This window comes from Anomaloglossus baeobatrachus, chromosome 4, assembly GCF_048569485.1.
Source record: "Anomaloglossus baeobatrachus isolate aAnoBae1 chromosome 4, aAnoBae1.hap1, whole genome shotgun sequence".
NCBI classification, from domain to species: domain Eukaryota; kingdom Metazoa; phylum Chordata; class Amphibia; order Anura; family Aromobatidae; genus Anomaloglossus; species Anomaloglossus baeobatrachus.
This window is the reverse complement of record NC_134356.1, coordinates 612,711,151-612,772,098: the sequence shown is the minus strand read 5'-3', so window position 1 is coordinate 612,772,098 and position 60,948 is coordinate 612,711,151. Positions and strand designations below refer to the sequence as shown.

At 46.3% G+C, this 60,948-nt stretch overlaps 1 protein-coding gene across 7 annotated transcripts; it reads right to left on the bottom strand.

Moving 5' to 3' along the window:
• Nucleotides 1–21,326: 21,326 nt before the first annotated feature.
• LOC142301895 (neuropeptide Y receptor type 1-like) lies at nt 21,327–48,938 on the bottom strand. Of its 7 annotated transcripts, none has more exons than XM_075342930.1 (6): nt 48,537–48,938; nt 47,739–48,196; nt 45,240–45,311; nt 27,455–27,806; nt 25,724–25,789; nt 21,327–22,724 (listed from the first exon to the last, which is right to left on the bottom strand). In XM_075342930.1, exon 6 carries the CDS (start codon nt 22,691–22,693, stop codon nt 21,581–21,583), a length of 1,113 nt encoding a protein of 370 aa, XP_075199045.1. In that variant the 5' UTR covers nt 22,694–22,724; nt 25,724–25,789; nt 27,455–27,806; nt 45,240–45,311; nt 47,739–48,196; nt 48,537–48,938; the 3' UTR covers nt 21,327–21,580. The 7 variants fall into 7 exon arrangements, with proteins under 7 accessions (XP_075199045.1, XP_075199046.1, XP_075199044.1 ...); XM_075342931.1 differs by lacking the exon at nt 48,537–48,938 and adding an exon at nt 48,420–48,440; XM_075342929.1 differs by lacking the exon at nt 48,537–48,938 and having other exon boundaries at nt 47,739–48,402.
• Between the last annotated feature and the right edge of the window lie 12,010 nt (nt 48,939–60,948).

Genomic DNA, 60,948 nt, shown 5'->3' with positions numbered 1-60,948 from the left:
CCCTCTCCATACCACCCCACCCGCCACTACCCAGTCTCTATTCTGTGCCCCCTTACATTTTTCTCATCCCTTACTGTCTCCTCTTTACCTCCTGTGTGTCCATATACTTTTCCCCATCACTCCCCATACCATATCGCTCTTTATTCTGTGTCCTCAAAATTTCTTTCCCATTTGCTCCCCATTCTCCCAATTGCTCCACATATGATGTCTGTATACATTCCCCTTCACCCTCGCTCCCTATACTATGTCTGTATACATCACCTCTCACTCTCCCCCTATACATCATCCCTCACCCTCACTCCCTATACTATGTCTGTATACATCACCCCTCACCCGCACTCCCTATACTATGTCTGTATACATCACCTCTCACCCTCTCTCCCTATAATATGTCTGTATACATCACCCCTCACCCTCTCTCCCTATACTGTCTGTATACATCACCCCTCATCCTCTCTCTCCCCATACTGTGTCCAAAGATACTTCCCCCCATTCCCACTATACTGTTCAACAGATAGTTTCCTTTCCCCACCCTCTCTCCTCATACTGTGTATATAGCTACTGCCCTCACCCAACCCTCTGTCCCCCCATAATGTGTCCACAGATAGTTATGTCCCCCCTCATAGTGTGTTCACAAATAGTTCCCTCCCCCCATCCTCTCTTCACTATACTCTGTCTATAGATACTGCCCACTCCCTAACCTCTGTCCCCAATATTGTTTCCACAGATTGTTCCCTCTCCCCTTCCTCTGTCCCCCCATTCTGTGTCCATACATACTTTCCCCCCTCACACAATATTGTTCCTCTTCCGTGTCTTCAGCTCCACACTGGAGCACATATCATCCGCGCTCTCTGCCGCCTCTCCGCTATGGTCCTGACTTCCGGGTCAGCAGTGTAATCAGCTGACCTGATCACACTACAGACATTTCTCTGACCAGGAAGTCAGGACCGGCGGTCACCGCTTCAATTGTCCTCACGTCTGACAGATACAAAGACAATTGAGTAGTGGGAGCCGCGCGCTGCACTTCGTCTGCGTCTCAACAGCACCCCCTTGATAGCTGCGCCCGGGGCAGATGCCCCGCCAGCGCCCCTAGATACGCCTCTGAGTAATGGCCCTTTTCCTGGTCCTATTCCATCATGTAGTAGTGTCCCCTATTCTGCCATACTTCACACCCGCCAAAAATATGACAATTTAAACACGTGTTACATATGCTTACATTTCGTGTAATATTTTCTTTACAGATTTTTGATTAAGCAGATTAATTCCCCCTGCCCAAAAAGAACAAATTATAACATAGGCAATAAGTACACGGTTTACAAATGTGGCAACAGTCCATAATATAGTTAAGGGGTGTATGGTGGCCAAATTGGTTTGGTAAAACAGGCATGTTAAACTTTAAACTTTTGTTTGTATGTCTATATACTGCATACAGTTAGGTCCAGAAATATTTGGACAGTGACACAAGTTTTGTTATTTTAGCTGTTTACAAAAACATGTTCAGAAATACAATTATATATATAATATGGGCTGAAAGTGCACACTCCCAGCTGCAATATGAGAGTTTTCACATCCAAATCGGAGAAAGGGTTTAGGAATCATAGCTCTGTAATGCATAGCCTCTTCTTTTTCAAGGGACCAAAAGTAATTGGACAAGGGACTCTAAGAGCTGCAATTAACTCTGAAGGCGTCTCCCTCGTTAACCTGTAATCAATGAAGTAGTTAAAAGGTCTGGGGTTGATTACAGGTGTGTGGTTTTGCATTTGGAAGCTGTTGCTGTGACCAGACAACATGCGGTCTAAGGAACTCTCAATTGAGGTGAAGCAGAACATCCTGAGGCTGAAAAAAAAGAAAAAATCCATCAGAGAGATAGCAGACATGCTTGGAGTAGCAAAATCAACAGTCGGGTACATTCTGAGAAAAAAGGAATTGACTGGTGAGCTTGGGAACTCAAAAAGGCCTGGGCGTCCACGGATGACAACAGTGGTGGATGATCGCCGCATACTTTCTTTGGTGAAGAAGAACCCGTTCACAACATCAACTGAAGTCCAGAACACTCTCAGTGAAGTAGGTGTATCTGTCTCTAAGTCAACAGTAAAGAGAAGACTCCATGAAAGTAAATACAAAGGGTTCACATCTAGATGCAAACCATTCATCAATTCCAAAAATAGACAGGCCAGAGTTAAATTTGCTGAAAAACACCTCATGAAGCCAGCTCAGTTCTGGAAAAGTATTCTATGGACAGATGAGACAAAGATCAACCTGTACCAGAATGATGGGAAGAAAAAAGTTTGGAGAAGAAAGGGAACGGCACATGATCCAAGGCACACCACATCCTCTGTAAAACATGGTGGAGGCAACGTGATGGCATGGGCATGCACGGCTTTCAATGGCACTGGGTCACTTGTGTTTATTGATGACATAACAGCAGACAAGAGTAGCCGGATGAATTCTGAAGTGTACCGGGATATACTTTCAGCCCAGATTTAGCCAAATGCCGCAAAGTTGATCGGACGGCGCTTCATAGTACAGATGGACAATGACCCCAAGCATACAGCCAAAGCTACCCAGGAGTTCATGAGTGCAAAAAAGTGGAACATTCTGCAATTGCCAAGTCAATCACCAGATCTTAACCCAATTGAGCATGCATTTCACTTGCTCAAATCCAGACTTAAGACGCAAAGACCCACAAACAAGCAAGACCTGAAGGCTGCGGCTGTAAAGTCCTGGCAAAGCATTAAGAAGGAGGAAACCCAGCGTTTGGTGATGTCCATGGGTTCCAGACTTAAGGCAGTGTTTGCCTCCAAAGGATTCGCAACAAAATATTGAAAATAAAAATATTTTTTTTGGGTTTGATTTATTTGTCCAATTACTTTTGACCTCCTAAAATGTGGAGTGTTTGTAAAGAAATGTGTACAATTCCTACAATTTCTATCAGATATTTTTGTTCAAACCTTCAAATTAAACGTTCCAATCTGCACTTGAATTCTGTTGTAGAGGTTTCATTTCAAATCCAATGTGGTGGCATGCAGAGCCCAACTCGCGAAAATTGTGTCACTATCCAAATATTTCTGGACCTAACTGTATATACATTGTGTGCAGAATTATTAGGCAAGTTGTATTTTAGAGGATTTTTTTATTATTGATCAACAACTATGTTCTCAATCAACCCAAAAGACTCATAAATATCAAAGCTTAATATTTTTGGAAGTTGGAGTGTTTTTTTTTAGATTTGGCTATCTTAGGAGGATATCTGTTTGTGCAGGTAACTATTACTGTGCAGAATTATTAGGCAACTTAATAAAAACCAAATATATTCCCATCTCACTTGCTTATTTTCACCAGGTAAACCAATATAACTGCACAAAATTTAGAAATAAACATTTCTGACATGCACATGATCTCTATGAGGTTCAGATCAGGTGAACAAGGGGGCCTTGTCATTATTTTTTCATCTTTTAGATCTTGACTGGCCAGTCACTCTATGGAGTAGTTGGATGCATGTGATGGAGCATTGTCCTGCATGAAAATCATGGTTTTTTTTAACAATTTCAACTTCTTCCTGTACCACTGCTTGAGGAAGTTGTCTTCCAGAAACTGGCAGTAGGTCTGGGAGTTGAGCTTCACTCCATCCTCAATCCGAAAAGGTCCCACAAGTTCATCTTTGATGATACCAGCCCATACCAGTACACGACCTCCACCTTGCTGACGTCTGAGTCGGGGTGGAGCTCTCTGCTCTTTACTGATCCAGCCTCTGGCCCATCCATCTGGCCCATCAAGAGTCACTCTCATTTCATCAGTCCGTATAACCTGAAAAATCAGTCTTAAGATATTTCTTAGCCCAGTCTTGACGTTTTATCTTATGTTTCTTCTTCAAAGGTGGTTGTTTTTCAGCCTTCCTTACCTTGGCCATGTCCCTGAGTATGGCACACCTTGTGCTTTTTGATACTCCAGTAACGTTGCAGCTCTGAAATATGGCCAAACTGGTGGAAAACGCCATCTTGGCAGCTTCATGCTTGATTTTCCTCAATTCATGGGCATTTATTTTGCACCTTTTTTTTGCCAACACGCTTCTTGGTACCCTATTGGCTATTTGCCATGAAACGCTTGATTGTTCGGTGATCACGCTTCAAAAGTTTGGCAATTTCAAGACTGCGACATCCCTCTGCAAATCTATCTTCAGACCCATTTTGCCAAAGGAAAGGAAGTTGCCTAATAATTAAGCACACCTTATATAGGGTGTTGATGTCATTACACCACACCGCTCCTCATACAGAGATGCACATCACCTGATTTACTTAATTGGTAGTTGGCTCTCAAGCCTATACAGCTTGGAGTAGGACAACATGTATAAAAAGTATCATTTGATCAAAATACTCATTTGCCTAATAATTCTGCACACATTGTACAGCTCTGGCAAAAATTAAGAGACCACTGCAAAATTGTCATTTTTACAAAATTTTCTCTTTATAGGTATATTTATGAGTGAAATGTAAATTGTTCTTTTTTTCTATAAACTACTGACAACATGTCTTCGAATTTCCAAGCAATAATTTTTGTATTTATTTTTTGAAAATGAGAAATGGTCAAAACAATGCATTGCTTTCAGACCTTAAATAATCCAAAGAAAACAAGTTCATAATCATTTAGAAACAACAATACTAATAATGTTTTAACTCAGGAAGCACTCAGAAATCAATATTTTGTGGAATAACCATGATTTTTAATCCCAGCTTTCATGCGTCTTGGGATGCTTTCCACCAGTCTTTCACACTGCTTTTGGGTGACCTTATACCACTCCTGGCAGTTCTTCTTTGTTTGATGGCTTGTCACTATTCATCTTCCTCTTGATTACATTCCAGAGGTTTTCAATGGGGTTCAGGTCTGGAGATTGGGCTGGCCATGACAGGGTTTTGATGTGGTGGTCCTTCATCCACACATTGATTGACCTAGCTGTGTGGCATTGTGCATTGTCCTGCTGGAAAAATTAGTCCTCGGAGTTGGGGAACATTGCCTGAGCAGAAGGAAGCAACTATTTTTTCAGGATAACCTTGTATGCGGCTTGATTCACACGTCCTTTGCAAGGTTTACCCTTCCCAATTACAGCCTTGCTGAAGCATCCCCATCATCACTTAACCTCCACCAAATTTCACAGTGGGTGCAAGACACTGTGGCTATTACGCCTCTCCAGGCCTCCGTCTAACCATTAGACCACCAGGTGTTGGGCAAAGCTGAAAATTAGGCTCATCAGAGAAGTTTTCCTTACCCTATAAATTGGGCAGATTAAACTGTGCGTTAATGGTAAATGGTAAACTTTTTTGTATTTTTCTTTTATACATTTCTTTTTTTTTTTTAATTTTCCTCTTCAGTAAAAATTGCATAAGTCTTTGAATGACAACTAATACAACGAACACTGTTGATTTTTTATTCGGATTGGACTCCTGACTATTAAACCCAGAATGAGCATACATTTCCATAAATAAAATAGAGATTATACTGATTTTTTTTTTCCTACTAATCTATTTATTGATCCACTCAGCTCCTCCTTCCCTATACCATGCTGCCCATAAGTTGCATAGTATTTCTAAGCTGTCAGGTTCCCTTTAAAGAGTCTCTACTGTTGGGACCCCTGTTACCAGCTACAACTTGTACTGGAACCTTTCAGCAAGTGCTTGATTTCACTGTAATGTCACCGCAGAAGTGCGGCATTAAATGGTGCCCATTAGTATCAACATACCAGGTCCTTCAGAGCTCTTTTAAGCTGCCTTTTCTAAGGGGTACTTTGCACACTACGACATCGCAGGTGCGATGTGGGTGGGGTCAAATTGAAAGTGACGCACATCTGGCGTCGCAGGCGGTATCGTAGTGTGTAAAGCCTTTTTGATACGATTAACGAGCGCAAAAGCGTCGTAATCGTATCACCGGTGTAGCGTCGGTCATTTCCATGAATTGGGAATGACCGATGTTACGATGTTGTTCCTCGTTCCTGCGGCAGCACACATCGCTGTGTGTGAAGTCGCAGGAGCGAGGGACATCTCCTACCTGCGGCTCACGCCAGCTAAGCGGAAGGAAGGAGGTGGGCGGGATGTTTACGTCCCACTCATCTCCGCCCCTCCGCTTCTATTGGCCGCCTGCCGTGTGACGTCGCTGTGACGCTGCACGACCCGCCCTCTTAATAAGGAGGCGGAACGCCGGGAAGGTGAGTGCATGTGAAGCTGGCGTAGCGATAATGTTCGCTACGCCAGGTATCAACATGATACCGCAGCTGCGACTGGGGCAGGGACTATCGCGCACGGCATCGCAGCATCGGCTTGTGATGTCGTAGTGTGCAAAGGGCCCCTAACAGCTCTCTTCTACAGCAAATTGATCCACTTCATCACAATAGGTTATCTAAGCCAGACAACTCATTTGAAACCCTCTTAGCTACATGTCAATTTCTGTATGGATAACCTTATTTTGCTTAGAAGGTTGTCCCAGATTTTCAGCCACAGAAATCTTTGAGCTGTACTGAATAGTAGAATTTAAAGGAGGTCTTCCAGAATAGAAAAACAAAAGAAATGTCATTATAAATAAATTCCTAAGTATCTTTAATTAACAAGACACACTTGTTTTGTCTAAGGAAGGGGGGGGGAGGGGGCTACTCATTAAAGTACATTAAAATCTTAAGCTGACAGAAACCTGTCCAAGAATGTGCAGTAGGAAGCTCTGCTACTGTGAGCTGCATGTAGCGTCACAGCATATAGTATGGGTTACCTCCTGGCTACAACAGCCATAAGCATTCAGAAAGACATAGTGGACAGCAGGGTAAGCAACCTCTTCTTGCCTAAGCACCCTTGTTATCTTCTGTATTGGATCAGATCGATAGGGTAGACAGCAGTGAGATTGGCCTCTTACGTCAGCATTAGTAGTATCTCCAGAATTAGATCAGACAAGGTGGGCAACAGCCGCTTCTTACATCAGCACCCTGATTTCTCCAGTATTAGATCAGATAAACAGAATGGACAGTAGTGTGAGCAGCCTCTTCTTACCTCAGCAACGTTATTGTCTCCAGTATTAGATCAGAATGATGGGATGCACAGCAGTGTGAGTGGCCTCTTCTTACCCCAATATTGGTGATATCTCCAGAATTAGATCAAACTGACATAGTGGATAACAGTGTGAGCAACCTCATCTTACCTCAGCACTCGTAATTTTAACACTATTACATTAGAAAGTCAGAGTAGACAGCAGTGTGAACCACATCTTCTTACCTCATCACCCCTGTTATCTGCAGAATCAGATAGACAGGGTGGACAGCAGTGTGATCAGTTTGTCTTACCTTAGCATCGGTGGTATTTCTAATATTAGATCACAAAGACAGGCTTGACAGCAGTATGAGTGGCCTCTTCTTATCACAGTACCTGCAGTCTCCAGTATTAGATCAGATATGGTGGTCAGCAGTGTGAGCAGCCTCTTCCTACTTTACCTCTAGTATCTCCAGTATTAGATAAGAAAGACAAGATGGACAGTAGTATGAGCAGCTTTTCCACCTAAGTGCCCCAAGTATCTCCAGTAAAAGATCAGATACACAGGGTGATCAGCAGTATGAGCAGCCTCTTCTTATGACAGCACCCTTGCTATCTCTTTTAGAACAGACTATTCACACATAACGCATCTTCCTATACATGAAGAGAATGTGTGAGCATAAAAATCACCATTCAGACTGTTATTTTTGCATGACTAAAATCACCTGATATTCAAAGAGAATAAAGCGGGCTTTACTCACTACAATATATCTTACGATGTGTCGGCGGGGTCACGTCGTAAGTGACGCGCATCCGGCATTGTAAGGTACATTGTAGTGTGTAACAGCTACGTGCGATTGCGAATGAATGGTAAAACGTTCCTCGCACGCACGTCGTTCATTCCTCATAAATTGAACGTCAGGTTGTTCATCGTACCATGGGTAGCACACATCGCAGTGTGTGACAGCCCGGGAACGATGAACAGATCTTACCTGCGTCCTGCATCTCCCGGCCAGCAATGCGGAAGGAAGGAGGTGGGTGGGATGTTTACGTCCCGCTCATCTCCGCCCCTCCGCTTCTATTGGCTGCCTACCGCATGACGTCGATGTGCCGCCGAACGTCCCTCCCACTCCAGGAAGTGGACGTTCGCCGCCCACATCGAGGTCGTATGGACGGGTAAGTACGTGTGACGGGGGTTAATCGTTTGTGTGGCACATTCAACAAAATTGAACGTGCCGCACATACGATGGGGGCGGTTACGATCGTATACGATATCGTATGCAGAATCGTAACATGTAAAGCAGGCTTAAGTCACAAGTTGTGAATCCTGACTGTGAGTCTTCTTATAAACCATTACCACACAATGTGGAGAATCCAGTGCCAGTCTCTCCCGCAGCAGGAATGGCGATTGTAACTGACTAATCTTACCATGATGAAGAAGATGTTGGTTGGCATGATGTATTTCCTGATCCAGAACAACTGGAGAATTGCTAAGCCAATCAAATTTAGATGATTTGAGAAGAGATCTATCATTATCTAAAGAAAAGTCAGAACTGCTAGCTTCTAGACTTCGGGAATTGAATTTGCTACAACGAGGCACTATAAACTTCACACTTTCATCATTAACACACCAAGTGAGCTGCATACTATGCAATGGAAAGCGATGTCTGCTTCTGTGCTGATGTAAATGGTTTCATGATGGAGTTAGATGGTACACATGTTCCCGATGAATGGAGGCTATGCATAGACTCTAGCAAAACGAGTTTGAAAGCTGTCTTGTTGCACAATGGTAATAAAAAAGATCTGTACTATTATTTAATGCAGTTGGAATGAAAGAGACCCATGCTTCTATGGAGATAAATTTGGAAATGCCTACATTTTGCTTGGCCTACAGTTAGGGTACACAAAGCATATGTGTTTCTTGTACCTATAAAACTGTTGCGATGACAGCAATCATTACAAAATGAGACAGTGGCCTCTCAGATTCCACAGTTGGTCAGTACAATGCACAACACAAATCACTGATCGACCAATCTCAAGTTTATCTTCCACCACTTCACATTAAACTTGATTTAATAAAAAATGTTGTAGTTGCAATTGATTGTGATGGAAATGGTTTCCAGTATTTGAAGGAGACATTTAGAATACTGAAAACCAGGGTTGTGGAATCCTTAAGTCAAACCTCAGACTCCTCAATTTTCCTGACTACACGACTCCGATTCCCTCATACATGGCTCATGTTTAACTGATTTACTGTAGTAAAATGGTAACATTAGACTTTCAATCATTATTATCATATAATAATAATCAAGATATTTAGATAGAACATAAACTATGCACTGCTCAAAAAAATCAAGTGAACACTTAAACAACACAATGTAACTCCAAATGAATCACACCTCTGTGAAATGAACCTGTCCAGCTATGAAGCAGCGCTGATTCTGAATCAATTTCTCCTGCTGTTGTGCAAATGGAACAGACAACAAGTAGAAGTGATAGGCAATTAGCAACCCCTATAAAGGAGTGGTTCTGCAGGTGGTGACCAAAGATCATTTCTCTGTTCTCATCCTTTTTGACTGTTGTTTTGGTCACTTTTGCATTTTGTCATTGTTCTCACTCCTAGAGGTAGCATGAGGCAGTGTCTACAACCCACAGTGCTTGCAAACGTAGTGCAGCTGATCCAGGATGGCACATCAATGTGAGCTGTGGCAAGAAGGTTAGCTGTGTCTGTCCGTCCAGTGTGCAGAGCATGGAGCAGATATCAGGAGACTGGCGAGTACACCAGGAGACCTGAAGGGGGCTGGAGGAGGGCAATATCCCAGCAGCAGGACTGCTACCTCCTCCTTTGTGCAAAGAGGAACAGGGGGTGCAGTGCCAGGACTCTACAAAATGACCTCCAGCAGGCCACTAATATCCATATGTCTGCTCAAACTGTCTGAAACAGCCTCCATGAGGGTGGTATGGGGCCCTAATGTCCATATGTGGGTGTTGAGCTTACAGCCAAACATACTACAGAGCAATTGACAGAATCCATATTGGTGCCTTGTGTTCTTCATGGATGAAAGCAGGTTCACACTGAGCACATGTGACAGACGTAACTGAGTCTGGAGATGCCGTGGGGAACGTTCTGCTTTCTGCAACATCCTCCAACATGACTGGTTTGGCAGTGCGTCCGTAATGCTTGTGCTAGCCAGAGATACCCTGACTGCCTGACCCATTGTCAGACCATATGCAGTTGCAGTGGGTCCTAGGTTCCATCTAATGCATTACAATGCTAGGTCTCACGTGGCTCAGGTATGTCAGCGGTTCCTGCATGATGAAAGTATTGATGCTACGGACTGGTTTGCCTGTTCCTCAGAACTGAATCTGTCACGGGCGGGGAGGAGGGTGTCAGCACACTACGCTCACCCCTTCTGCTCGGGTCCGGCGGCTGCTGCTCAGTGGTGGCTCGAGCGGTGGGCCGGATCCCGGGGATTTCTCGAGCGGCACTCCTCGCCCGTGAGTGAAAGGGGTTTGTTGGGTGTGGGAATTGTTTATTGTCTGTGACGCCACCCACGGTTGTGGTGATTTCACCACCGCTGCTCAATATGGGGATCCCGGGGATGGTGGTGCGGAGCAGCCAGGTGTTGTGTTGCCCCTCCGTGGGTAGGGGTTGGTGATCCCGGGGCCCGGTGATGGTTTGGGAGGTGCAGGGCCTGGTGGGCGCAGGGACGCGGGGGCAGCGCTGTGCCTTGCGGCACTGTGGTACTCACTCAGCCTGAGACGTTGACACAGTTTTTACGGTAAACCAAACGGCTGGTAAGACGGTCCCACGGACGGCTGCACTTGCTCTCCCAGTAGGTGACGGTGATGTCCCTCTTCCTTGCACCTTTGTGTACTTGTTGGTTGCGATGGGTCCCCACCGGTAACCCGCTCCCCGGCTTCAAGCTGGACCGGAGGAGCTCTACTCTTTGCCCGCAGGCGCTGGCCCTGAGAAACTGGTGCCTTGGCGGTGGCGGTGTCTCTCCTACACTGGCTGGGCTGTTGCCTTCAATCGGGACTTGGTTGTTGGGGGATCTACGTCCCCTTCACTGACGGATTTGGCAAATTCTGGCGACTCCAAGCCTTGCCGGGGTCCGAGAGGCCCCTGCCCTGGTGCTGACTGTCCTTCGGAACACTGCTCCAGACCGCCGGGCACACAGCCTCCGTGGTTCTTCCAGGAACTTCCAAACGGTCCCCCTCCAGACAGTCACCGCCGTTGCTGACCTTGCTGACCTGTCCTGCACACAGCTGGACTACTTCAGGCTTTCTCTCTGTCACCACTCTTGCTTTCCTCCTTTACCACTTTACTTCACTTCTTTAGCTCATCTTAGCTGTTTACTCCTTCACTCCCCTAACTGTTCTCTCAAGCTCTCCCCTGAGCTGACTGCCTGGTTTCTCCCGCCTCCAGAGCTGTGTACTCCTCGGTGGGCGGAGCCAACCGCCTGGCCCACCCCCTGGTGTGAATCATCAGCCTCTGGAGGAAGGCAACAAGGATTTTTGGTTAGCTTTGGTGTTCCTAACTGGGATGTAGGGTGTGGTGGTGTGTGACCTGTGTCCCCTGGCTTGCCCAGGGCGACACAAATCCAATTGAGCACATCTGGGACATCAATTTGGCACATTGCACCAGAGACTGTCCAGGAGCTGACTGATGCTTTAATCCCAGTCTGGGAGGAGGTCCCTCAGGAGAACATCCGTTGCCTCATCAGGAGCATGCCCAGGAGTTGTATGGAGGTCATACAGCCATGTGGTAGTCACACACTACTGAGCTTCATTTCCTTGTCCTGAGGCATTTCCACTGAAGTTGGTTCAGCCTGTAATTTGATTTTTCACTTTGATTTTGAGTATAATTCAAAATCCAGACATCCATGGAATATTGGTTTTGATTTACATTGATCATTTTTTTTCTGTTTTATTGTTCCCAATGCATTCCACTTTGTAATGAATAAAGATTTGCAACTGGAATATTTCATTCATTGAGATCTGGGATCTGGTATTTTAGGGTTCCCTTGATTTTTTTTAGCAGTGTATTTATTGGAATACAACTTAAGAACACAAAAAACTTTAATAAATTGTAAATATGCAATACACTATGCAGTAAGTGGGAAAAAAATAGTTTCAACAAAAATGTACTGAATAACATTTGTGCAGTCTATGAATTTGTTCTAAAAAATAGCATTGCCTCCATCAGATCCTCCTTTATAGATGACATCAAATCTGACCTAATTATTTTAAGGCTAGAGAACAACCTCTCTACACTAACTTGGGTTGGAGGCAAAGCCGTAACCACATGGGCAACATCTCTAACAATTTCCGGGTATAAAGGAATTGCCTCATGCACAGTCAGTTTTGATGAGTGGTTGAACCTTCTACTTCTTTGAGAGCAAGTGAAAAATTTTGCTGAAATCTGCTCAATCTGTTTGCTATGGGAGTGGAATCTTTTTCCCTGCGGCAACGCTTTGCTGCTGCATGTCGTTGAAATAGTTTTCAAAATTAAACTGCTCATCTGATGAGGCTGAAGATACAGCAGCAGTAGCACTGGCAGGATCCAATTTTCTTTTTGCTCTTGGCAGTCCTGTAGCCGCTCACCCTAACCACTACCTCTGTCAGAGCTTCTTTTCCTTTAGTAAGCTGTTGATCATCCAGCAACATACAATGACTTGGGTCCACATACACAGCTGCCAGAAGAATTTTATTTTCCAATAGCTGTGTCTCTCTGTTTCCTTGAAGCAATAATGCCATCTGCAATTAAACTTCATCTTTGGGACAGGCAAAACAGCAATTTCTTCCTCTCCTTTATGAAAATTCCAGGACTGAAGTTTTTTTAGTCACTGTAAATGAGTGATGAAGCTATTCCTTCAATTCAGCCACCTGTGTGCATTGACCTTCATTTAGCAAAAAAAAACATTCAGCACATACTGCATTGAACTATTGTATCTAATTTATTATATATTTTATACCGACTCCATCAAAATGAACTCCGACTCCGACTCCACAGCCCTGCTGAAAACTGAGGCTCAAATAAAGGCTAGTCTTTTTATTGGCCCTAAAATCAACAAACTAATGGATGATGACACATTCAGAAGAAAACCCAACCCTCTGGACCTTGTAGCTTGGGATGCATTTGTGTAGTGCAGAACTTCCCTAGGAATAGACGAGCTGAAAACTATGCTGAACTAGAAGACAACATGCTTAAAGCATATGAACAACTTGGCTGCCAAATGTCATTGAGAATGCATTCCTAAGGGCTCATGCGCACGTAACTGCTGAATATTCTGCATCGATTTGACAGCACATGTGCGCATCAAATCGCTGCAGAAACACTGCATAATGGATGCAGTTTTTCTGTACAAAAAAAATCCGATTTCATGCGCTATGGCTGCTGCCCCCACCATAGACAGAGTGGGAGCTGCATCCATAGCGCACAGAATAATTGACATGCTCATTTTATGAACGCACGGATTTGGGTCAAAATTTTAGCACGCAAATTGCTGCGTTCATAAAAGCAATGTGCGCACGTCTCATGCATAATCTTCATAGATTGTGCAGGGGACGCAGGATGCATGCATTTACGCTGCAGTGCAATACGCAGAGTAAATGCATGCAATTATGCAACGTGCGCATGAGCCCTTACATTGCTATTTTGACTATTTTCCACCCAATTTGGGACACGCAAGTGACGAACATGGAGAGGTTGCATAATGATTTTTCTACAGTGGAGAACAAATATGAAGGTTGCTGGAATCGCAACATACATGATGGACTTCTGCCTGATCTTAAGGGTCCATTCACACTGGCATATAGCCAGCGTATAACTTGGATTAGTGCTATCTAATGTTTTCTCAGATAGCACTCGACCCAATGCTATACGACGAGCAGTACCGATCAGTGATTTTTTTTCTCATGCTGATTTGGTATGAAAAAAATCACAGCGTATCTCGGCTCATTTGTACCCATACAAGTCTATGAGTGCATGTCAAACGTCGGACTGCACTCAAATGTCATCAGAGTGCAGTCCAATATATGCCAAAACAGGCAATGGAGAAGATGGAGAAATGAATCCCTCCTTCTCCTCACCTGTGATCTGATTCCCACATGCGAGAAAATCGGAGCACAGAATAAGGACACTCGGCTCACAGTTTAGTTTGAGCCAAGTGTCATTAGCAGATCACATCCGATGCTCTCACATGAGAGAATCATCATTAGTGTTAACTGGAACACGAGACTTTTTGAAATTTTTGTTATTCCATTACATATTCATATACTGTTTACTACGAAAACTTTGATGTTGGAGCAAAACGTGTTCTGTACAAAATTATTCATCGCTTTCCCAGTGCTTAATTAATTTGGCCAAACGTATGCATTACATTTCTGTAACGCCTGCCTGGATCCACAGACTCAGATGGGCTGTAATGGGGAGGCTAGAGGGAAGCCACTCACCAAGCAGGACCCCCAGAACCCTGAAACCATTTAACCCCTATACAGGGATTTGGAATTACACCGGGCTCTGGTGATCATTACCTGTGGAAGGCTGCAGTCCAATGAGAGTAGTAGTCAGGCAGGGTCAAACCAGGAATTGCGGAACAGGGACAGAATCGGCAGACAATGACGTAGTCAGCAAACGTAGCAGAGGTCAAATCCGGATCGGGCAGCGAGGTACAAAACAGCAGGCAGAAGGGTAGTCAGAACACACGCAGATGTCAGCACACAGGAATAACCAAACAATAGGATGTAACAGGAGCCAGGAAAATCAGAACTATCTCTGGCAGTAATCATGTGACAGGAGGGGGAATAAGAAGGGTGTGGTGTCTTCCCATTGGCTGTAGCTGAACGCTGGTAACTTCAGCTGGAAGACACACGCCACCCACAGTCAGCCAGCGGTACTGCAGATCCCAAGGTAACCCAGCCCAGTGGATGATCGAAGCCTGCGCCCACCGGTGCCGCTGCCATCAACGCCTCTCCCATCACCAGCACCATCCACGGGAGGAACACGGCGTCGCCTGGCAATCGGAGCAGAAGTCGCTGGAGCAGACTCCGGCGGTGGCGTAACAATTTCCTGACGTGTTACAACAATTCTGTCTTCGGATTTGGAATATGCGCACTCGATTTAGTACAGGACATATGGTTTTTGGCCAGTAGCAGACAAAACAATTTTTGTTCTTGTCCTGTGTTAAAAGCGATTTATTTAAATGACAGTTTCCTTCTTTCTTTTTCTATTTCCAGGGAATCCCTTTAACCTGAGAGACAGTATTTCCTAACTAGTCATTTGTGGCTCTTCTAGACATGTCTATAAAGTATTGTGCGTATTGTGCTCTAGTGAAACGAAAGATGACATAATATTACAAAAACATGGTGCTTTTACAGTGACGGATTATCGTGAATAAGCATTCAAATTAATGATCATTTTCTGATAACTGGTCAGTGTAAACATGAGCAAAATGCTCGTTCATTGGGTGAAATGATGTTTCGGCTTGCTTACAAAGCATCGATCTCGGCAGCACATTTTCCTGTGTAAACAACCTGCTCTGCCAAGAACAATGATAACTTGTGCAAACAGAATGATCTATTACTGATTGTTCTGTACACATTAGGAAACAGATATGGTCCTAGCAGGTCCACGGCCATCAGATACAATACGCTTGAGTCATTTTGGATTATTAACAGAATTATAGAGGCATGTCTGGAAGTTTTGAGTTAAGGACGCTTTACACACTACGACATCGCTAAAGCGATCTTGTTGGGGTCACGGAATTTGTGACGCACATCAGGCTGAATTAGCGATGTCGTTGCGTGTGACACCTATGAGCAATTTTGCATCGTCGCAAAAACGTGCAAAATCGCTCATCGGTGACATGGGGGTCCATTCTCGATTATCGTTGCTGCTGCAGTAACGATGTAGTTCATTAGTTCATCGTTTCTGTGGCAGCACACATCGCTCCGTGTGACACCGCAGGAATGAGGAACCTCTCCTTACCTGCGTCCCGCCCGCAATGCGGAAGGAAGGAGGTGGGCGGGATGTTACGTCCTGCTCATCTCCGCCCCTCCACTTCTATTGGGCGGCCGCTTAGTGACGTCGCTGTGACGCCGCACGGACCGCCCCCTTAGAAAGGAGGTGGTTTGCCAGTCACCGCGACGTTGCTAGGCAGGTAAGTAGTGTGACGGGTCTGGGCGATATTGTGTGCCACGGGCAGCGATTTGCCTGTGTCGCACAACCGATGGGGGCGGGTATCCATGCTAGCGATATCGGTACCGATATTGCAGCGTGTAAAGTGGCCTTTAGTGTCTTCAGAGCTGCAGTAAATTGTCTATGTGCAATATAGAATCACACGGATGCCGCGACCACAATGTGCTTACAGCCAACTGACCCAGACAAATTCTACTTAAAGGGGTTGTCCACTACTTTTGACTTGATGGCCTATCCTTAGAATAAGTCATAAATGTCTGATCGGCCGAGGTCCAACACCCCAGAACCCCGCCGATCAGCTGTTTGTGGCCTCAGCGGCTGTAGCAGACGTCCAGAAATGCTCAGCTCCGGCGCTGCTCTTTCTTATGATAGTGGCTGAAGCCGGACACTGCACATCTGCCTCCTATTGATCTGAATAGGAGCCAGTTGTGCAGGACCCAGCAGCGCCCACTATAAGAAAACAGAGCAGTGCCGAAGCTGAGCATTTCTAGATGCCTGCTGCCGCCGCCAGGACCGAGAGTTGCTGATCAGCGGGGGTGCGGAGTGCCAGATCTCGGCTGATCACAACCTCTTTAAAGCAACCTCCAATAAAAAGTAAAAATTTAATATTACTTTCTTATGTATGATGCACATACCTGGTTAACACCTTATGAAAACTGCGGTCACTGTTCTTCCATTCTGAGGCCTTGCGTTTAGTTTAAATAAGGGCTGTAATGGTCTCAGACTACTATATGGACTGAGTGCTTAGGAAGTCTAAACCATGCCTTCTTCTTGCCCTCCAATAGACTAGTTTGTGCCATAAGTGTCTTTCCTTGTCCTTCAGAGGCCTGGCAACATCTAAACGTATGTTCACACTGTGCCTTTTTCTAAAAGTCACAATGTCTGTTTTTCAAGTAGTGGAAGCTCTCATTTTGTAAACCCGATGTTTCTTTTTTTTAGCATATTTTGGTCATGTCCTGAGTTCGAATTCAACTTGGTTCCAGCTGGCATTTTTTAGCATCTTCTCAGCATTTCTTGAGCATCTTTTTACTGGTGTTTTCAGAACACTTTTTGAAATCCATTAAACAATGAAGAAAATGCTGACAAAATACTCAAAAAGACATCCTGGCGTTTTTTTTTTTAAGTCTTCCCATGGACTTCTAAAGTATTAGGCTGGGTTCACACGATCAGGAAGACTGCATTCTAGAAGCAGTGTCTTCCCTCCTGCAGAGATGCGTGTTCTCCGTGGGAGAACGCAGTGTCTGTGCCCACAATCAGGAGTCTTAGGGGTACTTTGCACACTACGACATCGCAAGCCAATGCTTGCGATGCCGAGCGCCATAGTCCCCGCCCCCGTCGCACATACAATATCGTGTTATAGCTGCCGTAGCGAACATTATCGTTACGGCAGCTTCACATGCACTTACCTGCCCTGCAACGTCGCACTGGCCGGCGACCCGCCTCCTTCCTAAGGGGGCGGGTCGTGGGGGCGTCACAGCGACATCACACGGCAAGCGGCCAATAGAAGCGGAGGGGCGGAGATGAGCAGGACGTAAACATCACGCCCACCTCCTTCCTTCCGCATAGCCGGCGTGAGCCGCAGGACGCAGGTAGGAGATGTTCCTCGCTCCTGTGGCTTCACACACAGCGATGTGTGCTGCCGCAGGAACGAGGAACTACATCGTAACATCGGTCCTTTCTAAATTATGGAAATGAACGACGCTACACCGATCATACAATTTCGACGCTTTTGCGCTCGTTAATCGTATCAAAAACGATTTACACACTCCGATATCGACAGCGATGCTGGATGTGCGTCACTTTCGATTTGACCCCACCGACATCGCAGCTGCGATGTCGTAGTGTGCAAAGTGCCCCTTAGCGCTGTGGACTTTTGCTGTCTTCTCCTCGCTGAGAACACTTGCGTCTCCACAAGCATAAATTGACATATTGTGGACATGCTGCGGCTCAGAAAGCTGTGCCACAGGTCAGTTTATGCTGTGTACAAGAGAAGCACAGTGGGTAGGTGATTTCTATACATCCCATCCACTGTGCTTCTACTGTACAACGCAGAGTTTTGGAACCAATGGAAGTAAGCTGTGTCTAAAACACTGCTAATCCTGATTGTGGGAACCCGGCGTTAAGTGTCTTCCTAGCTGAAAATGCTGGAACATGTTACTTTTTTTAAACACCACTCCAGTGTGTTTTGTTTTGGGGGTTTTCAGTGCTGGAGTGGCATTATAGATGTAAGTCCCCTGTCATATACTCATCTTCCAGTGGCTTCATCCTTCTTCGGTGCCGCTCCATCTTGTGCCCATAACGTTTGACTGGCCGTAAGTCAGAAGTTACCTGACAAATACAAGTCTAGGAGAGCCAAAACGAGGCTCTCATAGAATTGCATTGAGTTGTGACCTCTGGCTCCAGCAAACAGTAGACAGGTCACAAATTGCTGGAGACTGACCGGAGTGATGCTAGGAACAGATGAAAATGGTGGCAGGTGAGTATAAAACTGTTGGCAGGGGATGTACATTTAAAGCAATGCTTCAGCAGTGTAATAAATAACGCTGAAATGGTGGTTTAAACTCTTGGCATCTTTTAAAGCCTGAACATATGAGCAACAAATCATTTTTCCATTAAAAACTATTAGGACTATACTTTTGGTTGGTCTGTAGGTGCTTTTCTGCAGTATTTTTTGAGCAGTCCCATTCAAAAACTCCGGCAGAGCTGAAAAAGCAGAAAAAGATACAGTGTAAACATACCCTTAAGCGGGCTTTACACGCTACCATATCGTTAATGAATTATTGTCGGTGTCACGGTGTTTATGACGCACATCCGGCTTCATTAACGAGATCGCAGCGTGTGACACTTATGAGCGACCTTAAACGATCGCAAAAGCGGTCAAAACCGTTTGCCGCGGAGAGGTCGTCCTGAAACAAAAAATCGTTTATTGCTTATTAGCGATGTTGTTCCTCGTTCCTGCGGCAGCACACATCGCTGTGTGTGACACCACAGGAGCGACGAAAATCTCCTTACCTGCGTCCACCGGCAATGTGGAAGAAAGGAGGTAAGCGGGATATTACGTCATCTCCGCCCCTCCTCTTCTATTGGACGCCTGCCGTGTGACGTCGCTGTGACGCCGCACGACCCGCCCCCTTAGAAAGGAGGCAGATCGCCGGCCAGAGTGCCGTCGCAGAGCAGGTGAGTGCGTGTGACGCTGCCGTAGCGATAATGTTCGCTACGGCAGAGATCACACAATATCGCACGTACGACGCAGGCGGGTGCTATCACGCTCGACATCGCTAGCCGATGCTAACAATGTCGCAGCGTGTAAAGCCCGCTTTAGAGTTAGGCCCCTTTCACATTGCATTCCATGCTCCGTTCCGTGGTCCAATCAGGGCTTCTTTTCAAAAGGATAAGGCACTTCTACCGAATTTCTAGTTACCAGGGTGCTCAGGTAGGTTTCCAGACCATATACAGTAGTAATATATACAAGGCACTCCTGAATTCAGTAAAATGATGATATTTTATTATTTCATACTCAGTATAGTCAAGTCAAGACGTTGCGGCCCAAACATGGCCTTCATCAGTAACTAGCACCTGAGATGAAGGCAGTATTTGGAATGCTAAAATGAATGTGGGAAAATGTCAGGTATTGAGCTCCTTCACATGAAAGGAATGGAGAGAGCACAGACCTCACCGGCTTACCTAGCAGATAGGTGACTGAGATCTGCAGCCTGTTATTTCTGCCATGGGCAGTTGTAGTAATGCTATTAAGAGTCTCTGTGGTTTGCAGTCTGTCATTAGCAGTATCCACTGCTGTGTGGAGGGGTTAGGGTATGTGCGCACGTTGCTTTTTACCTGCTTTTTACCTGCTTTTTTGCTGCTTTTTCTTCTGCGCTGTTTAATGCCAAAATGGATGTGTTCTTCTATTCAAGCAAAGTCTATGGGAATTTGGGTTTCTTGTTCACACTATGTTGTTCAAAATGCTGCCTTTTTGAGGCCGAACTTTGGTCAAAAACTCAGCTTTGCAGTGCAAAACCCAAATGGCAAAAACAATTGACATGTTGCTTCTTTGAAAAGCTGAGTTTTTGACCAAAGTTCTGCCTCAAAAAGGCAGCATTTTGAACAACATAGTGTGAACAAGAAACCCAAATTCCCATAGACTTTGCTTGAATAGAAGAACACATCCATTTTGGCATTAAACAGCGCAGAAGAAAAAGCAGCAAAAAAGCAGGTAAAAAGCAGGTAAAAAGCAACGTGCGCACATACCCTTAATAGCATTACTACAACTGCCCATGGCAGAAATAACAGGCTGCAGATCCCAGTCACCTATCTGCTAGGTAAGCCGGTGAGGTCTGTGCTCTCTCCATTCCTTTCATGTGAAGGCGCTCAATACCTGACATTTTCCCACATTCATTTTAGCATTCCAAATACTACCTTCATCTCAGGTGCTAGTTACTGATGAAGGCCACTTTTGGGCCGCAACGTCTTGACTTGACTATACTGAGTATGAAATAATAAAAAATCATCATTTTACTGAATCCAATCAGGGCTTCTGTCCGAACCCCCCGCAAAACAGGTTTTGGATGTATGTACCGACAGGGCCATTGACTATAATAGTGCAGACGGAGTCACTGTTTCCTCTGTCGTCCAACTTTTTCAGGAGTATACACTTATTGAAGGTGGACACCCAGACGTAGTAGACTGAGTCTGGGTGTCTGCCTCCGGAAAGTGTTTACTCTGGAAAATGGTGCATGACAGAGCACACGGTGACTCCATCTGATATAGTCAATGAGCCCATCGGCGCATACGTCTGAAACCCGTTTTGCGGGTGGTTCGGACAGAAGCCTCCACAGGACCACTGAACGGGGTGAGGAACACAATGTGAAAGAGGCCTTACCAAGCACCCTGTACATATGGTAGTCCGAAACTGTGGTTGGCATTTTGCAGATAGGAAAACGAGGCTCCAGTACAAGGATGCTGGCAGTATCAGCTTGGAACACAAAGGCACCAGGTTGTTGTATCATACGATGGCCATGTATAGTCACACTTCCACTTTGGACTGTAGGGTTTCTTTAACTAGTTAGCTTTCTCGAGATCCTGAAAACACGTGATTTGTAAAACTAAGCAGTAAGAAAAAGAAGAAGAATAAGCAACAATTTATCACATGAAATAATTCCCATTTCTATAATTTTACAGCAAAGTCCCCCTCCAAGAAAAATCAGAAGAATATAACACAACTATGAATGTGCATGCTTTTCATTGCTGAGCTGAAAGATAAGTGAAATAAAATATATATATATATATATTTTTTTTTTTAAAAGTCTTTGAGGCCACTTTGATAAATTGGGTACCAATTTCACCCAGTTTTTTTGGGCCTGATTCCCAGCAGGCAACTTTATACATTGTTTCCATTGGTGACGCTTTGAAGGGAAGCTTTGGACACTTCAGTGCTGACCGTGGAGAGTGGAAAACTCTCATATTTGTCCTGACTCCCTGCGCACCGGCAGCGGAGTAGCAAGGTCTTTACTTCTTTTTGGAAGTTGCTATTTAAGAAACCATACATGACAGGGTTGACGCATGTAGACGCCATGGCTGACAGGTGGCAGAGAGAAAATATGAGATCATGATAACAGGTGGAAATACGCTTATGGTCCCAGTCAAAGAGGGCATTGAACACAGTGAGGGGCAGCCAACAAAGACCAAAGGCAACCACAATGGAAAGTAACATGATGTTTACCCGGCGATGACCTCCCTTCCGTCCTCCGGAGTCTCCCCCTCCTGCTCTCTCCACTACGTCCCTTCTTCTCCGTAAACGTAGAAATATACGGAGGTAACACAAAAGAATAAGAAGCAAGGGTAGACAGTACTGGAAGAGCAGGAGGCAGGTGGTATAAGCCAGACGGTGTGGTTCAGAAGGCCAGTTATCGATACACACAAAATGGTCAACGTAAGGGTCAAAAGGTAACGAGAGGTTCTGGAATGGTTGATTGGTTAGAATACTAAAGGAAAGGAATGGAAGGGAAATGAAGCATGACACCGCCCAAGTTACTGCCACTGCAAGGTAAGCATGGCATGGCAAAGGTTTCCAACCAGTGGGATGTATTATGAGCTGATGCCGTTCCAAAGCAATGAGGACTAATGATAGTACAGAGACGGTGACAGAGATACACTGCACAAATGGTGTCACTTTGCAGAGCGCCTCACCCAGGATCCAGCGGTTCATCAGAGTATAGATTACAGTGACGGGCACGCACACCAAAGCCATGAGGATATCAGAGCAGGATAGATTGGCAATAAAAATATTGGTGACATTCCGCATCTCCCGTTGGCGAGCAATAACAAAGACCAGGCATGAGTTTCCAATTAGTCCCACTGCTATGAGGGCACTGTAGGCTATAACCAAAAAGGTTACATTGCCAACAGAGTCTACACAAGAGGCTTCCCCTTCCCAGTTCGGGCCTAGATATCCAGTCAAGTTTATGGTAAAAAGATGTAGATAATCTTCCATTTTTTATGCTGTGGTGATCCTAAGGACGCACCTATGAAAGCACAAAACACATTGATGAGTATATACACGGGCATTTCGCTTGCAGCAATTCAAAGCCAACAAAGGATCAGTAACAGAGAATGTACATGAAAGCATTAAACAATCTTGAGTAATCCTCACTGTAGAATCCTCCTGTCTTTTGATTATACTCTGCCTAATCTTGCATCAAACTGATCAAATGAATTCTTGTTGCAAGAGATTGTTCATTTTACTTTTCCATCTTGCAAACCTCAGTCAAGATCTGATTGTGCCAACGTACAGTGTTCTTCATACCGAGTGATCCGCACAAAAGCATGGAGACATGTCCAATCTCGAGCCAAGTAACAATGCAAGTCTAGGGATCCGTGAAAAAAAATCGGATGAATGTCTGAAATAGGTCTTAAGGTTAGTGCAATGGCGGACACAAGCAGAGAAGAGCCCCTGGGCAAGAACAGTATATGGGCCCTTTGCAATCAATTAGTTCTGTATATCACAAAAGCAGCTTGCTGATTTGGAGGTGGTAATAGTCCCCCTCACCTCTTGGGCCCCTGCTGCACCAACGATTTGCCTGCCCCTGGGTCAGTGGCAGATTAAGATTCCTTGATGGAAATGGTTCTGAGTTCTCACCATTCTTCTATTCAGAATATTATAACATCTTATATTTAATTGTTTCAATTAAAGGGAACATGCCACCAGATTTGGCCCCTATAAGCTGTGGCCACCACCAGTGAGCGCTTATATATAGCATTCTAGAATACTGTATGTAAGAGCCCAGGCCACTTTGTAGAATGTAAAAAACACCTTTTATTATCCTCACCTAGTGGGCGGTCTAGTCCCATGAGCATCGCTGGTTTCGGTCTGGTGCCTCCTCTCTTCTTGCGATTGCCGCCCTCTTTCCCTGCTTCATGTGGATAACGCGTCATACGTCAGCCACACAGTGTCCTCCATTGCACTCCTGCACACTTCTCACTGCCTTGCTCTGGGCAGAGCAAAGTACAGTAATGTGCAGGCACGAGGAAAGATCAAAGACCAGCCGTGCATGCGCAATACAATACTTTGATCTGCCCTCAACAGGGCAGAGAGAAGTGGGCAGGAGCACAATGGAGGACACTGTGTGGTTGACATATGTCATGTCATCCACACGGAGCTGGGAAGAAGCACAGCGAAAGAAGGAAGCGAGGAGGAGCCCAAGATCAGCGATGCGCATCGGACTGTCCCGTATAATAAAGGTGTTTTTAACTTTCTATCGCAGCGGGGGGCTGGTCGCTGTTGCGTCACACATAGCAAGATCACTAGCAAGGTCGCTGTTGCGTCACAAAACCTGTGACGTTTCAGCGATCTCGTTAACAAGATCGCTATGGCTTATGGAGACATATAGTAGTGCAATACTTCTTGAGGTATTTAAATATGTAAATAGCCTTTTCAGAGGGTAGGGGACTTGATCTCTGGTGGCATCTAAAGTAGAAATCCTAAAAGTCAATATTGACCCTTTAACCAGTCTTGTTACATGACTCAGAATAAGGGTACCATCTTACTAAACGATGTACCAGCGTGTTCCGACCACGATAGGACCTGGTCAGGATCGCTGGGGCATTGCTACATAGTCACTGGTGAGCTGTCAGTCAGGCAGATCTCACCAGCAACCAGCCACCAGCGACTCCTGTAACTATGCTGCGCTTGGTAACCAGGGTAAATATCGGGTAACTAAGCAAAGCGCTTTGTTTGGTTACCCAATATCTACTATCTACCCTGGTTACCAGTGTACACCGCTTAGCGCTGGCTCCCTGCACATGTAGCCAGGGTACACATCGGGTTACTGAGCAAAATGCTTTGCTTAGTTACCCGATATTTACCCTGGTTACCAGCGTACGCTGCTTACACAGAGGCGGTGCTCGTTGGTCTCCCGCAGTCAAACACGCCGATGTGTGCTGCACAGCGGGAGACCAACGAGCAAAAAATGAACCAGAACAGTGTGTAACGATCAGCGATTTCACAGCACTGGCCAGGTCGCTGCTTAGTGTCACACACAGCGAGATCGCTGATGAGGTCACTGGTACGTCACAAAACCTGTGACTCAGCAGCGATCTCACTATGTGAGAAGTACCCCTAAGAAGCCAAGATTCCCCTTCAAAGGCCATTTACCTTCAGATCTCCTCGACCCCCAATCACAGACCAACCAACTACATCAGATCTCCTAGAATCCCAGTCAGAGGTCTCTCACCTAGCCACATGAGATCTCCCAGAGCCACAATCACAGGCCTCTTACAAACCACATCAGATCTCCTAGACCCTCAATCAGAGTCTTCTCACCTAGCCACATCAGATCTCCTGCTTTGTACTGAGGAGGGACAACACCCTGAAATGTGTCTGCAAATGGAATTTCTGGTTTGGCTTCTTCTCCTAACTGATGAGGTAAGGATGATGAAATGGTCGATATTGACTTTTAAGATTTCTACATCCAATAGTTGGCGCCAGGAGATCACGTCCTGTTCCTACTGAAGACGGCATATTTGCATATTTACATTTCCAGAGGCCTATAAGTCTCCTTACCTTGGCTTGACACTCTCCACAAGGAGAAACATTCCCACTTTAAACCCTCAAAAGAACAATATGTATTCTCCAAACGTCTGAAAGGGGTTTTCCAGAATGTAAATTTTCTTGACCTATCCCATGAATAGGTCATCAATAACAGAACGGTGGGGGTCTGACACCTGGTCAGATCTTTGATGCTCCCACTGCAGCCAGATGTAGAGAGTGTACAGAGCTGGAACAGCACAGCTCCATACTCTGTGTGTTGGCTATTCTTGGGTACTGCACCTCATATCTCAACAATGATCATGGCACAGTATAGAGAGATGTGCTGTTCCAGATCTGTACAATTTATTTTTGTCCAGCCAGAGCTGATTATTGGTGGGGGTTTCCGGTGTCAAACCCTCATAGATTTGATTTTCATGAGCTATCCCAAGTCCTAGACAAGACACCCTTTTAAACTAATAAAATGAACAAACTTACCGAAGAGTTAAGAGCCACATCGGAACAGAATCATTATATGTCTTGTTGCTGTTCAATAGAAGATTTCTACAAAACAAGAAGGCAAGACATTAGACAGAGAAAATTGTGCAGAAAATTAAAGGGGATGTGATATACACAATATACTGAATATCACCTATCCGCAAGATAGGTTGTAAATGTATGGTCACCCACTATGAGAGCAAAATCCCCCGTATGCCTAGTGGCAAGTGCACGAGTGCGACTACTGCAACATACACTGTCTATAGAAGTGGTGATCGCTCATTCTCACTACTCTGGAGCGGTCATACATTTATCATCTATCCTGTGCAGAGAAATCTTTTTATGGGACATCCACTTTAATCTTAAAAATGTACTTTCTTTTTTTTTTCTTAAGGGATAAATGAGATGTTTTAGACTATAATTATTATAAATAAACAAAATGCAAACAAGTCTTCTTTACGAATTAAATTAAATACCTAAAACTAAATTATTATACTTAAAATCTCAACAGAAAATTTCTTTTAACATTTTAGTTTATTATATTATCTAAAAAAAATATTTACAAAATGTATAAAAAATGTTTTATTCTAATATATACTGTATATATTAGCTGTAGTACCCAGCGTTGCCCTGGATAGTAACTAAGTCTCCCACTCTCTTCTTCTCCCACTCTCCACATTAACTGACACATAAGCTTCTTCCACTAAGGGGTAGTTTACACGATGCGACATCGCTAGCATCGGCTAGCGATGCCGAGCGCGATAGCACCCGCCCCCGTCGCACATGCAATATGTGTTGATTGCTGCCGTAGCGAACATTATCGCTACGACAGCTTCACACGCACATACCTGCTCGGCGACGTCGCTGTGACCGCCGAACAAACCCTCCTTCAAGGGGGAGGTGCGTTCGGCGTCACAGCGACGTCACCGCAACGTCACTAATTGGCCGGCCAATAGAAGCGGAGAGGTGGAGATGAGCGGGACATAACATCCCGCCCACCTTCTCCCTTCCGCATTGCCGTCGGGACGCAGGTAAGGAGATATTTGTCGCACCTACGGGTTTTCACACAGCGATGTGTACTGCTGCAGGAGCGACAAACAACATCGTATCTGCGGTCGACCCGACATTATGAAAATGACACTACACAAATCACTGATTTTCGCCGCTTTTGCGATCGTTTATCGGCGCATCTAGGATTTACACGTTGCGATGTCGTTACCGGCGCCGGATGTGCATCACTAACGACGTGACCCCGACGATATTTCGGAAGCGATGACGCATTGTGTAAAGCCCCCCTTAGAATGTCTTTCGTTGCCTATAGCAACCAATCAGAGCTCCTATTAATGACCAGTAGCAAAATAGAAGCAGAGCTGTGATAGGTTGCTATAGGCCCCCTGATAAACATATAATATTTAATATTAAATATGTAATATATATTACTTCACACATCTAAACAGTAAGTAAGCAATTTATTTATTTTATTTTTTTGGGGGTGAATAACTGTAAAGCGCAGGGTTAAAATTTCCCCTAAAAACATAGTCTATGACGTTCCCGGAGTCACATGAGGTGGCTGTGCAAAATTTCGTGATTGTAAATGTGACAGTGTGGATTCCTTTGGTGGACACACCCCCCACACACACACACACCCCCACACATACATACACACAATTACATACACACAGCTTTATATATATACACTGCTCAAAAAATTAAAGGGAACACTTAACCAACCTAATATAATGTCACGGCCGGGCGGTCGGGCAGACCCAGGAGGTGGATCCACTGGACCGAACTCTCTGAGATGGTGGGAGGGAGTCCGGCAGCTGAAGCACTGATGGGCAGTAGAACAGTCCGTGCAAGTGAAGGCAGCGGAGGAGTCCCAGGGACCACGGAGTCACAGAAGGTGGTCTTGGTGACGTAGCTCAGGTTCGGAGGCCGAGGTGATATCAGGCGGGGTCCGGAACCTCTGGAGCAAGATGACGGGTCACCGCAGGGATCCGGGATGGTACGGACTGTCAGATGGCAGACGGACAGCGTGCGGGGATCAGGACACGGCAGACTGGATGGCGAGGCAGGTACGGCTCTACAAAGACAGATAGGTGAGTACAGGCACATAAACACCAAGAGACCTGACTCCTAGCTCAGGGAACACGAAGATCAGGCCCCGCCCCCTTGGACAATGACCCCCTATATACCCTGTACCTGTGCAACCTCATTTCCTGTTAATGGACGCTGGCCCTTTAAGAAAGGGTCAGTGACCGCGCGCGCGCCCTAATGCGCATGCGCGCCGCCCGGGTGCCAGAAGCCAGGGAAGGAGGCTGCGAGGAGGACGCAGGGGAGCCGGCCAGGTCCAGGGAAGCTGTCGGGCGCCGGGATCGGGGGCCCGGAGCCCTGGGACGGACGGAATCCGGTGACTGGGGAGCGGAGAGCGTGGCAGGTGAGCCGGGGAACGGGGGTGAGGACCCGGGGAGCGTGACATATAACTCCATGTTAATCAAACTTCTGTGAAATCAAACTATATATCTAATATCTAATATAATCTAACTATCAAATATACAGTGTATATATATATATATATATATATATATATATCTATCTATATATATATGTACAGACACATCTATATACAGTACATTATTCCCTTGCAGCAGGAAATGTATTATTTATGTGTAGTGTTTAGGCGATTAGGTGCATTAGCATTAGTGTTTCTTTTTTACATGATGGGCTGCGATACTTGTGATTAGGGCTTACGAGTTACATGGAGGCCTAGAAGTCTTTGGGGCACTACTCTACCTTTGTATGTATCTGATAGCATACAAAGACAGGCTTTTTTCCCTGTGAACCTAAGAAAAAAAAATGTACATACTCTGTTGCAGTGTTCAGTAACCTTCCTGCCCTTGAGACCCTTGTCCAGCTCTGACAGAGTTGCCGGCCACGTCCCCCTCACAGTGGTGACACCCAGAGCCCCCATTACCGGTATAATGACAGCCAAAGCATTTCTACAGAATTCACAATGAGGCAGTACTCCAAGATCCAGGGGTTCCTACCCTACTCCCATTCAGTATACTCGCATCAAGTGCACCCACACTGTCGCATCCAGTATTAAGCATCTCCTCTAATACAGTGCTGGCCAAAAGTATTGGCACCCCTGCAATTCTGTCAGATAATACTCAGTTTCTTCTTGAAAATGATTGCAATCACAAATTCTTTGGTATTATTATCTTCATTTCATTTGTCTTCAATGAAAAAAAAAAAAAATTGTCATAAATCCAAATTGGATATAATTCCACACCAAACATAAAAAAGGGGGTGGACAAAAGTATTGGCACTGTTTGAAAAATCATGTGATGCTTCTCTAATTTGTGTAATAACAGCCCCTGTAACTTACCTGTGGCACCGAACAGGTGTTGGCAATAAATAAATCACACTTGCAGCCAGTTGACATGGATTAAAATTGACTCAACCTCTGTCCTGTGTCCTTGTGTGTACCACATTGAGCATGGAGAAAAGAAAGAAGACCAAAGAACTGTCTGAGGACTTGAGAATCCAAATTGTGAGGAAGCATGAGCAATCTCAAGGCTACAAGTCCATCTCCAAAGACCTGAAAGTTCCTGTGTCTACGGTGCGCAGTGTCATCAAGAAGTTTAAAGCCCATGGCACTGTGACTAACCTCCCTAGATGTGGAAGGAAAAGAAAAATTGACGAGAGATTTCAACGCAAGATTGTGCGGATGGTGGATAAAGAACCTCGACTAACATCCAAACAAGTTCAAGTTGCCCTCCGGTCCGAGGGTACAACAGTGTCAACCCGTACTATCCGTCGGCGTCTAAATGAAAAGGGACTGTATGGTAGAATACCCAGGAAGACCTTACTTCTTACCCCGAGACATAAAAAAGCCAGGCTGGAGTTTGCCAAAACTTACCTGAGAAAGCCTAATAGTTTTGGAAGAATGTTCTCTGGTGAGATGAGACAAAAGTAGAGCTTTTTGGGGAAAGCGATCAACATAGAGTTTACAGGAAAAAAAAAGAGCCATTCAAAGAAAAGAACATGGTCCCTACAGTCAAACATGGTGGAGGTTCCCTGATGTTTTGGGGTTGCTTTGCTGCCTCTGGCACTGGACTGCTTGACCGTGTGCATGGCATTATGAAGTCTGAAGACTACCAACAAATTTTGCAGCATAATGTAGGGCCCAGTGTGAGAAAGCTGGGTCTCCCTCAGAGGTCATGGGTCTTCCAGCAGGACAATGACCCAAAACACACTTCAAAAAGCACTAGAAAATGGTTTGAGAGAAAGCACTGGAGACAACTAAAGTGGCCAGCAATGAGTCCAGACCTGAATCCCATAGAACACCTGTGAAGAGATCTTAAAATGACAGTTTGGAGAAGGCCCCCTTCACATCTCAGGGACCTGGAGCAGTTTGCCAAAGAAGAACAGACTAAAATTCCAGGAGAGCATTGTAAGAAACTCATTGATGGTTACTGGAAGCGGTTGTTCGCAGTTATTTTGGCTAAAGGTTGTGCAACCAAGTATTAACCAAGTATATAACCAGTGCGATGCATCGTCGGGGTCACGGTTTGCGTGACGCACATCCGTCAACGTTCACGACGTCGTCTCGTGTGACACCTCCGAGCGAAGCAGAATCACTCACAAATCGTGAGTCGTGTACTCGTCGCTGAGTTTTAAAAAATTGTTTATTTATCATGGTGCCGGTTGTTCATTGTACACGGGGTAGCACACATTGCTCCGTGTGACACCCCGGGGACGATGAACACAGCTTACCTGCGTCCCGCGGCACCCGCCGGCTATGCGGAAGGAAGGAGGTGAGCGGGATGTTTACGTCCCGCTCATCTCCGCCCCTCCGCTTCTATTGGCCAGCAGCTGTGTGACGTCGCTGTGACGTCGAACGTCCCTTCCCCTTCAGGAAGAGGATGTTCGCCGCCCACAGCGAGGTCGCTCAGCAGGTAAGTACGTGTGACGGCGGTTTAACAACTTTGTGCGACACGGGCAGCGATTTCCCTGTGACGCACAAACGACGGGGGCGGGTACGATCGCTCGTGCAATCGCACGATGGATCGTAACGTGTAAAGCCCGCATAAGGGTGCCAATACTTTTGTCTAGCCCATTTTTGGAGTTTTGTGTGAAATGATCAATGATTTGATTTTTGTTTCATTCTCTTTTGTGTTTTTTCATTGAAGACAAATTAAATGAAGATAATAATATCAAAGAATTTGTGATTGCAATCATTTTCAAGAAGAAACTGAGTATTATCTGACAGAATTGCAGGGGTGCCAATACTTTTGGCCAGTACTGTAGGTAGTACCATCCTGTCTCCAGCCTACCATACTTAAATTATCTCAAAACCCCTAAGGCCAGTATATACTGTCTTCTGTGCCGGGCTGCTCACAAAAGCCATCATCTGGAGACCTGCTCTTAGTAGTTGTTTGCTAGACCTGGTGCTAAAGCGACAAGTTACCTTCACTATACAATTTAAAATATTTTATTAATTTTTAAAACTTCCAAATATCTCACAAACAGTAGACAAATGCAAACACATACAATATGGACTATAGAGTATCTCAAATAAAAAGTCTCATCAATAGTCACAGATAGGGGTTATTATCCAGCGACAGTACTGGTGGGCCAGCTAAATGATCCCTAAAGGAAGGCTGCCCACTACCTGTCAATGGAGATATAACAATTAAGATACACACACCCTAGCGTTCGAGTGGTGCCCCCATTCCACTACAGCTGTCTCTCAAAACTATTCCTAAACTCCCTAAAAGGATATTGTGTAACCTTGTTGGACTAATAAACACACAATATGATCCAGTCCAGATAAATTATTCAAGGTATCGATCACTTATCTTATGGGAGTATTCAGGGCAGGAATGTATTAAATTTAGAGTTATTGAAGTGGTCCCCAACCGGCTAGGAGAGGTAACTGGAACAAATTACTCCAAAAAGAAAGTAGGCGGATATTCCGTTTTGATTGTGCACAACCAAAAGGGTTAAATGAACAACTTACCTTTGGGTGTTTTCTGTAATTATGTGTGCCCTTGTCTGTAAAGCTTTTGTGCACATAGCCTTAAAGAATTCTTAGCATGATACCCACTAGGCCTCTATAGGCCCGTGAAGGGACTGATCAAAAATAGCAAAATACCTCAAAACCCTTCACGGGCCTCAAAATAGGCCCGTGAAGGGACTGGCCATATACCAGGGATTTGAGATGCACATCCCTGGTCATCTATTTTTGATATTTATCTTTTGAACCCGCCTTCTGATGAGTGTGATAACCTTTTGTTAATTATGGCATTTGTATAAGGAAATAGCTTGTATGATAATTCAAAATATTTGGAAGTGATATCCAGATATCTGTTAAACCACATGCAGGATTATTGACAATTGTGGTTATAGGATCCTTTGGACCTGTAGGTGTCTGCATGGAACGTTATAATTGTCTGATTTTCATGGGGATCATATTAACAGATGCATTGACTGTATGTGCCAGGGACCGTTCATGGATGCACAGACACTTCTGGCTTTTGAAGCACACGATGCGTTCCATCTTCACTTCCCGTTTTTTTGAGGCACCAGGAACATCCTATGCTACGGCGGCGGCTTCCAATTTAGTGGAACGCAGGATGCATTCCACTGCGTTGGTCTGGAAGTGACGTCGGAGAGGCGGAGCTATATCCACCATCAGGTCATGTGATGTCCATAGCGTCTGGCGTCCTCCGGGGAGATGGAACGCAATATGCGTTCCATGGTGGAAACCCGGAAACTAGGTTAATAGGGATGTACTGGTGCATCACATGACATTAGTAAAAGAGGATATAAACGCTGGATCTAGTGGTATGACAGGTATTTGCCTCTTGCACCGTTTTGGGATGACATGTGCCATATGTGCAGTCAAAGAGTCTGATCGTATGTATTGATGTGGATTTTTGAGTGTATTGGAAAAAAGAAAAAAAGGGGGCTCTTAATTTAAATATTTATTTCACATGCGACTGTGCCATGTTTTTGTCTCCTGATGAACCCCAGCGTATAATTGGGGGGAAACACTAGGGTGCGTGTAATTTAATTGTTATATCACCATTTGTAGTAGTAGTAGTAGTAGTGGACAGCCTTCTTTTAGGGATCATTTAGCTGGTCCACCAGTACTGTCGCTGGATAATAACCCCTATCTATGACTATTAATGAGAGTTTTTATTTGAGATACTCTATAATAATAATAATAATAATATTTTTTATCTATATAGCGCCAATATATTCCGTAGCACTTTACAATTCAGAGGGGACATGTACAGATAATATGAGACAGACAAAATTCAGATACCATGAGGTGTGAGGGTCCTGCTTGTAATCTTACAGTCTATAAGGAGATAGGGGAGGCACAAAAGGTGAATGGGGGGAGAAAAGCTTGTCATATATGTTCCAGCCATTGAATTAATAGGGGATTCAAAACTAGTTGCATGGACTGGTCGCTGTCCAGAATTTATACAGGTAGCGTAGGTCGTAGGAGTGTGAAAAAGTACATGAAGAGGAATGCAATCAGAAGATACAGGGGACAAGAATTGGAAGTAAATTTTATCAAGGGCAGAAAGAGACTAGATTAGATGAGGGCAGTGAGGTGATAGGCTAGTCTAAAGAAATGCGTTTTCAGGGCCCGCTTCAAGGTGTGGAAGTTTGGAATGAATCGTATTGTTCTTGGTAGTGTGTTTGAGAGCATTGGCGCAGCTCGTGAGAAATCTTGAAGACAGGAGTTGGAGGTTTGAATTGTTGAGGATGTCAGTCTTACATCATTAGCAGAACGGATGGCACGGGTGGGGTGACAGACAGAGATAAGGGAGGTGATGTAGGACGGTGCGGAACTGTGGAGCGCTTTTTGGGTCAGAGTGATAAGTTTATATTGGATTCTGTAGCGGATAGGCAACCAGTGCAATGACTGGCACAGAGCAGAGGCATCAGTGAAGCGGTTGGAAAGGAATATTATCCTGGCTGCGGCATTCAGAATGGATTGGAGAGGGGAGAGTTTAGTAACAGGGAGACCAATTAGTAAAGAATTACAATAATCCAGGCGAGAATGAATGAGAGCGACAGTCCATATTGTATGTGTTTGCATTTGTCTACGATTTGTGGGATTGTATTTGAAAGCTTTAAAAATTAATAAAATTGTATTTTAAATTGTATAGTGAAGGTAGGTATTGAATATATTGTTTTTGAGTCCTTTACGCTAAAGTGACAAGCTAGCAGACAGTCACGAGCCACATAGGGCCATCCGGGCTCCCGAGCCACAAGTTGGGGACCCCTGTTCTATTGGATCCTGTATTGCAGAGGTACTCCCCTGTACACAACAGAGCTGCATTCCCATCAGTCCTTCTAGCAGAGAATATGAGACTATTACTGTAGTATGATAGAACCATAAAGGGTCCATAAAGCATGAAACCCCCTCTATAGTGTCGCCGTGAATAAAGCTCTGCCGTGTGCAAATCACCTAACTGGTAAATATGGATACATAGTATAGACTACAGAAACATCCACTGTGGCTTCATAACATAGCTAGCCACAGATGCACATAGCTATGTTGTTTAGGGCTGGTGCAGCCGCCGAGATTTTCCAGGCAAAACCGCTACAGGAATGCACCGATGGTCATTTTCTTGAAGTGGCTTCGCCGTTGGCTGTGTCATTGGTGGCTTCACCGCTAGCATAATTTCCTCTATACTCTGAAGTATATAAAGCGGGAAGCATCCATTAGGAAGCCTCCCAAAGATTGTGCAAGTCACTTCTTTTGACCGATTCAAGGCTTCCAAACAACCCTGAAGAGGTTAAAAGAAGCGACATTAGGCGGAACATGCAGTATATCCATGTTAGGGTGGGGCGCATTGTAGCACTTTCTCAGGCGGATTCCTGGCTTCATGTGCCATAGCCTTAACAAAGTCTGATAAACTCCTTTGATGCTATAAACCACTAAGGGATTTTTATATAAAGTTATTTATTTTTTCATTTTAATAAATCTTGCAAAAGACACCGACTTGTAACAGTTGTTCATACATACTTTATAACTTTCGGAGATGTACATGATAATTACGATTTACGTATGCAAGAATGGATTGTAAGATTGCATAGAACATAGAGGACCTCATGTATAAAAAACTAGTACAGACAAAAGTGGAACACTTGTCCGGATCAGATCCTTCCGCTCATTAACTTAAAATTGGATGCTGAACTCTTGCGATGAGCGTTATATATTGCATGAAAGGAAGATAACCAATTCGGTAGTGGAAATCCACAGTGAAATCTGCAGCATATTGGAAAACGTTATGGATTTGTGGCACATTTCAGCCGTTCCATTGCAAAAGGTGACATTTTCAATGATTTCTGGAGCATAAGGTGACGTGCTGCACCACTCAATTTACATATTGGATTTTCTTTCAAGAAACATAATCAAATAAGATGCTATAATAAGATATAACTGATTTTCTCTTCAGAAAGTCTGTTGATTTTACATACCATTAAAGGAGCATTTTGAAGATACCTATCATTATGTATGAAGAAAGAGGTAGAGACTAATGATGAGCGGGCACTACCATCCTCGGGTGCTCGGTACTCGTACCTAGTGATGAGCGGGCACTACCATGCTCGGGTGATCAGTACTCATACCCAGTGATGAGCGGGCACGACCATGCTTGGGTGCTCTGTACTCGTAACTAGTGAGGAGCAGGCACTACCATGCTCGGGCGCTCTGTACTCGTAACTAGTGATGAACGAGCATTACCATGCTCGGGTGCTCAGTACTCCTACCTAGTGGTGAGCGGGCACGACCATGCTCGGGTGCTCTGTACTCGTAACTAGTGATGAGCAAGCACTACCATGCTCAGGTGCTCTGTACTCATAACTAGTGATGAGCGGGCACTACCTTGCTCAGGTGCTCTGTACTCGTAACTAATTATGAGTGAGCTTTACCATGCTTGGGTGCTCTGTACTCGTAACTAGTGATGAGCGGGCACTACCATGCTCTGGTGCACTGAACTCGTAATTAGTGATGAGTGGACATTACTATTTTCGGGTGTTGGGTACTCGTAACTAGTGATGAGCGAGCTCTACCATGCTCTGGTGCTCGGTACTCGTAGTTGATGATGAGCGAGCACTACCATGCCCGGGTGCTCTGTACTCGTAATGAGCGGTTGGATGCTCGGATGGGCGAGACTCGAGTACCCAAGTATAATGGAAGTCAATGGGCGACTTGAGCATTTTTCCAGAAGATTTCCCAGAAAAATGCTCGAGCTCACCATTGACTTCCATTATACCTGGTAAATGAGTTTCGCCCGTCCGGGCATCCAACTGTTCATTATGAGCACCAAGCACCCAAGCATGGTAGTGCTCGCTCATCAGTTGTAAGAGAAAGCATCATCCCAGCATCCCTTGTGTTTACGTAAGGTCAGATGCCGCACCGTGATTAGGGTGGTGTTGGTAATGGACCACGGCAAATAAGTTCTAGTTTTCCGATACATGGCGGGACTTAGCTTATAGCAAGTCACCAGGAGACATTGGACTTGGGCAGTCAAGAAGGTTATAGAGGCATAGAGGTCCAGTGGCTGCCCTAGGTAACTAGTTGTGGCAGTGGCCTGATATACGAGAGATGGACCGCATGAACACCTTATGAAACATTAATCCACCTGTCCCCTCACTATTCCCCAGCATCGTCACTCTGTCAATTCCTTCACTGGCTTCCCATTGCTCAAAGACTCCAGTTAAAAACGTAAACCATGACATACAAAGCCATCCACAACCTGTCTCCTCCATACATCTGTGACCTAGTTTCCCGGTACCTACCTGCACACAACCTCAGATCCTCACAACATCTCCTCTACTCCTCTCTTATCTCCTCTTCCCACAATCATGTTCAAGATTTCTCCCGTGCATTCCTCATACTCTGGAACGCTCTACCCGAGCATATCAGACTCTTGCCTACCGTGGAAAGCTTCAAAAGGAACCTGAAGACCGCCCTCTTCCGATAAGCCTACAACCCACAACAACCCTCAGACCAGTACATCACCGCACAACCAGCTCTGTCCTCACCTACTGTTCCTTCACCCATCCCCTGTAGACTGTGAGCCCTTGCGGGCAGGGTTCTCTCTCCTCCTGTTCCAGTTTGTTTTTGTATTGTTCATGATTATTGTACTTATTTTTTATCTATACCCTTTTCACTTATAAAGCACCATGGAATAAATGGCACTATAACGATAAATAATAATAATAAACATTTCATTACACATTAGTGAAATTAATGGGTATTCTGTTTAATAAATGTGCTTGTTTCTTTATATCAGACGACCTCCACCAATTAAATATTGATTACCTATCGTAAGTTCTGAGTTTCATTGAGCCGTAAAGTCCTAAATGGGAGTATGTTTATAGGTTGTCCCAACTGGGAACCGTATATATGACCAACAACGATACGTTTATTAATAACCCTTATACTGACCATGCACAATGTGTGATTGAACAACTGACTTCAGCACAACCTGCACCTTTGGGGTATGGGTCGTTATTTGGCACACTGCTAAGTATAGGGTTTTCAGGGATAGCCGACGCTGAGCGGGGGCGCCCAAAACATTATGGTGTATTTAACCTCCGTGGCTAGGAAGGAGTGAGACCAGGGAATTGTAGCCGAGCCCTATTAACGAATAATTTAATAGTATCTTAAAAATCAACAATTCTACACCGGGCTATCCCTCACACTAGATAGATAACCCTATCAGAGTGCATTCACCTTTGCACGACTTTTGCTGTGTGTTCACTGACCGTTATAGCTATTTATGATACTATGATCTATGGCTTGATTAGATTATTTTAATTTTGGTAATAAAAACTGTGTTTTAGAGGAATATCTTTTAGCAGATTTCTCTCTAATTGGTTAATTATTTATGTTTTTTTGCTTCATTGAGCCGGGACATTTAGCAAGAGGTTCTCATTGCAGTTGTTTTGTGCTCAGGTTTATAGATGACGTTCCTGTACAGGCAACCTATTAGCTCTGAATCCAAAGAAAGGGAATTTAAAACCAGACACATAGAACATTTCTCCAGCGGAGTCAATAGTCATCCTGCCCTTGGTCGGAGATGCCTTTTCATGATCTGTGTGTTGCTGCCTGCATTATACGGTTTACGTTCTATGTACAATGATCTGGTTCTCGCCCTATCCGGGTCACGCTCCAGTTTATAGTAATTACATAATAATGGCATGGGCTCCTTTTCCAGTGACTTGTTTGGGATTTTCATATCATAATGTATTACTGTCTTCCAGATGGTCGATGTATCTGCTCATTGCCACAAACGGTGCTGCAAATTTGCCTGCGCTGGGCTGTAATCTGCTCTCTCCAAACAAAAAATAAAATGCATAATTAATGCAATCAGTAAAATATTTAGTAACGAAGCAGGATAAAAAAAAAAACGGCATTTCGCCCTGAACTAAAGACATTTTCTTTTTATTTTTAGCCAGTTCTATCTGCTTTTAGAAAAGTCAGATGGCAACTGATATGAATACAATGACCTCAGGGGTTGTCACTCAGGTTTTCTGTATGGCACGTCTATAAATGGACTAATATATCTCCTGCATTTATTCATCAGTGCACAATTAGGCAGATTTCTGGACAGACACCAGTGTCAGCGTGGGTGTTTCAGGGTATTCTAGTTTCTTACCAGATATAACCAAGTCACACGGCTCTTACACTTTTTTAAAAGGTTTTCCGTAATAAGTAAATGCATATTCCCATAGGTCATATAAAGTACATATCTCAAACACTGGCCTGTGGGCCAAATCTGTCATTCGCACTTTCAACTATAGCGGTATCCTGAATGATGATTCAGTTGAAAGAAATTATGCGTATGCTGTTCTGTATGGAGGGCTATGTGGGGCCCATTATTCTGTATGGAGGGCTATATGGGTCCATTATTCTGTATGGAGGACTATGTGGGGCCCATTATTCTGTATGGAGGGCTATGTGGGGCCCATTATTCTGTATGGAGGGCTATATGGGGCCCATTATTCTGTATGGAGTGTACGTGGGGCCATTATTCTGTAAGGAGGACTATGAGGGGCCCATTATTCTGAATGGAGGACTATATGGGGCATATTATTCTGTATGGAGGGCTACGTGGGGCCATTATTCTGTATGGAGGGCTATATGTGTGGAGCCCTGGACAAGCCAGGGGCCACAGAGCACAACACCCACACACCCCACACTCCCGTTCAGGCACACCGAAGTAAGACACAAACCCTTGTTGCCTTCCTCCAGGGGCTGATGTCCACACCAGGGGGTGGGCCAGGCGGTTAGCCCCGCCCACCGAGGAGTTCACAGTCCTGGAGGCGGGAAAACCAAAGAGATCAGCTAGGGAAGGGAAAGTGGAAGGAAGGAAAGTGGCAGCTGAGCAGACTAAAGTTGGTCCGGGTGTGTGGCCCGGACGGATCAGCAAGGTTGGCAGACGGTGGTGACCGTCTGCAGGAGTGGCCTATCAGAGCTTACCGTAACGACCGTGGACGGGTGGTGGCCCGGCGGTACCGGACCGGTACGCAAAGAGAAGCCAGCACCATCTGGCAGGGGCTTATGGACCCCGGCAAGGCTAGGAGTCACCATGAATTTGCCGAATTCGTTAGTGAAGGGAACCTCCTGGGTTTCCCAGCAGCCAAGTCCCGACAGAAGGCAACAGTCCAACCAAGAGAGGGAGACACCGCCACCGCCAAGGCAACCGTTTCCCAGGGCCAGAGCCTGCGGGCAGAAGGGGCTCCTCCAGCCCATATCCAAGCTGGGGAGCGGGTTACCGGTGGGAACCCATTGGAACCATCTACCGTACATAGGTGCAGGGAAAGGCAGTCACCATCAACCTGCCGGGAGAAACAACACCGCAGCCGTCTGTGGGACCCATCCATTCAGCCGTGTGTTTTACCGAGAACTGTGTCCTCATCATTGGCTGAGTGAGTACCACCGTGCCGTGCCCTACCCCATCACCGGGCCCCGGGACAACCAACTCCCTACCCACGGAGGGGAGAACTAACAACAAAGCTGCTCCCGGTCACCGCTCACGGGATCCCCGTCTAGAGCAGCGGTGGTGTCACCAATATCACCACAACCGTGGGTGGCGTCACGGACAATATCCAATCCCCACAATCAAATCCCCTTTTCACTCACGGGCGAGGAACGCCGCTCGAGTCCCCGGGAACCGGCCCACCGCTCGAGCCACCACCGAGCAGCGGCAGCCGCAGCAGCAGCAGCGGCCGGACCCGAGAAGTGGGAGAGCGCAGCGTCCCCTCCTCCGCCCGCGACAACTTGGCGTCACGAACAGGATCCTACCGTTCTACCAACTGGTAGAAGTGCGCCTTGTGTGACCGCCAGAGATGTCCGGCCGAAAAATTTGTGAAGCCGCCATTTTGGGCGCGAAGAATTCCCGCTCGAGCGTCTCCTCGAGTAGTGGAGGCGCGAAGGCCAAAACCCCGCCCCTGTAGAGGAGGAGCCGGAAAGAGACTAAGGGGGACTGATGGCGTCTGGCCGCATGTAGCTCGCGGCTATACGAACAGAGACGCCGGGACCCCACGATCCGCTAACCCTGCAAAGAATGTCAGCTCCACCCAGCTATGCGGAGGCTACCGAACCGGTGCCCGGAACAGCGGCATGGCTGAGGGCCCGAACGGCAGGGATCTGCCGACACTACCGGAGGCAGATATGTAGGCTAATGGAGCAGTGGACCGCGGAGGTGGAGGAGGTAGCTGCGGTCGCCCGGGTGAACGGAATGGAAGCAATGATGGAGGAGCTAGTGAGTGACCCACGCCCCTGTGTCCCCGAGGGACCGGCCACTGCGGCTGAGGGACCCGGTCTACCCCTGGCCCCCATGTTGCCCCCGTCTTCCCCACCCGTGCACCCCGCTGATGCTGGTCCATCTGGCGTACATTCCCTCATAATAGTAGCTGGAAGAGTGGCGAGCCCGGAGACTGCGGCAGCTGGCGGCAACCCGCCTAGCGTAGGGTCAGACGATAGTGACTCCGGACCTGACACAGAGCCTGTTTCAGAGGAGGATATAGGAGTCATCGCCCTGGATGGCATGGAGGCCACTTACATTCCCCGGAGCGGAAATAACGGATACCGGGCAGCCCTTCCTCGTCGCGCCTGCTATGCGCTGGAGGGGCTGGTGCCTGTGTTCTTCCACCCAGGGCTGGCGGAGGATGATGAAAGCGAGCAGTGAAGCCGGCGGTCCTCCACCTAAAAGTTGTCCCCGTTGGGACCACCAAAGCCCCGTTGTAAAAGTTTTAAAATGAATGATAAGTGAAGGATCAACCGAGATGTCATCTGATTTGCTACCTGATTGTCAGCCTGCTTGGAACCGGTCGTTGCCGGCAACTGGTCCCCGTTGGGACCCCCTTTTCAAATAATGCGTAGAAACTACTACGAACAGGCCCAAGAACTGGCAGGGCAACCACAAACTTGTGGCATGTAAATAATGTTGTTGTGGCTTTCACCGTTACCGCCTCCGGAGAGGCAGATTGGAGGAAGGGCCCGCAGTGGAGCAGGCTGGGGCCCAGCCACCACAGGAACCGGTGGCGATCCTCTGGGGGTTTTCAGGGGTTCCCCATGGACGTGGGTCCCCTGAAAAGGACAGAACCCGCTCGGGCAACTTGTGCAGGACTGGGGTAAAGGGGTGCTGCCTGTTTGCTTAGGGGCAGCATCAGGGCCAGGTTGCTTCGGTGGGAGAGAGCGGGAGCCATAACCGTAACGTTTAAGTAAGAGTACCTCCCGATGTGAGAAGATGTTATTTTAATTGTAATCCCTGTTTTACCGTTTTTCTATTTTTCAGTTTGTGAAAATAAAACCGGTGATGGACGGGCAGCCCGCGGACGGTCTGCATTTAACTAAGGGGGAATGTGGTGCCCTGGACAAGCCAGGGGCCACAGAGCACAACACCCACACACCCCACACTCCCGGTCAGGCACACCGAAGTCAGACACAAACCCTTGTTGCCTTCCTCCAGGGGCTGATGTCCACAACAGGGGGTGGGCCAGGTGGTTGGCCCCACCCACTGAGGAGTTCACAGTCCTGGAGGCGGGAAAACCAAAGAGATCAGCTAGGGAAGGGAAAGTGGAAGGAAGGAAAGTGGCAGCTGAGCAGACTAAAGTTGGTCCGGGTGTGTGGCCCGGCCGGATCAGCAAGGTTGGCAGACGGTGGTGACCGTCTGCAGGAGTGGCCTATCAGAGCTTACCGTAACGACCGTGGACGGGCGGTGGCCCGGCGGTACCGGACCGGTACGCAAAGAGAAGCCAGCACCATCTGGCAGGGGCTTATGGACCCCGGCAAGGCTAGGAGTCGCCGTGAATTTGCCGAATTCGTTAGTGAAGGGAACCTCCTGGGTTTCCCAGCAGCCAAGTCCCGACAGAAGGCAACAGTCCAACCAAGAGAGGGAGACACCGCCACCGCCAAGGCAACCGTTTCCCAGGGCCAGAGCCTGTGGGCAGAAGGGGCTCATCCAGCCCATATCCAAGCTGGGGAGCGGGTTACCGGTGGGAACCCATTGGAACCATCTACCGTACATAGGTGCAGGGAAAGGCAGTCACCATCAACCTGCCGGGAGAAACAACACCGCAGCCATCTGTGGGACCCGTCCATCCAGCCGTATGTTTTACCGAGAACTGTGTCCTCATCATTGGCTGAGTGAATACCACCGTGCCGTGCGGCACAGCGCTGCCCCCGCGACCCTGCACCTCACCAGGCCCTGTAACCCGCCTGTCATCCATCCCTACCCCATCACCGGGCCGCGGGACAACCAACCCCCTACCCACGGAGGCGAGAACTAACAACAAAGCTGCTCCCGGTCACCGCTCCCGGGATCCCCGTCTAGAGCAGTGGTGGTGTCACCAATATCACCACAACCGTGGGTGGCGTCATGGACAATATCCAATCCCCACAATCAAATCCCCTTTTCACTCACGGGCGAGGAACGCCGCTCGAGTCCCCGGGATCCGGCCCACTGCTCGAGCCACCACCGAGCAGCGGCAGCCACAGCAGCGGCCGGACCCAAACAGTGGGAGAGCGCAGCGTCCCCTCCTCCGCCCGCGACATATGTGGCATATTATTCTGTATGGAGGGCTATGTAGGGCCCATTATTTTGTATGGAGGGCTATGTGGGGCCCATTATTCTGTATGGAGAGCTATGTGGGGCCCATTATTCTGTATGGAGGGTTATGTGGGGTCCATTATTCTGTATGGAGGGCTATGTGGGGACCATTATTCTCTATGGAGGGCTATGTGGGGACCATTATTCTGTATGGAGGGCTATATGGGGCATATTATTCTGTATGGAGGGCTATGTGGGGCCCATTATTCTGTATGGAGGGCTATGTGGGGCCCATTATTCTGTATGGAGGGTTATGTGGGGCACATTATTCTGTATGGAGGGCTATGTTGGGCCCATTATTCTGTATGCAGGGCTATGTGGGGCCCATTATTCTGTATGGAGGGCTATGTGGGGCCCATTATTCTGTATGGAGGGCTATGTGGGGCCCATTTTTCTGTATGGAGGGCTATGTGGGGCCCATTATTCTGTATGGAGGGCTATGTGGGGCCCATTATTCTGTATAGAGGGCTATGTGCGGCACATTTTTCTGTATGGAGGGCTACGTGGGGCCATTATTTTGTATGGAGGTTTATGTTGGGCACATTATTCTATATGGAGGGCTATGTGGGGCCATTATTCTGGATGGAGGACTATGTGGGGCCCATTCTGCATGGAGGACTATGTGGGGCCCATTCTGCATGGAGGACTATGTGGGGCACATTAATCTGTTTGGAGGACTATGTGCGGCCCATTATTCTGTATGGAGGGCTATGTAGGGCCTATTTTTCTGTATGGAGGACTATGAGGGGCCCATTATTCTGTATGGAGCGCTATGTGGGGCACATTATTCTGTATAGAGGGCTATGTGGAGCTCATTATTCTGTATGGAAGGCTATGTGGGGCACATTATTCTGTATGGAGGGCTATGTGGGGCACATTATTCTGTATGGAGGACTATGTTGGGCACATCATTCTGCATGGAGGACTATATGGGGCACATCATTTTGTATGGAGGGATATGTGGGGCACATTTTTCTGTATGGAGGGCTATGTGGGGCCCATTATTCTGTATGGAGGGCTATGTGGGGCCCATTATTCTGTATGGAGGGCTATGTGGGGCCCATTATTCTGTATGGACGGCTATGTGGGGCACATTTTTCTGTATGGAGGTTTATGTTGGGCACATTATTCTATATGGAGGGCTATGTGGGGCCATTATTCTGCATGGAGGACTATGTGGGGCCCATTCTGCATGGAGGACTATGTGGGGCCCATTCTGCATAGAGGACTATGTGGGGCAGATTAATCTGTTTGGAGGACTATGTGCGGCCCATTATTCTGTATGGAGGGCTATGTAGGGCCTATTTTTCTGTATGGAGGGCTATGTGGGGCCCATTATTCTGCATGGAGGACAATGAGGGGCCCATTATTCTGTATGGAGCGCTATGTGGGGCACATTATTCTGTATGGAGGGCTGTGTGGGGGCCCATTATTCTGTATGGCTAGACTATGTGGACTACATTATTCTAAATTGAGCACTATGTTGGGACTATTATCCTCTCTGGAGGACTATTTGGGGCTAATTAATATGTATGAAGGACTATGTGGGGCCCATGAATAGGTTGGCTCATGACTTTGTCCAAGTGTTTAATTTTGGCCTTCTGTGTATTAGAGTTTTACATCCCTAATCTATAGTAAGGAGCAGTCCCTTACACTGGCTGTGAAAAAAAACCACTGCATAGACCTATTCTCTTTTAATGATGATGTATTAGACCCAAAAGGGACCCTTATGCTTGGGATCAGTGGGCATCCCACTGTTATACTCTTGCATTTTGACACAACGTTGCAAAATTGGATTATCTAGAGATGAGCAGATTTAATGCAAATCAAACTCATATTTAATTGTTAAGATTTCTGAGCCTGGCGAATTTGAACAATTTGCAAATGGCCAAAAATGGGCATCTTACACAATGGGAAAAATTGCATCAGCTAGAGAAAAATTACATGCCCTTACTGATCATGTGCCATCACATCTCCCAGCTAGTGATAGGGAGAGAACTCCATAGAGCACTGAATAAATTATACAAATAGTGTGTGACAGCACAGCAGTGAAGAAGCATACACATTTTTCAGGGCAATTGCAGGCCTTGGTGTACTTTAGATTCGTCAAGAATAGAATTTCCTGGGAAATTTGGGCAAATCTGACATTCAAATTTCCAAAGATTTGCTCATCTTTAGGATTATACCTTTACTACAAAAGAGATGGGATTGACACTAGGACCAATACATCAATGCTGTGACATTCCTGGTGCCATTAGGTCAGGGGACCTGAGCGCAACTACATGGGGTAACACCGATGTGGAACGTACGTGTTCACAGGAACAGAAATACTTTATGCTTTCAAACAATGAATCACTCACTTGCCAAAGTGTCTTCCAAAGAACGTGCTAGTGGTAGTGATGTCAGGCCAGTTTTAAAAGATGAAACTGTTTCTGAAATGAGAAAAAAAGAATAAGATCCATAACCTCACATTATAGATATAGAAAACTCCTGTCTCCTATGTGGCCAATGGATGGGAGCAGGGAGACCCCAATTTTATTTCTCCCTTTCCTTCTTCACTAACTAGGGAGGGAGATGAGACCTGCCAATGGATCCTGCTCCTTTCACGTACTAAGGCTAGAAAAGTTAGGGGTAGGTTTTGACATTCTGAGAGACCTATTGTTCTATGTTACCATCATCCAAAGTATACAACTGTACTGGTGAACATGAACTAGGATTATATTTGCCTACTTTAATAGATCTTATTTGTCTGGAATTTAAAAGCAGACCTCCAGGTAGGACTCCATGTGGGACTCCAGGTATGACTCTACGTGGGACTCCAGGTATGATTCCAATTTTGCATGTATCACAAAACTAATGGGATTCAACATGTGAACTTACAAAACTTGGCAAGAATTCCTTAGGCAATTCAGGGCAAGATTCTTGGAGGATACGGGACGCTTTAGGGACATTATTTTTTTTTTTATTAACTGAGAATCCGTCAATGAGTTTGTTCTGATCGGGAGTTTGTAACTCTTGTATCTGCATTTTCCTAAACTCGTGGTGATTTATAACAACAAAGTTGAGAATAGTTTTGATGTGATCATAAAAATACCAGAAAAATTAAGATAGATTTACAAATTGCTAGTCAAAACATGCTGACCGATGGCTTCTAAGTTAACGGTAGCCTTCAAAGAAAAAAAAAGCTGAAACTATGCAATAGTTTAGATGAAACCCAATGGCAAAAATTATTCAAAATACATGAACTTAAGTTAAAGTAAAAAAAAAAGGCCACAGAAAATATTCCTATCCTTTACATGACTAATTTAAAAGGACCACGGGTGTCATTTGTACCCAGCATATATATATATATATATATATATATATATATATATATATATATATATATATATATATATATATATATATATATATATAAAATATAAAGTATCCTTTACAGCTCCATTTATTCAAAAACTGTAGGATATTATGAAAGCAAACCTGGGTTTAATAATTTTAAAAAAGCTTAAATGGTTATTTCAGTTTCAGCAAGTAAATGTAACTTTTTGTATAAAGAAAAGTTGTCCAGTTTTCTTTATAGGTTCGGTATCATTCCCTCAGCTTTCGTGTTCTCTGATTGCTGTCGTTCAATGTTTGTTCCTTATGTAATTATAGTTTATAATGAAATCTGTTCATGTGATGGACACAGGTGAATGGCTTGTCACAGTCATTGTACAGGTATGAGAACTGTGTCTCGTAACGAACCATACAACCGTATGTCCAGGACACAATACCGTATAATCCCCTGGAAAGAAACAATCAAGGAACCTAGTGAATGACAGCCAGAAGAGATCATGGAACACATAACAAATTGATAAACTGGAAAATGGTATCACCTTTCATATAAAGAACAATAGACACCAGACGACCCCCAATACTTATACCTCCTAATATATAATCTACCAAAATGTTGTCTTTAAGTTCCAGATCATGAAGTTTGTGGATTTGGAGGGACTTTGCTCACCTAGAGATCCTTCTCTTCGATGAATGTAGAGTTTATATACCAGGATTAAACCTAAAGGTCTTAAACCCCTGGAAACATATCCTTCTACTTCAATCAAGGAGTGACTATGACGCTGTCCCAACAGAGAAATAGTTGAGCTGCACTAAGATAAAGTACAGCAGCTCATACACACATGATAAAAGGCAACAAAAATTGCTGATTGTGATCATTTTAGTTGGTCATCGTTTGTAAAATGTATGCAATAAAATTGTTTGCCATGGTAGACGTCTGTCTTTGAAAGTGTGATTTGTCCAGTTGGAAAAATGTCAGCCGGACAGGGATGAAGCTCAATATCTACGTTATGATCGGCCAAAATGAGACAGGGATGAAGCTCAATATCTACGGTATGATTGGCCAAAATGAGATGATCACTTTGGTCAAGCACATGGCACTGATTTCTTTTCATCTTCCTGTGGCAAGTTGATGGTGGGATCGTTCATACAAACAGGATGCATCTGGCCGAAAACTTAAGGTACACCCAAACAAAGTCAAGTAAACCATTCAAGACCCCAATGAAGGGCATGGCACAAGTGAGAGTTGAAATGTAGGTGGAGATGATGGTAGATACTCTCTCCTTCATGTGGGGCATTGATTCGATTTGCTGCCCCAATACTGTGTCTAAATACCATGGCTAAGGCAGAGTGGTTTTGGGCACCCAGCACCCCGGCATGTGCCCTGCCAACCCTCTTTTATGTACAGTACACTCCATAGGTTAGTGATAGATACCATATTACAAGTCCTAGGTCCACATGCTATAGATATACTAATAATTTGGAGACTCACAGGACAGACACAGAAGAAGTGGAGAGTCACTTACGTGTCACTTACAGGAGAGCATCAGCATGTAGGTATTAAGTGTCCAGAGAAGATGGTGAGAAGCAGCAGAAAAAGAAGGAGGAGAGACCTGTCAGATATCTTCACACTGACTGCATGACTCCACGCTCTATCTCTTCTCCCTCCACCCTTCTATCTTTCTTTGCACCTCACTCTTTTTGCCTTATTTTATGGTTCCACCATAGTTCCCATGTGTGAGGCTCATGCTTTGGTCCGTATCTCCAGCAACCTTTCCTCCTCTCGCCTTGTTCCTCTCCTAGTGTTAGCACTTTCTCTTTCACCTCTCCCGCTCTTTAGCCCCGTCTCTCCCGTCTGGACGCTTGCATTGCTCTAGCGAGGTGGTCCATGAAGAACGCTCAGGCGGGTGCTATGCTTGTGGCGGTGAAGACCCCATCAGCCCCCCGGGGAGATTTGGTTCACTAGAGAAAAATCGCGCAGCTTCTGCGGGAGAAATGAAGAGATCTCAGCAGACGGACAGACTCATTATGGGAAATCAGCTGCTGTTGCTAGGAAACCAAATTCTTTTTTATCTGGAATCTGCCAGCAACAGAAAACAAATTATTCCGAATCCTTCTGGCACCCCGCAGCCCAGCACCTTCTGCTGTTCCTGGGCATGCACACACTGCTGCTCTTACACCCTCTGCTCCTCTAATGCATACATTACCCTGTCACAGCAACATCTGCTATCCCTGCTCCTACATTACTGTGTCTCTGGGATCTCAGCTATTTCTATGCGCTCACTTCGATATTAATGAAATCTCTGGTATTTCTGTGCACTCACCGGAGCAGGATTCTTCATGCATAAAATACACAGAGACACGCAAAGCTGATTGCAGATAAAGGCCAAGCCGCCGGTGTAGACGCACTCACTGCTTTATATAACATATCCAGATGAGCCCCAAACCTAAAAACATGGCTATGCTCAAGAATCGGTCTGCGGTAGTAGCCTATTATCTGTCCTGGAGTGCGGCACCAGACACCTGCAACAGGCCCAATTTGGAAATATGGAACATGTCTTAAAGTAGAGGTATGGATCAAAGAAGATCAGTATACTGTCCATGTTATAATCAGAGCTGCATTCACTATTCTACCAGCTTCACTGCTGAAATCTGGCCGCATTCTATGCATGCTCCATATCTCCACGGAAAGGATTTACATTCTGGGCATGGTACAGTAATCTGATGTATCAACTGCTCACTGTCAGGTTCTGATTGCTCAACTGCAAGATCCGTGATGCAGCAAGACGACACTTGGTCATACACATGAGATAACCGATAACTCCCAGCTGACAGACCTACAGTATCGCTATACAGTGTGGTATACAAAACTTTAGGCATCCTTGGCCAAATTTACTGCTATTGTGAACAGTTAAGCAAGTTGAAGATGAACTAATCTCTAAAAGGCATAAAGTTAAATATGACACATTTCCATTGTATTTTAGCCAAAAAATATACAGCTCTTGCAAAAATTAAGAGACCACTTCCAAATTTTCAGTTTTTCTGAGCTTTCTTTTTCTAGGTATATTTTTGAGTAAAATGTAAATTGTTCTTTTATTCTATAAACTACTGACAACGTCTCCGAATTTCCAAGCAATACATTTTGTATATATTTTCTGAAAATGAGAAATGGTCAAAATAACAAAACAATGCATTGCCTTCAGACCTCAAATAATGCAAAGAAAACAAGTTCATAATCATTTAGAAACCACAATACTAATAATGTTTTACCTCAGGAAGAGTTCAGAAATCAATATTTTGTGGAATAACCATTATTTTTATTAATCCCAGCTTTCATGCGTCTTGGCACTCTTTCCACCAGTCTTTCACACTGCTTTTGGGTGACCTTATGCCACTCCTGGCGCAAAAATGGAAGTAGTTCTTCTTTGTTTGATAGCTTGTGACTGTTCATCTTCCTCTTGATTACATTCCATAGGTTTTCAATGGGGTTCAGGTCTGGAGATTGGGCTGGCCATGACAGGGTTTTGACATTGATTGACCTAGGTGTGTGGCATAGCGCATTTTCCTGCTGGAAAAAAACAGTCCTCAGAGTTGTGGAACATTGCCTGAGCAGAAGAAAGCAACTATTTTTCCAGGATAACCTTGTATGCGGCTTGATTCATACATCCTTCGCAAAGATGTTTGTTGAATTTTCTTTACCTAGTTTTTAGCTTTGCCCAATACCTGGTTGTCTAATGGGTAGATGGAGACCTGGAGAGGCGTACAAGCCACAGTGTCTTGCACCCACTGTGAAATTTGGTAAAGGATCGGTGATGATCTGGGGATGCTTCAGCAAGGCTGGAGTTGGGCAGGTTAATCTTTGTGAAGGACGTACAGTGCCTACAAGTAGTATTCAACCCCCTGCAGATTTAGCAGGTTTACACATTCGGAATTAACTTGGCATTGTGACATTTGGACTGTAGATCAGCCTGGAAGTGTGAAATGCACTGCAGCAAAAAAAAAATGTTATTTCTTTTTTTTTTTTTTTTAAATTGTGAAAAGTTTATTCAGAGGGTCATTTATTATTCAACCCCTCAAACCACCAGAATTCTGTTTGGTTCCCCTAAAGTATTAAGAAGTAGTTCAGGCACAAAGAACAATGAGCTTCACATGTTTGGATTAATTATCTCTTTTTCCAGCCTTTTCTGACTAATTAAGACCCTCCCCAAACTTGTGAACAGCACTCATACATGGTCAACATGGGAAAGACAAAGGAGCATTCCAAGGCCATCAGAGACAAGATCGTGGAGGGTCACAAGGCTGGCAAGGGGTACAAAACCCTTTCCAAGGAGTTGGGCCTACCAGTCTCCACTGTTGGGAGCATCATCCAGAAGTGGAAGGCTTATGGAACTACTGTTAGCCTTCCACGGCCTAGACAGCCTTTGAAGGTTTCCTCCCGTGCCGAGGCCAGGCTTGTCCGAAGAGTCAAGGCTAACCCAAGGACAACAAGCAAGGAGCTCCGGGAAGATCTCATGGCAGTGGGGACATTGGTTTCAGTCAATACCATAAGTAACGTACTCCACCGCAATGGTCTCCGTTCCAGACGAGCCTGTAAGGTACCTTTACTTTCAAAGCGTCATTTCAAGGCTCGTCTACAGTTTGCTCATGATCACTTGGAGGACTCTGAGACAGACTGGTTCAAGGTTCTCTGGTCTGATGAGACCAAGATCGAGATCTTTGGTGCCAACCACACACGTGACGTTTGGAGACCGGATGGCACTGCATACGACCACAAGAATACCATCCCTACAGTCAAGCATGGTGGTGGCAGCATCATGCTGTGGGGCTGTTTCTCAGCCAAGGGGCCTGGCCATCTGGTCCGCATCCATGGGAAGATGGATAGCACGGCCTACCTGGAGATTTTGGTCAAGAACCTCCGCTCCTCCATCAAGGATCTTAAGATGGGTCGTCATTTCATCTTCTAACAAGACAACGACCCAAAGCACATAGCCAAGAAAACCAAGGCCTGGTTCAAGAGGGAAAAAATCAAGGTGTTGCAGTGGCCTAGTCAGTCTCCTGACCTTAACCCAATTGAAAACTTGTGGAAGGAGCTCAAGATTAAAGTCCACATGAGACACCCAAAGAACCTAGATAACTTGGAGAAGATCTGCATGGAGGAGTGGGCCAAGATAACGTCAGAGACCTGTGCCAGCCTGATCAGGTCTTTTAAAGACGATTATTAGCTGTTATTGCAAACAAGGTTTATTCCACAAAATATTAAACCTAGGGGTTGAATAATAATTGACCCACACTTTTATGTTGAAAATTTATTAAAATTTAACTGAGCAACATAACTTGTTGGTTTGTAAGATTTATGCATCTGTTAATAAATCCTGCTCTTGTTTGAAGTTTGCAGGCTCTAACTTATTTGCATCTTATCAAACCTGCTAAATCTGCAGGGGGTTGAATACTACTTGTAGGCACTGTATGACTCAAGCCCTACATACATCAGGTTTTTGGAACCATCGCTATTTACACTAAGGCAGTGTTCACACGCAGCGTTTTTGCTGGGTTCTTTTGTCTGCAGCTAAAAGTTGCACTCGTGGCGGTAAAAACACTGTTAAAAATGCCCATTTTATGGCATTTTTGTCACTTTTTTGCAACTTTTTATGGGTGTTTACATAAGTGCTTTATCTACAGTACATGTGTAATAGCTACTGTAAACAGGAGAAAAATAGTCTTTGTGCACTTTATAGAAACAGAAATGTTATTGACAATATTTTAAATAAAACTATGTTTAAGTGTACAGCTCACATATCATAGGTGTGAATAGGCACCACACAAAAAATTTTTATGCATAGATCATAGAAGTAAATATGTAAGTAATTGTATATATATATATATATATATATATATATATATATATATATATATATACACAGTTACTTAGGTTGAAAAAGCCCTAGGTCCATCTAATTCAACCTTCCTCCACCAATTATACATTTTGTCACTAAATCATTTATAACCAACAATGTTTTGTGTAGTGAGGAAATCATCCAGCCCTTTGTTAAAAGCTGTTATAGTATCTGCCATTACTACCTCTTGTGGTCGGCATTCCACAGTCTGACTGCTGTAACTGTAAAGAACCCTTTCCTATTTAGCTGCCGGAATCGCCTTTCTTCTTGCAGTGTATGCCCCATGTCCTCAGCATTGTCTTCGGAAGGAATAAGTCATGTGTCAGTCCTTTATATTGACCACACATGTATTTATACATATAAATGAGATCTCCTCTGAGACGTCTTTTTTTCTAAGCTAAACATATCTAACTTTTCCAACCTCTTATCATACAGGCGGCCTCCATTCCTTGTAGTAGTCTAGTTAACCGCCTTTGAACTGACTTTATCTTCTGAATATCCTTTTTAAAATGTGGAGCCCAAAACTGGATCCCATATTCCAGATGTGGCCTTACAAGTGACTTATACAGTATATTGCACCGATCCCAATTCAGACCTAACTTAGATATCCTGGTATCAACAAGCACTTCACAAGCCCTAAGGATAAACTAAAGTGCAATCTAAAGTGCATCAAAATGGCCGGAATAAGAAGTTTCTATGCCTTACAGTGTGGAAAATAAGTATTTGATACTCTGCCGATTTTTAAATAATTAATTTGCATTTTATAGCATTAAATAAGTATTTAATATAATAGAAAAACAGAACTTAATATTTGGTACAGAAAACTTTGTTTGCAATTTCAGAGGTCAGACATTTCCTGTAGTTCTTGACCAGGTTTGCATACACTGCAGCAGGGATTTTGGCGACTCCTCCATACAGTTTTTCTTTAGATCTCTTAGGTTTCAGGGCTGTTGTTGGGCAACATTGCGTTTGAGCTCCTCCGAAGATTTTCTATTAGGTTCAGATCTGGAGATTGGCTAGGCCACTCCAGGACCTTGAAATGCTTCTTACAGAGCTGATCCTTAGTTGCCCTGGCTGTGTGTTTTGGGTCATTGTCATGCTGGTAAACCCAGCCACGACCCATCTTCAATGCTCTTATTGAGGGAATGAGGTTGTTGGCAAAAAGCTTGCAATACATGGCCCAATCCATCCTCCCTTCAATATGGTGCAGTCATCCTGTTTCCTTTGCAAAAAAGCACCCCCAAATTATGATGTTTCCACCCCATGCGTCACAGTTGGGGCACTGCTCTTGGGTTTGCACTCATCCTTCTTCTTCCTCCAAACACAGCGAATGGAGTTGATACCAAAAAGTTTTATTTTGGTCTCATCTGACCACATGACCTTTTTGCATGATTTTTCTAGATCTTCCAGATGGTCATTGGTGAAATTCAAATGAGCCTAGACATGTGTTGGCGTGAGCAGGGGGACCTTGTGTGCTCTGTATAGTGTGTTACTAAGTGTAATCTTTGAGACTGTGGTCCCAGCTCTATTCAGGTCATTGACCAGGTCCTCCCATGTAGTTCTGGGCTCATTCTTGATCTTTCTCAAAACCATCATCCCACGAGGCGAGATCTTGCATGGAGCCTCATACCGAGTAAAGAGTGCTTTACACGCTGCGACATCGCTAACGATATATCGTCGGGTTCACGTCGTTAGTGACGCACATCCGGCGCCGTTAGCGACATCGCAGCATGTGACACCAAGGAGCGACGATCAATGAGCGCAAAACGTGAAATATCGTTGCTCGTTGTCACGTCGCTCCTTTTCCAAATATTGTTGCTACTGCAGGTACGATGTTGTTCGTCGTTCCTGCGGCAGCACGCATCGCTATGTGTGACACCGCAGGAACGACGAACATCTCCTTACCTGCGTCCACCGGCAATGAGGAAGGAAGGAGGTAGGAGGCATGTTCCGGCTGCACATCTCCGCCCCTCCTCTGCTATTGGACGGCTGCCGTGTGACGTCGCTGTGACGCCGCACGAACTGCCCCCTTAGAAAGGAGGCGGATGGCCGGCCAGAATGACGTCGCAGGGAAGGTAAGTCCGTGGGACGGGTGTTAGCAATGTTGTGCACCACTGGCAGCGATTTCTCCGTGACGCACAACCGACGGGGGCGGGTACGCTCGCTAGTGATATCGGTACCGATATCGCAGCGTGTAAAGTACCCTTAAGATTGATGGTCATCTTGTGTTTCTTACATTCTCTAATAATTGCTCCAACAGTTGTTGCCTTCTCATCAAGCTGCTTGCCTATGCTTCTGTAGCCCATCCCAGCCTTGTGCAGGTCTACAATTTTGTCCCTGATGTCCTTAAACAGCTCTTTGGTCTTGGCCAGGGTGCAGAGGTTGGAATGTGATTATGTGTGAACAACAGGTGTCTTTTATACAGGTAACGAGTTCAAACAGGTGCAAATAATACAGGTAATGAGTGCAGAGTAGGAGGCTTCTTAAAGAAAAAATAACAGGTCTGCAAAAGCCAGAATTTGTGCTGGTTGGTAGTTGTTTAAATACTTATTTCATAAAATAAAATGCAAATTAATTATTTTATAATCATACAATGTGATTTTCTGGATTTTTTTATTGTTCTGTCACAGTTGAAGTGTACAACCTCCGATAAATATTACAGACCTCTCTATTCTTTGTAGGTGAATAAACTTGCAAAATTGGCAGTGTATTAAATACTTATTTTCCCCACTATATCTGGATGTGGCTATTACAGCACTGCGTCCCTCAGTCTTTTAGACACGTTTTCTGATATTTTTACCTTATTTTTACATTATAAATATTGAATACATGTAAATATTTTATCACTATTTTTTCTCCGGAGCTTTGTCATTCAGTGATTATTTATCTCAGAGTTATGTAAATATTTATGCATTTAAGCTAGATACAGGAGTTCCCCCATTGTTTTGGACATATTTTGTGTATAACAATACTGAAAGAACTGACATGGTGCAGATGTAAAAAACGCTGCAGTTAAAGGGAACCTGTCAGGTGCAATATGCAGCCAGAACCACAAGCAGTTCTGGGTGTATACTGCTAATCCCTGCCTAACCGTCCCTGTATACACTAGCATAGATAAAGAGATCTGTATATAAAGTATTTCTAAAGATCTTTTACCGTATGCTAATGATCGAGGGGATAAGTCCTCTGGGAGTTAGTTCTCTGGCCAGTCGCCCCTCATTAGCATGTTAGTACGCCCCTGTGGGTGTGATAACATGCTAATGAATACGCAGCGTCACAGGATGATCTCACTCACCTCTCCGCCGCCCGCGCATCCGACGGATTGCGGCTCAGTGGAGTTTGGGTCATGCGCAGTATGAAGCTAGGTGTACGCATCCTGGCTTCAAACTGAAGTAGTGCACATAACCCAAACTCCGGGGTCACGTGCACTGAGCCGAAATCCAGCGCTGGCGGCGGAGAGGTGAGTGAGATCCTCCTGTGCCACTGCATATTCATTAGCATGTTAGCAATATGCACCCAGAACTGCTCGTGGTCCTGGCTTCATATTGGACCTGACAGGTTCGCTTTAAATTCAAGTCAGAACAGAAAAGCGTGTACATGAGATTTCTGAAATCGCATAGATTATGTGGGAAGTGTTAAAACTATCTTTAAATTGCATAAAAAAAATGCTACAAAAATGCTGCATGTGACTATATCCTTAAGGGTACTTTACACACTGCGATATCGGTACCAATATCGCTAGCGAGCGTACCCGCCCCCGTCAGTTGTGCATCACGGGTGTGACGCCCTGGGCAAGCCAGGGGTCACAGGTCACAACACCACACGCACCCCACATTCCCTGCAGGTACACCAAGCTAACCTAAATCCTTGTTGCCTTCCTCCAGGGGCTGATGTCCACACCAGGGGGTGGGCCAGGCGGTTGGCTCCGCCCACCGAGGAGTGCACAGCCCTGGAGGCGGGAGGAACCAAGAGTTGAGCTCAGGCAGAGCTTGAGTGAGGAACGGAGTTAAGCTAGGGAAGTGGAGGAGTAAGGAGTAAAACAGTGAAGTGGTAAAGGAGAGAAGCTGAAGTGACAGAAAAGTGACAGTAGTAAAGCCTGAAGTTGGTCCGGGTGTGTGCCCCGGACTGTGACAGCAAGGTCAGCAGACGGCGGTGATAGTCTGCAGGGGGACTGCTCGGAGGTTGCTGGAAGGACCGCGGACGGGTGGTGACCCGGCGGTACCGGAGCAGTATATGAAGAACAGTCAGCACCAGGGCAGGGGCCTTTCGGATCCCGGCAAGGCTAGGAGTCGCCATAATTTGCCAAATCCGTCAGTGAAGGGGACGTCTGTCTCCTAACAACCAAGTCCCGATTGAAGGCAACAGTCCGACCGATAAGGGGAGACACCGCCACCGCCAAGGCACCAGTTTCCCAGGGCCAGCGCCTGCGGGCAAGAGTAGAGCTCCTTCGGCCCAGCTTGAAGCCGAGGAGTGGGTAACCGGTGGGAACCCATCGCTACCAAAGAGACTTTCATAGATGCAGGGAAGAGACTGTCACCGCTAACTGCAGGGAACATCAGCACCGTGAACCGTCCGAAGGACCCGTCCAACCAGCCGTTTGTTTACCGAGAACTGTGTCGTGTTTACTGGCTGAGTGAGTACCTCCGTGCCGTGCGGCACAGCGCTGCCCCTGCGCCCCTGCACCTCCACAGGCCCCATCCCCGCCTGTCCACCATTCCAATTCCATCACTGGGCCCCGGGATCACCAACCCCTACCCACGGAGGGGCAAAACAACAACTGGCTACTCCATACCATCACTCCCGGGATCCCCAGCCAGAGCAGCGGTGGTGTCCACATAATCATCACAACCGTGGGAGGCGTCACGGACAATAAACTATCCCAAAACACCAATTCCCCTTTTCACTCACGGGCGAGGAGCGCCGCTCGAGTCCCCGGGATCCGGCCCATCGCTCGAGCCACCGAGCAGCGGCAGGCCACAGCAGCCGCGGCAGCCGGACCCGAGCAGCAGAGGGAGAGCGTGGCGTCCCCTCCTCCGCCCGCGACAACTTGGCGTCACGAACAGGATCTTACCGCTCTGCCGTTGGGTAGAGGTGCGCCTTGTGACCGCCGGAGGTATCCGGCTGAAAAAATTCAGAAGTCGCCATCTTTGGCGCGAAAAGTTCCCGCTCGAGCGTCTTCTCGAGTAGCAGAGGCGCGAAGGCCAAAACCCCGCCCCGATAGAGGAGGGGCCGGAAAGAGGCTAAGGGGGACGGAAACAAGATGTCTGCGCCCGACGGAGCCGCTGGAGGAGCGGTGGTCGCAGCCGCATGTAACTAGCGCTGTAGCGTGCTGGGACGCCAGGACTCTGCTGAAACACGTTCCTGGATCCAGAAGCAAGATGTGCCAGAAGCTCCAGGCCCAAGTCCACTTTATGCTGGCGAAGTGGACGTCGGAGATGAAGGGCCTGGCCGCAACCGTTTGGGCATCCGAAGTGGAGGTGGTCTCAGAGGAGCGGGTAAGCGACCCACGCCCCTATGTCCCCGAGGGATCGGTCGATACGGCTGAGGGGCCCGGCCTGCTGCCGTCCACCACGCTACCTCCCTCACTGCCCATGCCTGCGGCCAACGCCCTGACCGACCCGTTACCCCTGCCACCGGTAGTGGAGCCTGCAGCATCTGTGGGAGAGGGCCCAGACCTGCGGCCCCCGGGCCTTACCTTTACCACCACCCTGGCACCCGTCCCGGCTTCCATCCCAGCCGCGACGGAGATGATGACGGCCCCGGCAGTCCTCCCGGCCGCAGCGGAGGCAATCCTCGATCAAACGCCAACACCGCAAGTCACGTTGACCGCTCCCAGGCACCGGGCCTCGGCTGAGGCACGGCGGGGATGTAGCTGCCAGGAGGCAGAGCAGGCCATGTCACAGCGGGGTCCCTCATTGCTGAAGGTGCCGGTTGTAGCTGACACGGAGGGACTCCAGCTGGGCCCGTCCCCCACACAGGCTGACCCAGAGCAGGCCACTGATTGGTGGGGCCCACGGCAGTATGAGAGGCTGGTCGTAGCCGGCGCCGAGGGCACCCAGGTGGGTCTGGCTCCTGAGCGGGAGTTGCGGATGTGCATGCCCGCATTTATGTGAGAAAGAGTGGCAGCGGGATGCCGTTGCACTGTCCCCGTTGGGACCACCAGTGTGTGTGTTTTGAGTTTGAAAAATGAAAAATGATTACCGAACAGTCACCTGATTCAACCGTGATTTTGAAACCGGCCGATGCCGGCACCGTTGTCCCCGTGGGGACCGCTTGAAAAATTTGCATAGGAACTCCTATGGACAAGCCCGTGAACTTGCAGGGCAACCACAAACGTTAAGTGGCATGTAAATAAGTTGTGTTACCGTTACCGTTTCCGCATTTACCGCCTCCGGAGAGGCAGGTTGGAGGGAGGGCCCACAGCAGAGCAGGCTGGGGCCCAGCCACCACAGGAACCGGTGGCTACCCTCTGGAGGGGAAGGACAGATCCCGCTCGGGTGACCTGTGCTGGACTGGGGTCAAGGGGTGCTGCCTGGGTTTTAGGGGCAGCATCAGGGCCAGGTTGCTTGGGTGGGAGAGAGCGGAAACCGTAACCGTACACTGTTTGCAACGTTTAAGAAATGTGCCTCCCGATGTGGGATGATGTCATAATTTGTAAATATGTTACCGTTTTTTCATATTTTTTTCAGAAAAACAAAAAGGAAAATAAAACCGGTGTTGGACGGGCAGCCCGAGGACGGTCTGCGTTTTGCTAAGGGGGAATGTGACGCCCTGGGCAAGCCAGGGGTCACAGGTCACAACACCACACGCACCCCACATTCCCTGCAGGTACACCAAGCTAACCTAAATCCTTGTTGCCTTCCTCCAGGGGCTGATGTCCACACCAGGGGGTGGGCCAGGCGGTTGGCTCCGCCCACCGAGGAGTGCACAGCCCTGGAGGCGGGAGGAACCAAGAGTTGAGCTCAGGCAGAGCTTGAGTGAGGAACGGAGTTAAGCTAGGGAAGTGGAGGAGTAAGGAGTAAAACAGTGAAGTGGTAAAGGAGAGAAGCTGAAGTGACAGAAAAGTGACAGTAGCAAAGCCTGAAGTTGGTCCGGGTGTGTGCCCCGGACTGTGACAGCAAGGTCAGCAGTCGGCGGTGATAGTCTGCAGGGGGACTGCTCGGAGGTTGCTGGAAGGACCGCGGACGGGTGGTGACCCGGCGGTACTGGAGCAGTATACGAACAACAGTCAGCACCAGGGCAGGGGCCTTTCGGATCCCGGCAAGGCTAGGAGTCGCCATAATTTGCCAAATCCGTCAGTGAAGGGGACGTCTGTCTCCTAACAACCAAGTCCCGATTGAAGGCAACAGTCCGACCGATAAGGGGAGACACCGCCACCGCCAAGGCGCCAGTTTCCCAGGGCCAGCGCCTGCGGGCAAGAGTAGAGCTCCTTCGGCCCAGCTTGAAGCCGAGGAGTGGGTAACCGGTGGGAACCCATCGCTACCAAAGAGACTTTCATAGGTGCAGGGAAGAGACCGTCACCGCTAACTGCAGGGAACATCAGCACCGTGAACTGTCCGAGGGAGACGTCCAACCTGCCGTTTGTTTACCGAGAACTGTGTCGTGTTTACTGGCTGAGTGAGTACCCGTGCCGTGCGGCACAGCGCTGCCCCTGCGCCCCTGCACCTCCACAGGCCCCATCCCTGCTTGTCCACCATTCCAATTCCATCACTGGGCCCCGGGATCACCAACCCCTACCCACGGAGGGGCAAAACAACAACTGGCTGCTCCATACCATCACTCCCGGGATCCCCAGCCAGAGCAGCGGTGGTGTCCACATAATCACCACAACCGTGGGTGGCGTCACGGACAATAAACTATCCCAAAACACCAATTCCCCTTTTCACTCACGGGCGAGGAGCGCCGCTCGAGTCCCCGGGATCCGGCCCATCGCTCGAGCCACCGAGCAGCGGCAGGCCGCAGCAGCCGCGGCAGCCGGACCCGAGCAGCAGAGGGAGAGCGCGGCGTCCCCTCCTCGGCCCGCGACACGGGCAAATCGCTGCCTGTGGTGCACAACATCGCTAACACCCGTCACACGGACTTAACTTCCTTGTGACATCGCTCTGGCCGGCGATCCGCCTCCTTTCTAAGGGGGCGATTCGTGCGGCATCACAGCAATGTCACACGGCAGCCGTCCAATAGCAGAGGAGGGGCGGAGATGAGCAGCCGGAACATGCCGCCCACCTCCTTCCTTCCTCATTGCCGGTGGACGGAGGTAAGGAGATGTTCGTCGTTCCTGCGGCGTCACACATTGCGATGTGTGCTGCCACAGGAACGACGAACAACATCGTACCTGCAGCATCAACGATATTAAGGAAAGGAGCGACGTGTCAACAAGCAACGATTTTTCATGTTTTTGCACTTGTTGATCGTCACTCCTTGGTGTCACACGCTGCGATGTCGCTAACGGCGCTGGATGTGCGTCACTAACGACGTGACCCCGACGATATATCGTTAGCGATGTCGCAGCGTGTACAGCACCCTTTAGGCTTCCTTGACCATTTCGACTTAGGAGTTTAAATGCATCAACTCAATTCTCTTCATACTTTGGTATTATACAGCTATGGGTGAATGCTGTTAAAAAAAAACCTTTCACTAATGATTCATAAACAAATCACATTCCTTCTGGGAAAATGATAATAACAATAACCAGTAATTTGATTTACCGGAGACCATGAGCGAGGGTCCATCTTCTAATACTGGAAACTATAGGCACAAAAGATGTAACCTTACACCTTCTCTGAGAGCTAAGAAATAAGAAATCAGCAGCTTTCTAAATTATAAGATTAAGGGTCAGCACACA

Excerpts from the sequence above, each read along its gene's own strand:
- LOC142301895 (XM_075342930.1), bottom strand. The coding sequence starts at position 22,693 with ATGGAAGATTATCTACATCTTTTTACCATAAACTTGACTGGATATCTA.